Raw genomic sequence first — 72,089 nt, 5'->3', positions numbered from 1 at the left:
CCAAAACACAGAATCTGGGAAATAACAGTTCACTTAATTAGCCCCGGTGTCCAATTAAAAACAAAAGCTGGTTGGAACAAAAACCTGCGGCTACAATGGGTCCCCAGGACCGAATCTGAGAACCCCTGCTCTAGACAGTTCTAAAAATTGTATGCTTAAATTAGTTAAAATAATGCTAATCAATAATTAAAGTAGATCGATTCTTAAAAAGAACATTTATAGTTTAACTGTGAGTGTAAGTCTTAAATTTGTACCATGTTAAACATAAACCTGGCCATACAGATAACATGATAGATGTTCTTTAAAAGTTTATTCTGCATGTATTCAAGCCAAACAGTTGTTTTAAAGTTGTTTAACTTAAAGTAACAGGATAAGGATTTCATGTCTGAAACAACAAAACTGCTGTTTTTTTTGACACATGCAATACTATACTGTTATATTTCAAGATGATTTATCATGCAGTGAGGTTTTTTAACCTTTGGTGACCAAACAGACATTAGGAACTAAGAAGTCTTTGAGCTTGAAGTGTTGTTTTTCAAACCATCCATCTTTCTACCTCAACAGTTTCCCTTTCTGTCTTCATGGAGAAGATGGTTGGTACTGCTGCTTCACAGGTCCAACACTGTGGCTTTGAGTCTTACTCCTGGTCAGTGCCTATGGGGAGTCTGCTTAATTTATCCAGGTCTGTGTGAGATTTCCTCTGGGAACTCGGCTATTCCTCCCAATTCCCAAAGAGATAAAAGCTGTTTACTTGGTGATTCCAAATGATAACTTTGGGTATGAACCTCAGTAATCTTTGCGTGGTCACCCTTTCCGGTGGTGTTTCCTGGCTTGTACTAAACTTTTGAACAGCTCAAAGTTCCAAAACATATACAAATAGAATGGAAGAGCACAAGAAATCGTTCTCTAAGAGGGATTAAAAATGTTCTTTCATCTTCTCCATGAGCTATAGCTGGGTGACATATTATTCTCCTATTGTATTATATAAGCATCCCTAGTGAATACAGTCATGACGTTCACACTTAGGGTACAAAGCAAAGAGAACGGAGCAACATCGACAATTTCTGACATCTCTTTTGGCTCATTACATAATAGTAAAAATATTTTAAAGTTACATATACTGTGATAAATCTCAAGTTTGCAGTCTGTATTCATATGTTGTGAATTAATAACATGATGAATTTTTGCTCATCCTCTTTCTGTTTAGTCATGCTCAAAAGCCATGGTGTCTGAGGTCATGATTTCTTTTTAAAAACAGCAATGACAGTGACATTGGCGGCCCTCCTTAATTAGTAAGAGAAAGAAATGGAAAATCTCCTGCACATCTAACAAGATATTTACAGAGTGGTGCAGTGCGGCCAACTACTTTTAGAATGTTTTTAACATATGCAGAATAAAAAAAAAGTTCAAATGACATGTTGATGTGAATCTCTGTGTGGAAGGAAAACTAGCTTTTCCACTGCGCCATTTGAGATGGAACTGTGTTACAACTGTGACAACTGGTTGAAAATGAAAAGCGCAAACACACATATGTGAATGGCCGATGTTCTGACTGATAGTTGGGCTTCAGCGACATGTGAATTGAGCAATTTCTTTTTCTTCAGTTTTATTCTTGAATAAAAGCATACTTGTTTTGTTACACTTTTTGCGATAGTGTTTACACTATCACAAATAATATCACTAATAGTGATATTTGGGCTTCAGTCTTCACACATCCTATACTTCACATCAACATTACGTTATTACTGTAACAGATGAAAACATGTTCTGTTTTACCTGTGTTCGGCATTTCTTGTCTCGCATTTACTTTGTCATTCTACATTTATACACATCGTTGTAGATATGGAAAACACATGAAATGTGCACAAATCTTTTTTATACATCTCCGGGTGTTGTTGTTGACGGAAGGAACACACTGGTCACAAAAGAAATGATGGGGCACATACTGGGTTGCCCCCATTAATATATACAGCGTCCAAAAATAAACAGGCACTGATAGTGTGCTGAATAATAGCAAAATGTAAAGCAGTGCAAAAACAGAAATAAACGTGAGTGGCCAGTTCTCAGGCAGGAGCTCTGTTCTTCTGTCTGCTCTCTCCAGATTGAGACAACCTATGCTGTGTTCTTTGATCTTACAGTATGAACTTTTGGTCCATTTATGACTACATCTAATGTCCTGATCCAATTTTCAATATAACTACCACCTTTTTACTGTTTGGCAGAATAGTTCAATGGTTATATATTTCAGTACATACCTAATAAATATCATAAAATTTAAAAAACAATCTCAGATAATACAATTCAATACAAAATAAGTAAAAAAAAAAAAAACGACAAAGAAAATGTATAAAATAGCTGTTAAACTGCTGTCCCTACTATTCTCACATTGGTTATTTTTTGCTTAATAGGTTCAAAAAGAGTTAAACATGGCTGTCTTCTGTACCATCACCATCCTGATGTCAGTCTGTGTAGTGTTTTTCTTTATCAATCTCCCCATTTGTCCAGCCTAGTCCAAGTGTGAAATGTACGTAAGCGCCAGAAACCTAAGATGGTTTCTCTACTTGTTAAAGCCGTTTGTGATATTTTGGTGGTAATCATGGATCAAAGCTTTCCTGCAAATAGACTGATGTCAGGGACTAGCCATGCCAGATGAATGATTTTAGTGGAAGTGAGGAGCACTCAATCAACTAATATAATATAACACTCTCCAACCCTCTCAATCCAAAACAGGATCATGGAGGGCCAGAGCCTATCCCAGCAGCACTGCACACAGTCTGTTCTATACCCAGATGTTTGCTTTAGTTTTTGAGCTGACTAATATTGCCAATTCTTTAAACAGTAGTAAAATTACTCAGACTTCAATGACATCTCTTATTGCTTTGTTTCAGATTTTCAGAAACTACATACATAGCATTAACTAGAAAGCTGCAAGTAACTTTGAGTGGGAGCCACACAGTCAGAAGATAATCAAATTCTTTCAAGTTTTTTAAATATATACAGTATGATGGAAAACAATGACTAAAAAAATTAAAATGATATAAACTTACTAAACTTAAAGGCTGGATTTGTAATGAGCCACATTTGATTGTGTTTGATATATGGATAGTCTGTAAATGCAGAAAGTGACATAAAGAAACTGAAATCTTAGAGCTCCTAGAGACAATGTCATTACCTATTTTTATGGGTCTTTTTTAAGAAATCAGCATGTATTATTTTTCTAGTTATTCATAACATAACCTAATATTTTCAAACTTGGTGAATCAAATTTTGAATTGGAGGGGCTGGAGTCGACCCTGACAGCATGAGACACAAGGGAGAAAACAGCCCTATTACACACAGCCACCCACACCCAGTCAATCTGGAGTCGCCATTCAGCCTAACAAGCTTTATGCGGACACAGGAGGAATGTGCAACTCCACATGGACAGCTGGCCACTGGACTCAAACCCAGGATGCAAGATCCATGAGGCTGTAATGAAAGCCACTAAGCATCCTTCATAAGCCAAGAAACTGGAGCAAATTTATTATAACCATCACTGTTACACAAAACTTCCAGTGAATTAGGCTGGAGGCAGCATCATACTTGTGCCACAAGATAAGCTATGGAGTCATTTACATTTTAATGCCAATTCCTGTAATGTGTCTCCATCTTGTGGCAATAGTGTTGCTTGCAGACATTAAGATTTATAGTACTCTTGTTTCAGAAGCTCCATACATGTACTTTTTTAAATGGTTAAACATTAAAAATAGAGAATGCTTATTAAATAAATGATTTTTATGGACAGTCCTGCTGAATGGGGTGAGATATGGACCAAGTAACTTAAACCAAATCAGGACTTGGTCAATGTTGATAGGTACATCTGAAATAAAAGAAAACTACTGAGAAGCACTGCACTGTAACAAGTAAACATATAGTGATACGGTGGATCAAGATTTATGCATATGCATAAAGTACATGTTTATATTATAATTAAAAACATAAATAATCATCTTGAACAGTGTTTTGTTATTAGTAATCATGTCATTATTTTCTCCCCCGAGAGATAAGGTCCTTGTATGCATCATGGCCCTTGAGATGTTGATTAGCACATTCAAGTAAGAATTTCACTATACTGTGCTTGGTTCATGTGACCATAATGACCTTATAAATCATGCTGCATATATGTGTATAAGGGTCTAGAAATTCTTCTAATACTCTTCGCAGCCTTTTTTTTTTCCTGTCTTTCAGAATCATAAATTTCATACAGTGGTCATCCCTGTAAGAAGTGACTTTTTGCTTTCCACATCTTTTACTTCTAGCAACATCACTTGAGGTTTCTAAATGCTGACCTATTATTTGAATAGCTTATAGAGACATAAGCATTTTCTCTGCTTTTTAGGAAGTTGTATATTTCAGAATAGCTTTAGCTGGCCAAAAGTCCAACTATATCATTTTTAATGGCAACCCCATCATGATATTTTGCTATTTTGGAGCAGTTTTCTTGCTATTTCTGCATGTTGTAGGCATTTTACTGCTCAGTCATACATGATTCAATTTACAAGCTCATTAACAAGCCCTCACTGACTAAAGACTTCTTTTTAGATTAAACAATATCTCAGATAATTCATTTTAGGAAATGTTTGTACATTCAGACAAGTGTTACTTTGAATTGTATTTGATTGTCTTGTAAAACTGAGATAATGTCCTTGAATCTCCAGCTAATTTGTTTATCTATATATGTATCTCTGTATAATAAAACACTAAGGCCTTTGCCTCCAGCACCTCAAAGCAATCTGAATGGTCAGTTTGGCTTTGGTGACACAGTGAAAGACGAAATGCGAGTGTGAAACGACCATGGAGAAGTAAAGGCACACACTGAGAGAATCACATTCAAAGAACATTTTAAGTGTAGTGTGACAAATGAGAATTCCCTTAATGTGTAAAAACAAACTCCTCAAAAGACAACTGATGGATTATTCAGATTGTTAATGTAGGTACAACTTTCAATGCAATCATCAAAAGGATAAAGAGGATTAAATCAAAATATTTGCCAAAAATGTGCAAAAAACTAACTGACAAAAATGCAAAAAAGGAAGCCTCCACCAGCTTCTCCCATCCAAGTTGGGTTAACAAAAGTTAACTGACTATAACAAAATTAACTGCAGTTCTTTGTATTAGTATGTAGATATTCATTTTTCAACAGAAAACACACATTAAATATGTAATCATTCTGGATAACTACAGTAAAATGGCAAATTAAATGTTGTGACATATAGGGGGCGCTATCGCTCCCTTGAACCCCTGTCCAAGACTCCAGACACCAGGAAAAAGTCCAATAGTTGACTTTATTTACTTGCCACAGTGCACAAAGCACCCTCTCCTCCACTATACTCATAAATCACAATCACAAATACAATAATAAACTCTCCTCCACTCCCAGACACATTGCCCTCCTACCACCCAGTTCAGCTCACCGTCTGGGAGCTCCCACAATCCTTTTATTGTCCCTGACCCGGAAGTGTTCCAATCCCCAGTCCATGTGATCCTTTATCACTTCCGGGTCAGATAAAAAGTCCTTTTCTTCACCCCGGAAGCATGTCATTTCCCTTGTCCATGTGACTTGGACATACTTCCGGGGCGTAGGGTAAATAATCGTTGTTCCTGCCTGCAGCGTCTCCTAGTGGCCCCCATGGCATCCAGCAGGGCTGTGTATAAAAACTGCAATGTCCATGATGCCCTGCTGGTCTTCGGGGGACCTCCATACTGCAGGGAGGGCTCCACCTGGCGGCTTGGGGGTATTGGGCGGGATAAATGGCCGGCCATACACCACAATGTATAGTATTTACTTGATTGTATTAGGAAAATAAATCATTACTGTAATCCACTTTTAAGATTCCTAAGAAATGGTCTGCTTTTCTTATAATGCATCACTGGAGTGTTGCTATTAATGGATCATTGTCAATTTCACTCTCACCGTGGTACTATAAGATTAATATTACAAATCATTTCTATAAATTCTTCTTACTGCTATCTTGCACCTAAAATAATTTGGGTAACACTTTAGTTTGGGCACTGAATCTATTTCTCATTTACTGTTATGTAACAAGATTTTAACAAAGGCTTTTTCTGGTATTAATAATGCAGTGTGACATACAAAATAATGTCAGTTTTGAAGTGGTGAGAGGTGGGTTAAGTGAGACACCTCTCTCTTGACATTGCATACTTCATTAAAAGACCTCAGAATCCTTCATATTAACATGCAATTTTACCATTGTATCAAAGACTATTAACATGCCATACTGCACAGAGATGAATAACTTTTTTACTGATGTCTTATAAGCATTCTCTTTCTTCCAAACATTACATTTAACCTAATTTGAACTTGTTTATCAAGGTAGGCTTCAGTGGTCATGTGAGCAGAAACATAACAGACAAAGAAGTCTAATTAGCTAAAATGCTGAATTTTGTCAGGTTGTCAGGAAGCGCTAAATGCCACTTCACATGAAACTGAGCCTGAAGTGGTATGATTTGCCTCAGTTTCTAATAAAATCTCATCCAGGTGGAGAACTTTGTTTCTTGGTATAAATAACTGTCTGCAAAATCAGCAAAACCAAGAAATTGATATTGACTTTTCCTCCACCAAACATCCTCTATGTTTGATCACTATTCAGGGAGTGGATATAGAGGTGGTCTCCTCCTACAAGTATTAGAGGGTCCACATCCGTGACAGACTGCACTAGTCTTGAAATACAGAAGAACTACCTGTATATAAGAAAGAGCAGAGCAGGTTCTTTTTCCTTAGGAGACTGTGTTCCTTTAATGTGGGAGTCTTCTTTAACTCAGTGATGGCCAGTGTGATTTTCTAGCTGTGGTATACTGGACTGGTAATGTCACTTCATGAAAGGCCCACCGTATCAACAAGCTAATTAAAAGGGCAAGTTCAGTTATAGGACACGCTCTGGACCCCTTGGAGGTAGTAGCTAAGGACAGAGTTAAAACAAAACTGAGTACCATTATGAACAATACTGCACATTCTTTCTCTGACACACTAACACTGAAGACTTTCAGCCAACAAATTATTAAGCAAAATTGTGTCAAGAAATGCTCCTAGGGCTCCTTTATACCAACAGCAATACACCCGTATAATGTCTCACTTGATTCACACTGAGGCACGTATAAAATAAAACCAATATTTATTTTTTCTTCACCTGTGGGGCACGTCTTCTCCGTGAACCCCACAGGCAATACACAGTCCCAAGCACACACACAAATACCAAGCACTTTCTTCTTTTGGCACCACCACTCCTCCAAGGCACCTTGTCCTCCTCCACCCAACTCCAGCCGCTGAGTGGTGGTCACTGGCTCCTTTTATAGTTCACCCAGAAGTGCTCCAAGTGCTTGATCATCAAGTTCCAGCTGCACTTCCGGGTGTGAGGAACATGTTGCCCATAGGAGCTCAGGAGTCCCAAACACAGCACCCCATGGCAGTGTCAGCGGGACGCAACAGGACTGCACCCAACTCCAATTCCCATGGAGCCCTGTGGGAAACTGAGGCACTGCTTCAACCCAGGGGGACAGCTATCTAGCGTCCAGGGGGATGTATTGCACTGTCCAGGGCTGCTCCCCCTGAATATAGTGTGCAGGGGCGTCCCGGCTGGGCATGGACCCCGGCCGCCTGCCACAGCATGTAACTGCTCAATACTGTTTACTTGCAACACCAAATTGATTGGATTAGCTCGTTAAGCCTTGAACTTCATAGACAGGTGTGTCCAATCATAAGAAAAGGTATTCAAGGTGGTCAATTGCAAGTTGTGTTTCCCTTTGACTCTCATCTGAAGAGCGACAGCATGGAATCCTCAAAGCAACTCTCAAAAGATCTGAAAATGAAGATTGTTCAGTATCATGGTTTAGGGGAAGGCTACAAAAAGCTATCTCAGAGGTTTAAACTGTAATTTTCAACTCGAAGGAATGTAATCAGGAAATGGAAAGCCACAGGCACAGTTGCTGTTAAACTCAGGTCTGGCAGGCCAAGAAAAATACAGGAGCGGCATATGCGCAGGTTTGTGAGAATGGTTACAGACAACCCACAGATCACCTCCAAAGACCTGCAAGAACATCTTGCTGCAGATGGTGTATCTGTACATCGTTCTACAATTCAGCACAATTTGCACACAGAACATCTGTATGGCAGGGTGATGAGAAAGAAGCCCTTTCTGCACTCACACCATAAACAGAATTGCTTGTTGTATGCAAATACTCATTTAGACAAGCCAGAATCATTTTGGAACAAAGTGCTTTGGACTGATGAGACAAAAGTTGAGTTATTTGATCATAACAAAAAGCGCTTTGCATGGCGGAAGAAGAACACCGCATTCCAAGAAAAACACCTGCTACCTACTGTCAAATTTGGTGGGGGCTCCATCATGCTGTGGGGCTGCATGGCTAGTTCAGGGACTGGGACCCTTGTTAAAGTCGAGGGTCAGATGAATTCAACTCAATATCAACAAATTCTTCAGGATAATGTTCAAGCATCAGTCACAAAGTTCAAGTTACGCAGGGGTTAGGGATATTCCAACAAGACAATGACCCAAAACACAGTTTGAAATCTACAAAGGCATTCATGCAGAGGGAGAAATACAATGTTCTGGAATGGCCATCACAGTCCCCTGACTTGAATATCATTGAAAATCTATGGGATGATTTGAAGCAGGCTGTCCATACTCGGCGGCCATCAAATTTAATTGAACTGGAAAGATTTTGTATGGAAGAATGTTCAAAAATACCTCCATCCAGAATCCAGACACTCATCAAAGGCTATAGGAGGCGTCTAGAGGCTATTATATTTGCAAAAGGAGGCTCAACTAAGTATTGATGTAAAATCTTTGTTAGGGTGCCCAAATTTATGCACCTGTCTAATTTTGTTATGATGCATATTGCATATTTTCTGTTAATCCAATAAACTTAATGTCACGGCTGAAATACTACTGTTTCCATAAGGCATTCCATATATTAAAACAAAGTTGCTACTTTGAAAGCTCAGCCAATGATGAACAAAAAGAAACAAAAAGAGGTTCCCAAACTTTTTCTTATGACTGTATCTGGCGCAGCCAGGTGTTACATGGGTGACACCTTAGCCTGGTCCAGCTACTCGGGTCCCCAATAATGAGGATCTTACAAGCTGGATCACCCTTGGGGAAACGCACCACATGGCCGAAGTGCCGTAACTGACGCTCCCTCACAATGCAGGTAATGTGCCTCATTCAGGATTCCATGAGCAACCACTCATTTGACACAAAGTCAAACCAACAGTACCCAAGGATTTTCCGGAGAGTACCAAAGGAGTCCAGTTTTCGTCTCAGGTCACTGGATAGCACCCATGTCTCTCAACCATATAGCAAGACAGGAAGAACCAGGACTCTAAAGACTTGGACCATCGTCCTTTTGCACAGATATCGTGAGCTCTACAAACCCCTTTCCAGCGTCCTCATGACCACCCATGCTCTCCCAATCTGTCTACTGACTTCATAGGAAGAGCCACCAGAGACATGAATGTCACTGCCAAGGTAAGTAAACATCTCAACAAGTTCAACACTCTCTCCACAAACAGACACACTGCTGATGGCTGTGCCCAAGAGGTCATTAAAAGCCTGGATCTTGGTTTTTATCCAGGATACTTGCAAACCCAGATACTCAGACTCCTCACTCAGTCTCTTGAGAGCCTCAATCAGAGCCTCCATTGACTCTGGGAAGATCACAGCATCGTCCGCAAAGTCAAGATCCGTGAATCTTTCATCACCAACAGATGCCCCAGAGCCACTGGACCCCACGACCTTGCCCAACACCCTGTTCATACAAGCATTGAACAGAGTAGGAGCAAGAACAACCCCTGATGAACCCCAGAATCAACTGGGAAAAACACAGAGGTTCTGCCTCCACTCTGCGCAGCACTCACAGTACCTGTGTACAGGCCGGCCTTGATATCCAGCAACCTTGAGGGGATCCGGCGAACCCTCAGGATGTCTCACAGGGCAGCTCGATCAACTGAGTCGAATGGTTTATGAAAATCGACAAAGGCTGCAAAGAAACTCTGCCGATATTCGTGTTTGTGCTCCATGAGAGCCCTCAGTGCCAGGATGTGGTCCTCGTACATTATGCGATGGTTTATCATGTAAATCTGCTGAAACCATGGAAGGATAGGTTTCCTGATCCCTCCTCCGGTCAGCTCTGCTCACTCTTTGCTCATGTGAGTAGCCTTAACTTTGGTGCGGATTTAAGTCTTAGACAGTGACGGGAGCTGGAAACAGTTCTCCTGTCAGTCCCAGAGGTAGTGAGCAAAAACCCCAGAAGGACCTCTCTGATTGAGCACGACTTTGTGACAGAGCCCGGGGTTTTAGTCCGAGAATGTCCGTATCACCTTCCCGAGGCAAAAAGAGCTGAAGTGGAGCTTGAGATCAAACACATGCTGGAACTAAGAGTAATAGAGGATAGTCATAGTCCCTGGTCCAGTCCCATCATATTGGTCAATAAGCCTGACAGGAGTTGGAGGTTTTGCAATGACTTCCGTTGGCTTAATCTGGTCTCCCAATTTGATGTCTATCCAATGCCACGAGTGGACGACCTCCTCGAGAGGCTAGGACAAGCTCAGTATTTGACCATGCTGGACATGACAAAGAGGTACTGGCAGGTTCCTTTAACAGACTCCGTGAAGGTTAAGACTGCGTTTAGTACACCTAGCAGACACTGGCAGTATCATGTCCTTCCATTTGGGTTACACAGGGCTCCGGCAACTTTCCAGCGTCTGGTGGACAAAGTGCTCAGGCCCCTTAACTCATATAGTGCTGCCTACCTGGATGACGTGGTCATCCAGCACATGGACGGAACACCTAAAGCAGGTAAAAGCGGTATTGCGGACACTGGGTGAGGCCAGATTTAGGATTAATCCAAAGAAATATTTCTTTGGATTGAGCGAAGCCAAATATTTAGACTACCTGGTGGGTCAGGGTACCGTGAAGCCACAGTGCTCCAAAGTAGATGCCATTTTGAAATAGCCCCGTCCGCGAACCATGCAGCAGGTCCAAGCCTTTCTCGGACTGGCGGGGTACTACTACTGGTTTGTGCCTCGGTTCTCGGAGAGAGCGGCACCCTTGACTGATCTGACAAAGAAGGGGGCCCCAAACATTGTTGTATGGACTGACAAGACAGACGCTGTATTTAGTGACTTATAGCAGGCCTTTATGTCCGCACCTGTTTTGAAAGCACCTAACTTTTTTCTACCTTTGATCCTCCAGATGGACGCTTCGGACACAGGCCTGGGGGCCATGCTGAGCCAAAGCGTCGACGGTGTGGAACACCCCATCATGTTCTTGACCCGGAAACTGTTGGACGGGGAGACCAGGTATGCAGCGGTGTAGAGAGAGGCTTTGGCGATTAAATGGCCGATTACCTATTGGGCCGGGAATTCACCCTTGTCACAGACCATACACCTTTACAGTGGATGGTCCTGCACAAGGAGTTGAATCTGCTGGTCACCCGGTGGTTTCTTGACCTCCAGCCGTACAAGTTTTCACTAATTCACTCTCTTCACGCCAACGCCGATGCTCTTTCTTGAGTTCATGACCACTCATTTAGGGTCACCCGACCCAACAGGTCTGGACTGAGGGGGGGCCTTGTCACATGCGTGAGCATGGGAGGCAGCTAAAGGGCTTCAGTAAGGGCAATTCCGAATCAGACTGGGATGTGGCAGAGTGCACCGACACTTTTTCTCCCTTTCCTGCATACCATTCACGGGAGATTCCACAGGGCCCTCTTGACGTCACTTCCGGGTTTGACCGTATGGAAGAAGACCTTGCTGTTTCCGGCCCCTGTGATGTCATGTCCGGGCTCGAGCCTATGGTTGAAGACCCTTATGAGCCCGACCCCTTTTACTTCACTTCCTGTCTTCCCCTTTAAAAGCCTCCACCTTTTCCCTATTCCCTCAGTTCTGTTTTGGACTCTGTTTTCTGCACATCAGTGCTGTGTAACATTTTTACGATTTTGCAACCAGGATACCAATTATTCGGGTGGCTGCCCCAAACCTTGCTATGACTTGTGGTCATGTTTGTGACAGAGTCTTGTCAAGGAAGATCTCCAACATCACTTTAGGATCAGCAATCGCACACAAATCTGCAAATTCCTCACACAAACTGTGTGCAAACTCATTAGAAACAGCTTGGTCTTGGAGTCTGGCCAAGTCCAGGCTCATTTTCCTAGGAGGTGGTAACCTACTGGACCTAAGCTGGATCCTACGAGTAGCAACAACAAGTCTGTGGTCAGAATTCACAAACCGAGCACTTCTGTAGACCCTGCAGTTTTGCAAGAGCCTCCAGCATCTGCATACGAGGATGTGATCGATCTTCTTCACTGCACCACCAGTATTGGAGTACCAAGTCCAACGATGCGGTTCTGGAACCAGGATCAAGCGATTCACAGCCCCTGACCTTTTGCAAAGTGAAGGAACATGGAGACACTTTCACCCCGGTCACCAGACCCATGGGGACCAAGACAATCCTCATAGCCAGCCCTGTCAGAGCCAGTGGCTGCACTGAAGTCATTCATGACCAAAGGAGTGTCACCTCGTGGATGCCCATTAAGCACTGACCGAAGCTGTGAATAAAATGTCTCCCTCGCCGAGACATCACTCACTACGGTCAAAGCATACACTGATACAACAGACAAGGCAACCAGGGAGTGCCGGAATCTGAGTCTCCTAATACGCTCATTGAAAGAAGTGACATCGGACACCATCGGAAGAGGCCAATCTGCTACAGCAACAGCTACTCACTGAGTATGACAGCCATCAGAGCGACCAGACCAATAAAAGGTGTATCCACCTACAGAGATCTGGCCAGTCCCCGGTATGCGCACCTCAGAGAGTGTCGCCACAGAAATTCAGAGCAGCTCCACCGACAGCAGAAGATGATCATCTTGCTGGAGAGACAAGACATTCCATGTGTCTATCCATATGGGCTGCCTCAAATTGGGAACTGAGTGCTGCCATGCAGCAGCCTCAGCACTATACCAGTTCCAATCTTCAACAGACCTGACCCCATTGGCTCTCCAATGGTTTCGACACTTCCGGGGATGGTCATCTCGAGGGCTTTCCCCATCCCCTTCATGATGTGAGCAGCCTTCCTATGGGCGGCTGCAGCAGAGCTACTCCTGTGGACAGCAAAAAGGAGTCCTTTCTATTGTCTCAGAGCTGTGTGAAGTTTTTTTTACAGTGGCTGGAGTGCCAATCCTGCCACCAACCCCCATAATTTCCTTGTAAGTTGGAGGACATGCTTGCAGGGCCGGATGCAGTTTAACGTCATACCTAGGACCGGAGACAAGTAAAGTATTATATATCTATCTATTGTGAAGTGCAGAAAACACAAGAATACAGATTAAGGGTTGGGGAACTGTCCTTGTATACTGTGTGAAGCTCAGGCAGTGAAAACAGAGCTGATCCACAGTTTATTTGCATAAAAACTGCAAAAAGACAATGAATAGTTGAGAGGGAGCTTTTATTGAGTCAAAACCGAAAGGAGTACAGACGCAGATGAGGGCGACATAAACGGAGTGAGACGGAAGTGACGTTATCATTGGAGCCAGAAGTGAAGACATCTGTGAGGGACCGGAAATGAAGTCATCATGGGAGGACGGTAAGTTGGTGCGGAAGTGTGTTAGGCATGGTTGTTGGGAAGTTGCTTTTGGAAAATCCTTTCATGTACTTTTGGACTTCGGATCTTCAGGTTTTCTGGTAAGGAAGACAGAAAAGCATTAATACGCTGTCCTGTACTCCCATCCCGTGTCTTTTTGTGTTCAGTCGGGCCCATTGGCTGTCCCCTAATCGTGCATGTGTGACACTATCTATCTATCTATCTATCAATCTATCTATCTATCTATCTATCAATCAATAATCACTCATGAAAGCATTTCTGATAAAAATAGTATCATTACATTTAATGAAAGTGCATAAAGCTCTTTATATCAGTCTACCCGATTTGTGTTTTCTATGTCCGAGCAATATGGCACATTATTGTAAATACACCTTCAGTTGACGTAAAGGAGCTTTGCCTTCACCATTAACAGATTTTTGGTTAATACTACAGGTATTGATTGACAATACTTATGAAATTGCAATATCTTGTACTCATTTATGAGAACACAAAACATTTGACTGTGCCTAAACTGAAAGTAACGTGTTAGTTAAGGGATAGTGCAAATGAAACGAACTGGAAAAACTGGAAACCAAACTTGTTTCAGATTTTCACCAAATTAACATAACAGCTTTAAGTACTTTAATAAATAGTTAAAACTTCACTGCAGTATCTGTAGACATTGTTAAGTCTTAAATGATGGTTGATGATAGTCAGTACTTGGGTGATGAAAACATCCTTAATTAAGATTGGTTGAGTAATTAATATTGTACAGTGTCTTGTTTTCTTCAACAGGTCATGGTAGATTACAGCAATGCTTCAACAGACTTTGAGAAGAGTCAGATCATAGGCATGTTTGGGTGTATTGTGTCTATTCAAGATGTGCTGTGCAAACTGGAAGGAAGGCCTTGACTCTGCACTGTGAGCTGATGAAATATACATTTGTAGGCCCATGACATAAACATCTATAAGGGCTACAAAACACAAAAAACAACACATAGGTAAAATGATAAAAAGACAGCAGAAAGACAATTACACAAATGTTTAGGTGTCACAAAACAAAATATTAGCCATATTCATTAGCCACAGTCCTTCTCAAATGGGCATAAAATAAATTATCTTTGCAACTAAAAGAGGGCATGGTTAATTTGTTTAACATGAGCACAAGAGCTGTGCCAATGAAAGTCAAAGAAGCCATTATAAGGCTGAAAAACACAAGTAAAACCATTATAGACATTGGTAAGCTTTAGGATTACCAGAACATACTGGTGAGCTCAGTAATCACAAAGGGACTGGTACGCCAAGAAAACCTTCACTGCTGATGACAGAGGAATCCTTACCATGGTAATGAAAAAGACCCAAATGCCTGTCCGATAGGTCAGAAATAGTCTTCATGAGGCAGATATGTATTTGTCTGAGACTACTATCAACATGGGGACTTTATAAACAGAAATACATGGGACACGATGCTTAAAGAAAACCACTAGCTAGCCACAAAAATGGAACAGACAGATTACTTAAAGCCTGCAGAATTCTGGAAAAAGGTCTTGTGGACAGACGAGGCAAAGATGAACCTACATCAGTGTGATGGCAAGAGCAGAGTGTGGAGATGAAAAGGAACTGCCCAAGATCCAAAACATAGCACCCCATCTGTTAGGCACAGTGGTTGGGGGTGTTATGGCTTGGCATATATGGCTACCATAGGCACTGACACGCTTTTCTTCACTGATGTACAGTAACTGCTGATTTCTGTCACACAATGAATTCTGAGGTGCACAAAAACATGTTATCTGCTCAGGCTGCAGTAATGCCTCCAAACTCACTGGACAGAGCTTCATCTTACAATAATATAATGATCCAAAACATACTGCTAAGGCAACACAGTAGTTTTTCAAAGTGTAAAAGTTTTGAATTGCCAAGCCAGTCACCAGATTTAAATCGAACTGAACATGCCTTCTGTATGATGAAGAGAAAAATTAATTAGACAAGTCCTTGAAACAAGCTGGAGCTGAAGATGGATGCATTACAGGATTGGCAGGGCATTAACAGAGAAGATACTCAGAACATGTAGATGTCTTTGAATTACAGACTTCAAGCAGTCATTGCACGCAAGGGATATGCAACAAAGTGATAAATATGACTGCTTTAACATACCAACTATTGCTATTTCCAAAACATTATGGTACCCTGAAATGAGGTGACCTTGTATAAAAGCGTGTTGTAATTTCTACGTGCTATGACTGAAACGTATGCAATGTGCACTTTAATCAAGACTGCATAATTTGAAAGTATCTGAAAACATGTCTCTGATTTTATGATATCTAAATTCACTAAATTGATCAAATTTTCAGATTAAGCAAAACTTAAAAATCTATCTGTGTAATTGTATTGCAGATGTGTTTATACTGTATTATGTTATTCATTGATTCACACATGCAAGTGTGTGATAATAAGCTTATAACCCTATACACCTTTAAAATTTGCATATATTTCTTTGGATGTGATACACAAAATTTACATTTGGTAATAATAAATTGACATAAACATTAAATTTTAATAATAGATGTTATTACTCTCAATGGAAATTCTTTCTCTCCATTATATAAAAAAAAATCTTGCGACTAGACGGGACTTTTTGGAAGATTTTTTCAAGTCCTGCGACTTGAGACCTTGGCCATGAGATGTTTTCACGTCACGCCCTCCTCTCAACCATATTCAACCAAGCACACGGTCCTCTCACCAGAGTTGCCAGGTCCCTGCGTTTTCTCGCCCAATTGGGCTGCTTTCAAAAGCTAGTTGCAGGAAGTTTTTAGCAGTTGCAGGTTGTGGTTTTTTGGGCTGGTTTATGATTTTTGTTGCTATAATTTCAGCTGCAAGTAATATTTCAACTGAAAATCAGCAATACAAACGCATGCTGTGTTCAAGTAAAAAACCTAGTATATGTACAGAGGTGCTACAACACTTATTTATTTTCCAATTTTGGAACTTGTTACTTAATTGGAAGACATCTTGAGACATTTTTTGTTTTATTTTTTTCAACTGATATCGCCTAGTGCGTTCTTCTTTGTTTTCACCCGTAGTTGTTGTGGGTAAGTGGTCAAAGTACGAAAAGTGATACAACAAAAATTGGGAGAGAGAAGCAATGCCTAATGTAGCGTGTCATTCCAGTATAGCAACAGTAGATCACATAGGATAGCTTGTTAAAGACATCTTAGGTAAAGACATAGCACTCCACCAAACGAAATGTTCTGCACTCGTCAAAAATGTTCTCGGGCCTTCAGTACATGAAGAATTAATCTCAGATTTACTGCAGTTAGATGGTAAGGAGACTGTCTACTTCTTAATAATTGACGAAAGTACAGACATTAGCTTAGAAAAGCAGGTCTGTGTGATGGTGCGATACTACAGTTGTTCGCTAAGTTCTATTGTCACATTTCCGGGAATAATATTGCTTGAATCAGGTACAGCACATTATTCAGTGCAATTTCCAAATTTCTTGAGTCAAACAAGCTGCCTATGAACAAATGCTTGGGATTAGCAACTGATGGCTGTAATGCTATGTGTGAAAAAAACAATTCAGTCATAACACAATTTCGCAAACTTTGCCCTGAAATAGTACACATCAACTGTATGTCATTCAATTCAACTAAGTTCATCACATGCAGTGAAGGTGATGCCAAGAAACGTTGATTTCATGATATCAGAGACCTATAACTGGTTTGCCCACAGTACAATTCGCCAGCTGAAATACAGGCAATAATTCCAGTGCATTAATGTTGGCGAAGAACCATTAAATATTTTGAAGTTATCAGATACTCATTGGCTATCTATCGCCCCTTGCGTTCAGCGAGTTCTTGATCAGAACAACGAATTGAAGCTGCATTTTAAGATCGTCAAAGACGAACTGCGTGACTACACTGCTGAGCTACTGTATCAGATGTTCAGTTCTCCAGAGAACAAACATTACTTGCTGTTTTTATGCCCCATATTACAGGAACTGAACACAGTGAACAAATTATTTGAGTCAGACAAAGCAAGTCCTGTAAAGTTGCTCACTGAACTGTTAACTTTGTATCAAAACATGCTTCAATGAATTATGAATTACATCTTGGGGATCAACAATGACTTTTGATCTGGAAAACTGTTCGAACTATCTGCCCCTAGCAGCTATGAACTTTGGCATAGAATTCAACTTGCTTTTGCATGACTCAAAAATTGACCACAATGTAGCAGAGAAAATTAAAGAACGCTGTCCTGATTATCTACTGGAACTCCTAAGGAAACTGCGTCAGAGACTGCCAACAAATGTGCAACAGCTGAAGTCGCTGGCTGATCTGTCACCTTCTGTCATTCTTGGACCACAGAAAAAACAACTGTCAAAGTTGTCATTTTTGCCTTTTTTACAAAGGCAATTTGGGCGATCTAGAGCTGCAGTGAATGCGAATCAAAACAGTGTCATGGCCACAATTCAGTGATAACAAGGGTGAGGAATTTTGGATAACTGTTGCAAATCACAAGGATGCTTCAGGGGATTTTGACTTTTTACTGCTTGGATATTTTGCCTTAAGTTTGCTGGCAATGCCTTTCCATAATGCAGCAGTGGAAAGAACTTTCTCTCAAATGAAACTGATTAAAATGAAACTGAGAAACAGGATGCAGCAAGGCGTGTTGGAAGCTTTGTTACGCATTAGAAGCTACATGACGTGCAGAGGGATCTGTTGTAATGGATTTATGCCAACAACAGCTATGCTGGCCAAATTCAACACAAGCATTTATTCCATTGACAAGCAAAACTACGACGTTCTACTGGTGGAATATTTTGTTGCTAAAGATTAATAAGGTTAGTTTTTGACTTTTTATAGATGAGTAATGCCATTTTTGCTCTATTTTACTGTTGGAGGTTTGAAGGCAGCCCTTGGGCTGTTTTTGGGCTACTTTGTCTAGACAAATGAGCGGGATTTGAAACAAATATCTGGCAACCCTGCCTCTCACCTTTCATTCGTGTTAATGCTTTTGTCAGAGCACAATCTTAGCACCAAGAAACGATGAAGTCAAATGAATTAATGCCAAAAATGTCAATTGGTTACACAGCAAATTGGTTAAATGCGTATCAATAGACTATGCTTAAACAGTTGGTGGTGATCATGTAGAAGATGAAAACATCAACTTACAATATTGTGAAAAATATCTGCAACTGTTAACACCACCCAGTCTTCCTCCACACGAATTATAGTAGAAAGAAAGATAATTCCAAGAAAGGTAATGTAGCACAGCTTCAGGGGATAACATTAGACAACAAAGGAGATCTTGATATGCCATTCTTATTAAAACATTAACAGTTTCCCATTAGAATAGCTCTTGCAAAGACAATTTACAAATCTCACAGCCAAACATTTGAAAAAGTCGTTTTATTTAATAGGGGGAAAAATGAAATTCAATCATGGGCGTTATACATTGCGTTGTCACGATGAAAGTCCAACACAGAATCAGAATTCAATGCGATATTGATGAAAATTTAATTCAAAAAGCTGTTTTTACTTAAGTTTTACAGTAAAAGTATAAGTTTAAAAAATATTTGCATGTTAATTTCAAAGCCAAACAGAACAAAATTGTACTGCACAACGAACAACTCTAACGCAACATGAAACTACTTTCAAATTATTAAGTTTTACTATTTTTTAATACGGCTAACTACTCGCTATAATGTAAAATAGTAAATTGTACATCCGCATCCCCATATGCGAGTGGCAGAACCGCAAAGAGGCTAGCATGTACATGAGTTTGAGTTGCACCATTTAACAAAGTCCTCGATTAGGTTCCTATACTCCTTCTCCTGCCCACTCCTGATGCAGCCCACGATAGAAGTGTCATCAGCGAACTTGTGTACTTGGCAGGACTCCGAGTTGTATTGGAAGTCCAATGTATATAGGCTGAACAGGACTGGAGAAAGCAGAGTCCCCTGCGGCGCTCCTGTGCTGCTGACCACAATGTCAGACCTGCAGTTCCCGAGACGCACATACTGAGGTCTGTCTGTAAGACAGTTCACGATCCATGCCACCAGGTATGAATCTACTCCCATCTCTGTCAGCTTGTCCCTAAGGAGCAGAGGTTGGATGATGTTGAAGGCACTAGAGAAGTCCAGAAATATAATTCTTACAGCACCACTGCCTCTGTCCAAGTGGGAGAGGGATCGGTGTAGCATATAGATGATAGCATCCTCCGCTTCCACCTTCTCCTGGTATGCAAACTGCAGAGGGTCGAGGGCGTGGCAGACCTGTGGCATCAGGTGGTGAAGCAGCAGCCGCTCCATGGTCTTCATCACATATGATGTCAGTGCAACAGGCCTGAAGTCATTCAGCTCACCGGGACGTAATACATTTGGGAGAGGGGTGATACAAGATGTTTTCCAAAGCCTCAGGACTCTCCCATATTCCAGGCTCCGGTTGAAGATGTGCTGTAGAGGACTCCCCAGTTCCAGCGCACAGGCCTTCAGCAGTCATGGTGATACTCCATCTAGACCCACTGCTTTGCTGGCACGAAGTCTCCTCAGCTCTCTGCTCACCTGGGCTGCTGTAGTTGTAGGTGGGGATGTCTCTCCTATGTTGGTGTCAGCAGAAGGATTGGTGGAGGGTGCAGTACTCCAAGGTGAGAGTGGGTTAGGGTGGTCAAACCTGTTAAAGAAGTTGTTCATTTGGTTTGCTCTCTCCACGTCTCCCTCGATGGTGGCATCCCGCTTCGAGCTGCAGCCAGTGATGATCGTCATCTCATCCCACACTTCCTTCATGCTGTTATTCAGCAACTTCTGCTTCAGGTTTCTCCTGTACTGCTCCTTTGCCGCCCTGAGCTGGACTCAGAGTTCCTTCTGCAAACGCTTGCGCTCATGCTGATCACCGCCTTTAAAAGACCTTTTCTTCTGGTTCAAAAGGCCCTTGATGTCACTTGTAATCCATGGTTTGTTGTTCACATAGCAGCGTACTGTTCTTGCTGGAACTAAAATATCCATACAGAAGTTGACGTAGTCAGTAGTGCAGTCAACAACCTCCTCAATGTTCTCACTATGTGACCCCTGCAGGATATCCCAGTCCGTAGTTCCAAAGCAGTCTCTTAGAGCCTGCTTTGCCTCTGGGGGACCACTTCCTGAATGAGCGCGTGGTTGTAGGTAGCTCCTTCACTCTTGGTTTGAAGTGAGGCTGAAGCAGAACCAGGTTATGATCTGCTTTCCCAAGCGCAGGCAGCGGGGTGGCGCTGTATGCGTCTTTAACGTTTGCATACAGTAGGTCAATAATTCTATTTTACAGTGATCAATTAGCTAACTTTATGTGTACTGTACAATAAGAATGATGTCAAAAGTTGTTTAACTGGTGGTAGTCGGAGTTCCACAGGTGGGCGGCAGTGCTCGTGTGACGACACCACTGTTATGCAAACACTTGGCAGGCTTATAGATGACCTGCACAATCTGCCCTTTCCATTGCATTTCAAAAACATGCAAGAATTCGTCTAGCAAAGAAACAGTTGCAGCACAAATAAGAAGACACAGAGTCACCTGTCTTAATAACGCACGCGGCCACAGCCCTAGTGGAAAGATTTATTTCTTTTTGTTGCACCATGCTTACAAACTCCCGGCGGCGGACACAGCACAACGCAACTCCAAACAACTGCTGACATTAAACAATAGAATTTCGGTCACGAATCAGTAAGTATAACACTTCATTTGGGGTCAAGTTTAAGTTAATTAAACTACAATAGGCAGGCGATGGTCCTCTCGGATAAGGACGCGTAGGTATATATTTCTTGACTCGGCAAAGCCTTAAATTTGAGTAATTCATCAAATGAATTGTCCTGATTAATTCTGGATCTCTAAAACGCCTACAAACACCTTACAGTAACGACGCCTGATACAAACCAGTGCCAAGTCCTCCAGTTCAGCGCTCTATGGCTTGGGTGTGTGCAGTAGTCGGCTACTTGACCTGGCGAGCCAGGCTGGCGACAGTTTACTCGGATTTGCATATGCCTCATTTGCATGCACGTTGCCTTCCTCTTGCAGGGGAGAACTACCTGTCGTCCCGACTCCAGCAATCCAAACTGAGCTTCCGTGTAGAGCAGCTGGAGAGAGACGAAAAAACTAATCGGAGCTTCGCAGTTTCGAGGCCCTGGAGAAAAGTAATACATGTAAACAGTAAGTTATGCTTTTTATCCAAAGTATATTTTACATGGGATGAGTTATTAGAGAAAACTGAACTGACAGGATTCTGATTGTATTTGTGAGACTGACGCTTCTTCTTTTTCACCATGTTTGTGTCTCAGCGCTTTGAGTTTATGGCAGACTGTGACATTCCTGTGCGAAGCCTCTGAAACAGGGCGTTCGTCTTTAAGCTCAAGAATAGTAACTTGAAGTATCTGTAGTCATGTGTGTCCCGTAGGTTAATAATTGTCCGAATAATTATCAGAATGATCCATATTTTTGGTGTCTGTATTCTTTGAGACTGGGTGAAAGAAGTGCAGTGGCTAATGGACGGTAGGAGTAGAGCGTATTAAATATTAGTCAGTAGAGAAACGTCTAAAGTCCGACTTTTTGTCCTTCCATTTTATTTTGGCGGTGCAGTATTGTCACTACATTGTCAGCTCAGCACTTTCATGAATCCAAATAAAGTGGCAATTGTTTAATAGATGTTATTGTAATTATAGAGCGGATTTTACAACATGCGTCCCTTCACCATAAAAGTGATATTACAGTATATTTCTCTGTAATAGTAATAGCAATTTTGACACATAAACAGAGTACTCAGAAATTCTGACTTGCATGTTCGTCCAACATAGAAAACACCTCCACTCCACCACATTACCACTTCCTTGCACCATGGTAAATAAGACTACATTAACATACAGGACTTAAGTGTAATTAATAGAGAACAGAAATCAGAATACTTCATGACCATGTTTCTAAATGGGGAAAAAAAGAAAAACTACATTACCCTTTGGTCGTTAAAAACAAACACCTTGCTTATCAATACATGAATATGTAAATATATCTGAAATTATTTTTTTTAATATTTATTTAGAATTGTATTTTCTTGATCAAGCTCTTTCTTCCCGACTTTGAAGATGAAAATGAACCCAAAGGTTTGACATAGCTATCACCATAATAAGTACTGCTGCTTCCTCACAGATTTAACATATTGTTCTCCCTTTGTTAAGTCAGTGTGTTTGCATGCTCATTAATAACCCAGTTATTCACGGAAGCCTGGTTTCTAAAATGCCATGTTAACCCTTATTCTGGTTAGAGAAACTAATTTAACACATTTTGATTTCTGAGTGAGTAACGTGGTTATTTGGCAATGCAAACCCTTAACCAGTTTACTGTTCAGGATTTTGTAGTCTGTGCATGTCCGTTGCACTCTGTCAGTCTGGACATGTACTGTATTTGATTCACACACACTTTCAGCAGCCACAGGTAGACATTTTCACAAGATACATTTCCTGAGGCAAATGTTTGGGTGATCACATTATTCTTTCTTATGGTTGAAATAATCTGTCTCAATATTTCTGAAATTTCTAAATTTATGTTGATGAGCTGAATGTACAGTGCAAAGCTCAGAAGTACAATGTCAGGGAGCACTATTGTGGATAGCATGTTAAAAGTAATGTGCCTTACATAGTCTGATTACTTTTTAAAGTAACAAGTAAACTATCGCAATACTTATTTTATTGAAGTAAAAATGCCAGCGTGAAGGTGAAAAGCCCAAGTACCAGTTTGCTGCTCCTTTGTAGGACTCAGCCAAGCAGAAAAGAGCATGCTGTATGCAGCCCAGTAACAGAAACATACAGTATTAATAAAGTGTCAGTTTAGTTTTAATCCAGCTATTTGCTATAGATATGTTTTAACAATGTGACACAGCAGCCAATGACCATATTGTAAGTCATTGGTGGCTCAATTTGAGGATGTAAAAAGGAGATGGATGTTATTTACTTCACAGCACACAGTGAATAAAGTTATATAATGTTAGAGTGTTTTGCCAAAGGAGAACTCCAGAAGTGTACTTGTGAGTATAATCAAAGGTTTTTAAGAAGACGTTTTCTGCTTTAACCAGGATACTCCCCTTATGCCAGTTTTTTGTGTGCTTGTAAGCACACTCAATGTGTAACATGAAACGGTCCCTCTCTTTGCATGTGGAATAATGCCGGAAACTTTACAAAAATAGTGACTTTATCATATATGTGCACAGAGGAGGGATAAAGTAGAACAGTGTCACTTGCCTGTTTGCCCACTTTTTAAGTGTCACAAGGCTCTCTCTGTCTTTTACATGTGAAATCCAAGAATCTTCCATTCAGCAGTGAGTCTTCTTATCCTTGCCGTTCTGGCCTCAGTCTCTCTTCTGGCACAGACCCACTTTAAACAACACACCACTTTTGAACAACCTTGGACAATTTTGGACAATTCTATCTGGCATTTAATGCATCTCTTCATTACTTAAACTGACTGTTTTTTCAGGCATTTTCTAGTCTACCTGTCTTAAAGAGAAACTATAGTCTAGTTTAAACCTCTATTGAACATGGAACATGTTTTGCCAGCCATATATCTTTCCCATGCTCTACAGAGGATTAGGCATCATTGGTACCTGTTATGTCACATGTTTTCTAGCATCTAGGAGTACATGGTAGGGGATAATAAAAGAAAAAATGTATATAAACAATATATGTAAATGGCCATATACTGTATCTGTCCATTTGTAAACTTGTTTTTTTATTACAGGATTGTGGGGTCACAATCAGCATTAGACACAACTGGCACTGGACAAAATGCCAATTCACCCATTAGCAACCCTCACTAAAAACTCAGTCTCATTCATGCAGGGGGAATTTAGATAAAGCCTTCACAAACAAATGCTTATTACAGAAAGTGGCTGAGCCAAAGAAATGTGCCCTCTTATCTGTAGGAGGTGTAGGAGACAGCAGTGTGAATAAAACAAGAGGGACACTGGATAGCCTACCAATGCCGTAATGTCTATTACATGTATGACAGACTGTGTTGTTAAGAAAATAAACAATTTGTGGAAATAACACTGCTAAAATATAAGATGTAAAAGTCATTGTATTCGTTTTGATGTGAATATGAAAATGGAGGGGAACCTCACAGAAGGATCGGAGATAACATCTCTAGAAAGTAGTTTAACATATGCCAAGGTTTTGCCGCAACAACAGGAATAAGTACTGTAGGGTTGATAATGGATGGATGCATAATCAGGCATTTGATAGAGAGAAAGCTGGTGTTACACTATTTTATTTGTTTTAGTGGTCTAAAAGCACTAGTTACTGGAACTGGAGAACTTTTAAAAATTACAGCATTAGATGGGATCCCAAGGTGATTGAAACCACTGATAAGTAATGTGGTTGAACAGGTAGGTCAAAGCTGAGAATTTAATATTTAAAACTTCCATTGTCTGCTAATGCATTGTGAAATAGGTCTTTTAATATTAGAATCACGGTAATTTACTTAATATGGAGCAAAAGTGAAAGAGACTTAAGTTGGCAATGTTATGTATGAGATTCTGAATTGGGCAATTCTGTTTTTGTTCATGATATGCAACACAGGTAATTGTTCATATATGCATAGCTGTGCATCATCAGCAAAGAACAAGAAATCAGGCCAATGGATCAGGTATACATACAGTCATTAGGAATAAGTGGAATAGTAGAATAGGCATATAATAATATGGGATGCAATAAAAGAGAGGCTGTAGGCAATTGAATGAACTACCAAAGAAAATTAAATAAATGTGGCCACTAAAATAGGAGCACAACCTGGAGTGGCATACTTTAGCCAGATCAGCAAGATACATTGTTTACACTAGGTCATCAACATATAAGTGAGTGCGACAAGTGTTTTTATCATTGAGTGATATCTTGACATAAATATACAATATACCTGTAATAAATACATTTTAAAATTTTGTAAAATGAAGTATACATATCTGATAATACAGGTATTTCAAAATATCTTAAATGCAGATATAACAAGATCTCGAGAAGTAACTTTGTGCTTGTTTTAAGTTGCTTTTCGAGATATCTTCAACTGGGTTCCGGTGATATTTTCAGTTTTTAAAGTGGCTTCCTATGATGTTAAGGTAGAGTGTAATTTACTGGGAATATCTTGTAGTGTACAGGAGTTGATATTAACTTATGTCAAAATGTTTCTGAGATACATGTATCTCGAAATGCACAGGACATTATTTTAACATATTGTGTCTTGAAATGCAGTTCCGGCATCTTGAAATGTATTTGGAACATCTCAAAATGTTATGGAAGTTTTTCAAGAAAATGTAATCAAGTAGTTAGTTGTCTTGTCATATGTAGAGTACAGTGAAATTCTTGCTCTTCTTGTCTGACCAATGAAGCCACTCCCTGGCCTTGTAATAAATATAAAATGTATTCCAATATGGAACTTTAATTTGAATTAATAGAAAACCTGACATACTCTTAACAATCGTTTCTATTGTTTGAAACATTGTGAGAAAAAAACCTGAGAAAAACTCCTTTATAGATGTTGAACATACTTCAGTCAATGGCAGATATTTTCCCTGTTTAACATAGTTTCTATTTTTGTTGGTATCCACCATTTTTTTTTTTTACAAAAGTAGAGCCTGTTCCAGTAGTAACAGAATTATAATAGGAACTAGCAGAATACCCGCGCTTCGCAGCGGAGAAGTAGTGTGTTAAAGAAGGTACGAAAAAGAAAAGGAAAAATTTTAAAAATAACGTAACATGATTGTTAATGTAATTGTTTTGTCATTGATATGAGTGTTGTTCTCATATCTATCTATCTATCTATCTATCTATCTATCTATATATATATATATATATATATATCATATCTATCTATCTATCTATCTATCTATCTATCTATCTATCTATCTATCTATCTATATATATGTTGTTCTCATATCTATCTATCTATCTATCTATCTATCTATCTATCTATCTATCTATCTATCTATCTATATATATATATATATATATATAGCAGCAGGAGAAGTAGTGTGTTAAAGAAGTTATGAAAAGAAAAGGAAACATTTTAAAAATAATATAACATGATTGTCAAAGTAATTGTTTTGTGTATTTGGGCAGCGTCACAAAGTTTTTCGTCTAGCTGCATCAGAAAATGTACCACGACGTCTGACACGTCTCCTTTTTACTGTTTTCACACAGCTTGGATTGCTGCTGTCATATATACACACACACACACACACACACACACACATAAATATATATATATATATATATATATATATATATATATATATATACATATATATACACATACATATCTTCATATCTACATATCTATATACATATCTACATATACACACATATATATATATATACATACCTATCTACATCATATATACACACACATACATACATACACACACACAAATTATATATGTATGTATGTATGTATGTATGTATGTATGTGTGTGTGTGTGTGTGTATATATATATATATATATATATATATATAATGTAGATAGGGGTGTGTGTGTGTATGTATATATATATATATATATATATATATATATATATATATACACATACATACATATATATACACATACATATACTTGTGTGTATAGCTTTTATATATGTGTGTGTATAGCTTTGGTCACTGAGTGCAAAGAGAAATAATAAAATATAGTCTATAAGTTATTAAACAGTAAAACATTAACGTTTTAAGAAGTACAGGTACATTGAGCACTACTGGAGTGGTTGTGGGTAAACTACATTTTAAAGACTGTGTAACACAACAGGTAAGTAACTAACAGCAGCTAAAATATATATGGATCATCTCTCGGTAGTAGATCCCTTTTGAAAGGCGCTACACGACGGCTGTGGTATAGAAATTACATTTTCTATGTGAACGTTCAAATTTGTGCCTCTGGTAATGTGCCTTACCGGCATTTAAAGAAAATTAGTTTTGTGTCCTCTGCAGTGTTAAGCGAGAAAGGCTTTGGTTTGGGATAAAAGGAAAAAAGGTGTAAAGAAAGGAAAGTTGCCTTTTTCTTTTATATAGTATAGAGAGATGTGTTCGCTGGCGTTATGATCGCCTTTTGAGGACAGTCGCGTGGGTCTTGTGTAGACTGGTGAGACGTCCTCGCCATTAATCGGCTGTGATGGCACTGTCAGTCCTCTACTCGTGTGCGTGTCTTCATAATCCAGGGTGAGAACCTCATAATCGTATACGTGCAAAAGAAAGTGTGAATCGCCTTAATATTATTTTGCTGTGGTGTAGAAAAGGGGTCCCGTGTTTGCACTTGTCTGGGCTATAGCGCAGGGGAGGATGAAAAAATTAAAAGTGCTCACTTTGACTTAAGGCAGAAGCGCAGTCAGCGTCTCAAAGGCCGGCACAGCTATGCGTGCGCTGGCTGCTCGACTTTTGCAGGGCAGGAGACCCCAGTTTTGCAGACACGTTCATGATATCAAAAGTCTCAGCTCTTTGGAGGTCATTCATATATTATATATATCAAAATACCCGCTCGCAGCGGAGAAGTAGTGTGTTAAAGAAGTAATGAAAAAGAAAAGGAAACATTTTAATAATAACGTAACATGATTGACATTGTCATGAGTGTTGCTGTCATATATATGCCTGCCTAAATAAGTCACCCTCGCTTTGCTCTTACTTTATTTACCGTTCATTTAATCATGGCTAGTGGCGGAAAAATTATAAAATGGAAGGAGGATGGCTTTACCAAAACAATTATTGATGGCGAATCGATTATTCATAAAGCTTGAATTGGTGATCTGTTTTTCTGTGTTAACCTCATATTTTTTCATACTTCTTCTCAAACTAAGGTGGTGCGAGGGTAAAATGAATCGGGATGCGCTGATCAAAGTAATCGTGTGTACCAGGAAATCATGCATTGACAAAAGCTCCCTTTGCTTGTAATGCAAAGTGTGATTAAATGCATTATTTTTAAGCGCGTTATGGAGCACATGCATCGAAGCTTCTCAGCTGTGCTTGTGCTAAGAAAAGGAAAGATTTTAAAAATAACGTAACACGATTGTCAATGTAACCTTTTGTAAGTAGTGCCTGGAGGATTCAGTGTGGAGAAACTCTATAGAGACAGCGTGTGTATTAACTTGTGGATTTTTCTGTGAGTATTTGGTGGCAGTGTGATGAAGTTGCTTCGAAGACGGCGTTAGCGCGAGCTCAGCTCAGAGCCAAATGAGATGAATGGGAGGGAGATGATGACTGACTCCCCACCGCCTTAACTGTCAATCCCCACAAACACAGTCTCGGAATTTGCATAAGCACACCCCTTCACCTACAATTTTAACTTAGTTACAAAGTGATCAAAACTCGTTTATATCCTCGTCCTCTCATTAAACTTGTATCCCGCATTACCTGTGGGCATGTGAAACGCCAGCGGTAGCCTGTCTATGAACTTAATTTAAAGTTTAGGTTTACACCTTGCTTTCTTTCCGAGGTAGCAGCAGTCATGAATATGGTAGTATATGTCACTCGCTCGCTTCTTATTGTTTCGCTGCCTTCTCAATTATATAATGCATGTTTTCTTAAGCGCTTTTTGGAGGTCTTCCTGGTTTTCTACGCACTGCGTTGACAGTTCACGTGATTACGGAGGCGTGATGATGTCACATGAAACTCCCCCCACGTCATTCCAGCTCAACTCCATCACAGTTAATGGAGAAAAATACCTTCCAGTTATGACCATTAGGCGTAGAATTTCGAAATGAAACCTGCCCAACTTTTGTAAGTAAGCTGTAAGGAATGAGCCTGCCAAATTTCAGCCTTCTACCTACACGGGAAGTTGGAGAATTAGTGATGAGTCAGTGAGTGAGTGAGTGAGTGAGTGAGGGCTTTGCCTTTTATTAGTATAGATTACATTTATGTTGCATTATAAATTAACTTGCTTTTTCTATCTCAACACCAATTTCTTAAACAAGCATAATGCAACTAAAAATTGCTGTGAGCCAGAGTCTATCCATGCATTTTTATTTAATACATATACATATATACATATAAGTATATATATATTTGTTGTATATGTATGTGCCCATTGTTAGCTTTATCTTCAGAACTGGAGCTGTGATTTGTCCTAAGTGAAGAGTTGAAACACAAGATACATTTCTGATAGCTGGACATGCACAAGAGGTCTGTTTGAAATATCTTGAAATGCACAAGAAGTTATTTTGTAGTATCTGAAAATTTATTTGAGATCCCGTAAAGTCTATTTAAGATATCTCAAAGTGAATTTTTAAAATAAGATTGGAGAGATTGAGATGATTTAAAACAATCTTTATGTTAAGAAAAGATAAAATACAACCCCAATTCCAAAAAGGTTGCGTCACTGTGTAAATTAGAAAACATATAAAATGTTTAATCTGAGAAAATGTACAGTTTTAAGAAAATAATAAGGTCTTTTTGAATTTAATGACAGCAACACATCACAAAAAAGTTAGGACAGGGCCATGTTTACCACTATGTAGCCTCCTCTTTTGTTGTAATAACAGTCCATAAAAGTCTGGGAACTGAGGAGACCAGTTGCTGGACTTTTTGAAGAGGAATGTTGCCCCATTTTTGTCTGATACAGGAATCTAGCTGCTCAAGAATCCTGGGTCGTCTTTGTCATATTTTCCGTTTCATGATGTGCAATTGGTGAAATGTCTGGACTGCAGGCAGGCCAGTTCAGCACCCAGATTCTCCTACTATGAAGCTTTGCTGTTGTAATAGATGCAGTATGCGGTTTAGCTTTGTCTTTCTGAAATATGCAAGGCATCATCTGGACGGGAGCATATGTTGCTCTAACACCAGTATATACCTTTAAACATTGATGGTACCTTTCCAGACGTGCAAGCTGGCAATTCCATAGGCACTTATGTATCACCATACTGTCAAAGAAGCAGGTTTTTGAACTGAGTGATCACAAGCCAGGTGGTTCCTCTTCTTCATCCATTTTTTCCAAAAAGAATTTCAAATTTCGATTAAGCTGACCACAGAACAGTTTTCCACTTTGCCTTATTCCATTTTGAATGAGCTTTGCTCCAGAGAAGACACCTGCCTTTCTGGATCATGTTTACATATGGCTTCTTGTTTGAATGATCGAGCTTTAACCTGCATTTGTGGATGACATTGTGGACTGTGTTCATAGACATTGATTTATGGAAGTGTTCCTGAGCCCATGCTGTGATTTCCATGACAGGATTGTGCCTGTTTTTAATGCAGTGCTGCCTGAGTGCCTGAAGATCACAGGCATCCAATATTGACTTTCGGTCTTGTGCTTTGCACACAGATATTTCTCCAGATTCTCTAAATCTTTTGATGATTATTATTAACTATAGATAATCAGATATTCAGTCTTCAAAATTTTACATTAAGGAACATTATTATGAAATTGTTCCACAATTTGTAGACATAGTTTTTTTCAGATTGGTGAATGTCTGCCCAACTTCACTTCTAATAGACTCTGCCTCTCTAAGATGCTCTTTTTATACCCAGTCATGTTACTGACCTGTTGCCATTTAACCTAATTGGTTGCAAAATATTCTTCCAGCTGTTTCTTTTTAGTACCACTTACTTTGCAAGCCTTTTGTTGCTGCCGTCCCAATATTTTAGAGATACGCTGCTGCCTTCAAATTCAAAATTAGCTAATATTTTTCATGAAATATTAAAATGTCTCACTTTCAACATTTGATGTGTTTTTCTATGTTCTGTTGTGGATAAAATAAGGGTTTATGAGAACTGCAAATCATTGCATTCTGTTTTTATTTATTTATTTTCCACAGCATCCCAACTTTTCTGGAATTGGGGGTGTCTATGTGCTCTGTAATGCCATGTGTTATTTTCAATATGCAGATATTCTTCCTCAAAAAATAAAAAGGAAAGTGTATTTTGAGCTCCAGTTGAATAGAGATAGTTAGAAAAAAAAAACTGGTCAATCTTTTACCGTTCATTCTGACATGGGCACTCATTGCAAAATCTAAATTGTCTATAAGTAAATCAGTTGAACTTTCAGATTTAATTTTATATAAACACTAGCTGTTCTGCCCAGCTTCATCTGGAAGAGCAATAATGTATACATTACAAGCTTAACATAAATAAAAAGTACACCATACACTTATGACCTACTCTGTTCTTGCTCACTTTGAAGATTTATTTCTTTCTGATAACATTTTATATGCATAAGTATAAATGGGAATATGGATTTCTTTATGTTGGTTATATTTCTATGCAGTTATGTTTGTTGTATAATGTTCCTGATCATAGTGTTTATTTAATTTATGGTGCCACAACAATATTTTGTTTTGCATATGGGTTCCACCATGATATCATTCCCATTACCGGTACACTGCTCTTGGTTGCCAAGTAATGTGGTTTTGGAAGGGACAGTGTCTTGCGTCATCAGCAGAGCCTCTTAAGTTCATATATAATAATTTATTCATGTCTGTGATTCGGATAGAAATCTCAAACAAAAGTAGCGCGAATTACTGTCTTGAAGTTTGGTTTGTGAACTTTCAAGTTTTCCCTCGGACTTTTCAATTTTGAATTGTGATTATACTTTGGTGCTGTTGGCTTCACGGTTTTGACTTGTTTCTGGTTTTGACTGCATTTCACCTCGTGGTTCTCGTCCAGCCTTTGGGCAGAATGCATCAAGGCAGAAGGAAATGTGTTTTATTGGTATTATTTTGCATATAATGATTATGAGCTTATTAAGCCCCTGCAAATTTTTACTATGGAATTAACTGCAAGATTTAGATAAACGGAAGTAATTTCTGCAAAAAAAAACAATTTATAGAGCAGTAATAATAATTACTTCAATAGTTCAGTAGTAATATTGAAATATTATTGACCATGTAGAATGTGCCACAGTTGTAATGTACAATTCAATTATTGAGAGACAAATGATGGTTGAGCAACACACATTCCTCCCTGATCTGTGCTCCCAGCGGATGTCCAAAAAGTGTCCACCCCTTCTCACTTCCACTGTATCAAAACACTTTTGCTACTCCAACTCATGTATGGATCTCATCACAGATGGGTCATTTGTTTACTCATTATTTGCACTGGACAGAAATTGAATATGACTTTTTTTGTTCCAAGTGAGTTGAAAAGAAAACACTGTACCTGCGGTCTTAGGTAAGATCCCACTTTGTTTGGTAGAGAGGTTTGTGTCTGTTGATGATAGCTTTCCATCAGTCCCACCACACTCCTGGTACCTAAACTGTATTCTACACCCTGTATTGCTACTGGTGTTTGGGTTGCTATCCTTCAATGACATTCAGCCTATATTTTTAAGTTGGGCCAACAGCAATGAATATGAAACATTTCATGAAAATAGGTTCAGTTGTTTTTGTGTTATTGACAATTAGGAATAAAAATAGCTTATGATTCTATTTATATACAGTAGATGATAACTTTTCACTTTTGTATAGCACTATTTATGTATTATATTGTGTAATAAGCATAAATGTTATACTGATTCAAAATGATAATGGATCATGTAGAAAGGTCTGGAGCAGCACAGAAATACAGCTGTGAGTTCAAATACTGGCCTAGGTACTACTTGTGTTCATTTTGCATATTCTTCCCGTGTCTTCATTTGATTTCGTCTGAAGCTCTAGTGTCCTTCTGCCCCTATTTTGGGTAGATCAACTTTGAAATTGGTGCCCTAGTCAGTGCTGTCACTCTATAGCTTCAGAGTCCCTGGTTTGAACCCTGGCTTGGTCACAGCTCGTGGATTTTGTATGTTTTTCCAATGTCTGAATGGGTTTTATTTGTGCTTTCTGTTTTTCAACTCAAAAAATACTTCTGTACTTCTGACTGTGGATGTTGAAACAAGTAGACAAGAATTAATTTTTGCCCTGTGCCAAAGGGTAGGCTTCAACCATCTGTATCTCAGTAATCAAATAAGTTAATTAAAAATTAATGAATGGAAAAGCCTAGTTTTTTTAATTTTCTTTAAGAGCAAATTTGTATTTTTAAAAATACTTTTGAATATTGAACTTATAAAGTATAGGTTTACTTTTATTTAAAATGCTTGAATAGGTGTGTCTGTATGCAGTATTTTGATGTTATTTGTGTATTATATTTTGTAGCTGATTTCTGTTTCTTTTCTTTTCAGTTTAAGTGTAACAATTGTTTGTGACAATGGCATTTAATTCAGGTAAGGCAACCAATGCTACATTTCCCTGTACTACGATATTAGAATTAAGTAGTGATTTTTCTGCAAAGAATTCAGTACTGTCTGTCACACTAAGAGAATCTGAGAAATGCATACAGTGGGTTCATGTAAGTGAAGTAGTGGTGCAGCATGCAGGAACAACAATAAGTGCATTTTTGAAGTTGATGATGAATTAGAGGTGTAGACATCCAAACTAGGTATTTCCTAGGCTATGGTTTGATGGAGCACAAATAATAATCATTGTTTAGGTTTTTTTTTCTTTTTCAGATGACTGTCCATTAGTATAAATTAAGCCATTCTTAAAGGTTTTACATTTCCATATTAGGTAATGTAACAATCTAAAGTTCTTCATAAGATTATGATTTTTCTTTCCTAATTATTTTTATTTGCCTTCTACTCAAGATGCTTTTGACAAGTCATGAACAATTTTGTTACATTAAATTGATTTGGATTAATTTTTGCAAGAATTTTTAGAAAAGGTTGGGAGCTAAATTTTACTTTCCCTGGCATTTTGAAACATCGGGTACACATGTTCACTATGCCAGTCTTTTGTTTGTAACACGTATAATTTGAGAATGGAATGAGCTAGTACAACTAAATTGTAAAGAAAGTTTCTTGGATTCTTTTGTAATCCTCTAGCTTGCTGCACTGGGTATACAGTATATGAGACTTGACCCTACAATAGTCTTATTATTTTCCCTTCCCAATTTTATCACATTGTCCCAGTAGGTGGTCCCTGGTCTTCCTCATCCCTTACATCCTTCTGGCCTTGCCCCCATATCCCGCTTTTCTAATATGTCCTCTTGCATCCTCATTACGTGTCTAATACCAATTTAGTTGCTGCTGTTTAACAGTCCTCGCTTATAATTCTTCTTCCACCTTTGCCATAATTCTTTCATTCCACCATCTATCTCCCCTTCTCATGACAATCACTTTCCTGAAGTACTACCATATCATGCTGACTGATCCTATACCTATGAATCCTTGCATCCTATACCTAATATTATCCATCATTTACACATTTTTATGTATACAACAATGCTGGCCTGCAGACTTGTATAGCAGAATTGTAGGTTTTGTAGAGACCTTGCAGAGACCTCTTTTAATACCAATATCTAATGTATAATTTAAAAAAAAATTCTAATGTGCCTTGCTAATCTCGTCTGCTCTGCCAATATATTACACTATTAAATATTGCCTTCTGTTCAGACTCCCTGTCTCTACACTTTACTGTTATTTCCCCTACTTCATCCTCTCCCTTGGCTACTAACAAAATATTACATTAATCCACATAGTTACCATTGTTGTAACTTTTCTAGCTGTCTGCTTTCTGGACCCTGTCATCTACAAAGAGAATTTTCTGCAGTTTTTCCCAATTTCCTATGCTTATTCTTTGGTCCACATTTTTCATTTTTGTATGTATTTCATTCATAAAAGTAATAAATATAAGTGGACTCAAGCTATCCCAGTGCTTGAGTTCTTTATCCATTGGAAAGGGAATTTAAACTTGATGTTTATTCTCTTTGTTCCTCTGTCTACTTCTGCAAAATTAAGAAAGAACTCTTTCATACATAACCACATTCAATTTATGCCCATTTCTATCCTCTTGTTTCTCAACTCAGCAGTTCATCCAACATCTCTGCTGATCTTTCCTCATATTCAATTTTCTCCATGTCTCACATTTTTTATATCTATTCTATCATATCTGTTATATGTTTCCCTTGTTACTCTGAAAAACCTGGTGTCTGCAGTTAATAAATTATTATCAGTTGACATTTTGACTCCTGTTATTACTTTTACATTATAAGCTGTGTATCATAGAATTTCTGGGTAGATGATCCAGTCGGTTATGCTCCTTACATATCCCACAGCTTCAGATATTATTTGTTTAATCTTCTAATGAGGTTAAAGCATGTATTGACAATTAGTAGGTTATTATCTACGCACATTAGTTATTGTGATTTGGTTTGTGGGTCTTCTCTCCAGCATATATACCAGTAAAGCCAAGTGCTGACCTTTAGCCTTCCCCAACACTAATTTGATTCTGTTTACAGAAGAGATCACTACTCTTTCAAGATCTGCATAGAAGGAGTCTTCTTCTAGTATATATGAGTCATCTGTTGGGATGTATAATTGCACAGTAGTTAAATCCTTCAAATCAACTACTAAAATCTAGACATACAGTAAACCCCACCCCCTCCTAAGCTTTTCTTCCCATTGCTACATTGGAACAGCCCAAAATATATTTTTTAATAAATTTCTTGTCCTCCAGCCTTTTTATTCTTAGTTTTGCTTATCCCTAAGACACTAGTACTGTATTTTATCATTTCATCTACAAACTCTACCTCATTTGAATTTAAAGTTCTTGTGTTCCATGCAGCAAATCATTTGTTTTTTTCAGACAGGGTCATCTCCTTTGAATCAATCCATTTCCAATGCATGCATGTTGACTCTGAATCATGTATTCTCCAGGTGGATGATTAGCCCAACGTTAATTACCTCTAGACAACTAGCCTCCAGATAATTATAAGTCTTAGAGGGACATACAGTAGGTGGCCAGGCTATACCCCCAACTACTGGATCCCTGTTGGTCTACGGGTCCTTCTTTTGAAAAGGACACTTCTTTAAAGGGGATGCTCCATCAGCCACGTAGGAACATGTCATTTAGCTTTAGTGTCCATTAGCAACCTTCAATATATTAATAAAAAACAATGTTACAAGACCACTGGGGCATCACTGGTTCTAGCCAATGTGACAGAAACTAAGATTACCCTGCTTGACTGAATTTTCTTAGTGCAGTCTGGGTTGCTAAGTCATATCCAAGTGTGCACTAATGTTACTGTACCTTGTTGTGCTTGGATTCTCCCTGGCTCAACAACATTATAAAATGCTCCAATCTCAAAGTCGGGGAGCATTTCCCCCACTACAGTCTAGGGACACCATGCACCCTTAAGCTGGCACTGAGTGCAGTTTTTATTGTTTTAATTTTGGGCTTATAACACATACTAGTACCATTTTGACTTACTAATGGCACTTTGAGCCACACCACTTATTTGTGAATGGTTACTATAAAATAAATAAACTAACAAATGAGTGGTCAGACTCTAGTGTGAAAATATTGTTTAGTATTTGTCATACACACCCATGTCTTCTACTCATCAATGACTTGTCTTTTTAGAAATAAGAACTCATTTGCCTTGCCCTTATTTAAAGAGTATCAAGAAAGACCAAAGAGTATTGTGCCACTCTTTGGGCCAAAGATGTTTTTTGTTTCGAATTAACGAGGGGAATTTGCACATACAATAAAATTCAGTGTATTATTAAGAGTACTGCTATCACTTATGTTTACAACACACAACTTATTATTTTTTAGGTGCATTTACTCAAAGGAGCATCCCAGTTGAGACTGATGAGGCATTTTCTGACGTTTATGCAAGATACAAAGAGGAAAATAAGATAACAGTAGCCAATCAAAACCAGAAAGTAAGCACTGGACTAAATGCTACTCAAAGAGAACTTTGTAGATATAACGGGCCAGACACACTGGATGAGAAATATCAAATTGCACAGAAACCACTTCTCTTTAACATTGTATGTAGTCAGGAACAAGCATCTTGGAATGCCACTGGTAATCGCAAGTCTTCCTCACAACCACATTCCCTGGATCAAGTTCAGCTTTCAACTGGAGCAAATTGTCCCGAGCAGTATGTTGCTGCATCTTTTACTGGCTATACTTCTGCAGGTAAATTTATTTCTCAGCAAATGGCAGAAAATTCTCTTGTTGGTTCTGCTTTGTACCAGCCTCCAAGCAATAGACCTCCTCTGGAACTGCCAAGTAAAGATACAGGATATGGCTCCCAAGCTCAACAAGGCGAGAGTAGTCCCCAGCTGGATCCTCCATTGCCCTTGATGTCATTCGCCAGTTGTCAAAATGATGTTCATTGCCATAACCCTCCCAATGGCCCATTGGACTTTGGATTTAATAAAGGCTCCATTCCATGTAAGTTACAAAGTACAACCTCAAAAAGGTTATTTTATCATTTAATTGTATGGATTGTAACATGACAACTAACATAGGGTGCCAATAGGGAAAATTAGGTGGAAAACTGTTAAAACATAGCTTGATGACAAAAGGAATAAAAAAGTAGGTGTTTTTATGTAGTTTTAAGCCAGCAAATCATTTAGATTTAGGAGAGGCAGATTTCACATTTTGTCCCTGGAAGGCCTCAGCAGCTGATGTGAAAGAATAATTTTAGGCTAATATAGCATTAGCTGAAGTATAATAAATGACGCAAGCTTTTCTCCTGCCTGAATATTGACTAAAAGGTTTTATCAGATTTGTCCTTTTAGAGTTTATTTCTTTAATTTAGATGTCAATTTCAAACACACTATAGGAATAATTACCAATGTATTAATCAAAGGTGAATTCTTGGTTTTCTTGTCTTGATTAGACTACTTGATTCTTTGTGTTTGTACTCAAGAAATATTATAACAAACAACAACAAACTTCCTCAAACACACACAAGTAATTCATAAATGAAGGGGAAAAAAAAACTTCTGACATGGCTGATAAGAGGGCAGCTATAGTGAAGCATTATAATTATTGCTTTTGGTAAAATGGAGCCCCAGTAGCATTTCTTGACACACTTCTGCAGAATAATTCTTTGGCTGAAAATCCTCGGTGTTAGTATGTTAAAGAGGATTTGCAGCATTGTTTATAATGGCACTAATGGTATGTTTTCATTCTGTCCTTCATTACTGCCTCCAAGGGATCCAGACTGTGTCCCATAACTGAACCTGCCCTTTTAATTTGCTTACAGAATACTAGAGCATAGACAATTCTACTGGCCATCACAGACATAAGACACATCTAAAGGATGTCACTAGCCATGTTTAAAGAAAGCACAGTGTCCCTCCCAGAAAGAAAGAAAAAATTGCAAATAAATAACATAAAAATCTGAAATGTCAACTTTTTTGAGTAATAATTTGTTGCTACTTTGTTAAACCATGTATGACAGCCACATTGCTATAATTGCCATGCTACAGTGAAGAGTGTAAATTGGCAGCAATGACATGTTTAATTTGTGTTGCACATAACTTTTTAATTTGCATGTTATTGTCATGGACCACACTGATCTGTGACAGATGCCTCCTAAAATAGCTTTTTACCTTTCTCCAGACTTGCGCTCCACTTTATTCAGCTTGATATTTTACTTAATTTTGTAAAATTTATTTTTGACAGACTTAATAGTGTTGTGGTACTTTAGAGTGAGCAAAAGGGGATTTATTTTCATATATTAATTTTAAGCAGATGATCTACTAATTTCCCACACAGGTTGTATATATCAACAAATTGTGTGGCTTGATATGATAATATACACTTGTTTCCGAGCCAATTTAGGGTTACAATTACAAAGATTAATATTTTTTAAATATGTTTTTCTGTTTGGTTTAAAATGTTACAGCTTTTTGAGGTTTTATATATGCACTAAGTTTTATAGACCTCTGAGAAATCGAAATGTAAGTTGAAAATCTGAAACAAAAAATGTGAAACAGTGATTGGTGTCCAATAACTCCCCAGATGTCTGAGAAAACAAAATACATACACTCAGGTGTTTAAAACATCCAAACCAGGAATTTGATTACTTGCGGAGTGGTTTTAAAGTCATCCTACAGGCCCTGACCCACTCTGTGACTGGAGTTCAAAATCCTTGTATTTAACAAATATGTTACATGCCAAATATTTGAGATGGTGTGCCTAGACTTTCAAAAGCATTGCTACAGACTGAAAAGTAAACTGCAGTTTAACAATCACAATTCTAGTATACAAGGTACTAGAATTAGTGGGATGGCATTTACTGAGAATACTTTAAAAAATAATTGGCAAATATTTGGACAGATGTTAATAGTGGGTTAAGCATTTAGAAAGGTTCTAGACATGGTTCCTCAGTATGAAAACAAGTACTTTCTTAAAAGGATATTGTACCATAAATAAAACAAATTCTATTATGTTCCTTTAGGATCTTCAAAAAAGCTAAATAAAAATGTGAGTTCTGTATTTTATTAAGTTGCTGTCACCAAGCTATGTTAAAAGCATTGTGGACAGTGAAAAACAACTAAGTTTATATTGTATTAAACAATCGTAGGTAATTCTGCCTTTTCAGGCTTTAAAGGATTAAAGTGAATACAATAGATGCTTCCAGTTTGGGGCTTCACAACAGTGCAGTGGTAATGCTGCTTAATAGATAAATGTTTAAAGATAATGTTTATGCATAGATTTCATTGCATTTTCAAAATTTATATGTTTATGTTATATGGGGCTGCATGGCAAGATAATGAATATGCTGTCACCTTCACTGTAAGATACCTGTTTATCTGGCAGCATAAATAGCCAGAATTGAGTGACTTTTTCCTGTAGTCTGAATGGAGCTTTAGTAACCTGTAGCAACAAACTATTGTCAAACGCAGCTGGTATGGACTCTTCATTTCAACTATTGCAACTTTTCTGTAGTGTTGCTGCAGGATTACTTTAGAATGAGAGGTACAGTTGCCCCTATGTTCCATAACAGATGGCACCCATGCCTATATGGGTGTGTGTATAAATGGGCTCTGTGAGGAACTAGCACCATATGCACTGCACTTTGCTCTGATACTGCTGGGATGGGCTCCACCTTTTTGCAGTTGAATACCTTGATTAAGCTGGTTGCTTGTCTGGAAAATTAATGGCTGTATCTTGTTATTTTTGAGTAGACTGTGCTTTCAAAATGGCATAGTAGATAAAGAGTAATTTTTAGTTTCATTAAATGATCTTCAGGTGGTTTTGAATACAGACAAACATTCTAAAGGAAGAATTCAATGTTTTATGCTGGAATATTTGAATTAAGTGTTGAACTTGTTGAACAATGTTATTCAGATTTCGAAGTCTATGTGTTTGCTTGCAAACACAAGTAGTTATAATATTTAAAACAGTGCACAGAATTAAAATGGCATGAATTTCTTAAATACTCTGTAAAATACCACCATTAAATATAAATGAAATGTTATTTTTAAAAATGTGTTCAGTTTTCCTTGTGCATGTGAAGTACATAAATATGTTATGTTTTCAAAAAAAAAATTTTTATACATTGCATATATTATGTATATTTTACTGATCTATCATCTTAAGCTACAGGGACCCTAGTGAAACTTGCCTTTTGCTTTGTTTTGCCAAGTCTGTCATTGTGGAGTCTTCAGACAAAATCGCTTCAACCCTTGCCTCTTGTGTGAAGAAGAGAAAAGAAATCGGTGTAACATGCATCATGTAAAAGAGCAGGGCATCAACATAGCAAATATGGCTGACCGGTAAGTTAAACTTAAGCAAAACTTGATGTACAGATGATGGGATGAAAAGTATCACGGCGGAAGAAAGATGATTGTTATCCTTCGTCTTTCCTATTTAGATGCTGATTACCCTTGAGCAACTGCAAAGGAGTTTCTGCTGGCTGGTTCAAAAGTTTTTTTGTAGTCCAGTTGTTTTTGAAGTTTATGGATTAAAATGTTGGAAACATGGATTGTTTGAGACAAAACAAATTGTGTTCCTTTAAAAATTTTGATAATAAAATACTTTCACTTATAGCATTTTACAGGCTTCTCTTCCAAAAAGAACCAGTCTTCACTATCACTTCATTTTCAAATTAACAACATTAGGCACATACATTGATAACATTTTTATTTGCTTAGTTCCACCAACTGTTGGCTGATTTATAATTGGACATACATCTTGATAGACAGCTGTGAATAATGCTTGTAATCTTTGGTTTATTTTTCTTTTTAGCTTACCTGCTAGATATAATGACCAGCGCATTCAGCATACCATTCATGACGAGAATATTCATGTTCCTTCTAACCACAATGAAAGATTCCATGCTCCTGCAGTCATGTCCCAGGTTAGATTCATGTCATCTCCTCACCGTCCATGGGGCGGCCAACAAGAAAACCAAGGCACTCTAAAGACAATTAACCTGCCAGAGGAATGCAGTAAGTGAAATTATTGTGGGCGGACACCTGGAAATTATCCGTCTTTCATACCTTATATTTATTTTCTGGAAGATCGATGGTGTACCAATAGTGAAAGTTTCTGTTAGTTTGTTTTAGGGCAGAGGTCAATGAAGTGGCACGCATTACAGAATGAGTGTGTCACCTGCTATAATTTTAACTGATTTAGCTGATGCAGAAAGGCGGTAGGACAGCAAGTAAAAATTATGCAATAGTTATTATAGGGCTCATAGAGTCATTGTCATGTGAACAGTGAAATTCTGACTTCATGTGCTGATTGTCCTGCAACACATTGACACTCTCCAGCACCATGATTAGTATTCATAACAACCTTACCTTGAAACCTCTGTCTTCCTTAACTGAAAAATATCAGAACACGGTTTACATCATTATGAGATATGTTTATCAAATATGTCATATAAGAGCAGTCATTCAGGTAGAAGGTTTTGGTGATGGTGGGGATGCACAATTAATGTTTCACATAAAAGGTTTTGGCTTTGGCTTTTTTGGCTGAATGTACATCAGCTGACTTTGATCAAGAAATTATCATGTTATGTTGTACTACCTCACTGATGTAAACACTGAAACCCGGTCTGCACTCAGTTACTTCTTCTGTAATGCTAGAGTCCTTAATCATAATATAGTTGGGGAAACACAATCAACCTCCACTTCCAAATACTATAAAATGTTGATTCACATGAATTTAATTTAAAAAAATCTGTCTTTTTGATGATTATTTCAGACACTTCACATTTTTAATTGTATAACAAGTGATACTTGCAAATAATGAACTTGTACGGTACAAAGTTAATGACAAAATGGAATTAATGTAAGCAGTAATGAATTAGGGCAAGGTTCACTCTCTGATTTCATAAAACAGTATTCATAAGCCCTTGACCTTGTTAGAAAGAAAGAATGTTTGCTTGTTGTTTCTGTAGCTTTATCGTTAAAACTAAACAAAAAAAAAACCTCAAAAAACTTTGAATTAGTTTGATCTACTTTTGGTGCCTGACATGCAAGTCTAGTCTCATCATTTTTTTTCACTATGACTGCTCTGTACTTCAGATGTTACCTGTGGCATATTAGAAACTCTGAAAGATACCAGTATTTATAAATACCTTGTATTTGACAATTTTAAATCAATATTATTATTATTATTTCAAACACAGCATTAATAGCCAAGGTGTACCCAATGAATCCTTTATTCGACTCAATGAAAATTAGAAATGTATCTCTATATAACTTCTTATAACATTCTAATCATTGATTTGTTTTTTAATTTGCATTTGCCACAGCCTTGCTTAAGACAAACAACTCTGCATAATGTTCCATGTATGTTATCTATGATGTATTTTACAGTTCAGATCATACTGTATTTCATTTTAATTGAAAATTTTTTTTATTTCAGGAAAGGTTTTTGTAACCTATTCTGTCGATACAATTCATGAAATCAAAACTTTTGTGAATTTTCTCAGAGTTAATGGCTTTCAGACAGCAGTAAGTACAGCATAGTGTAAATTTCAGCTCTACATTCTAAAATATTGTGAAAAAACAACTTTGAGTGTTGCAAAGAAAGACCAATTTAAGATGTTACTTAAAATCTGCAATTATTTAAAGTGTTATCAGTTTGTGACTGTGGTTACCATTCACTGGCTAAACAAGTATTTTGCAAGAACCAGTCAGAGGTTTTAGATACATTCTTATAGAAACCAGAATTATTTAAAAATCCAAATATTTTATTAATGGTAGCACTTGATTTATGTAGACACACAGGAATTGTAACAGTGGGAAACATCAAAAACAATAAAATGAGCAGGCATGTGTTTGAAATGGACTTGATAGACAAAGTTACTAATGGAATGCATAGAATCGTTCTAGTCAGTTTGCAGAATTTTACTGTCTCTCCTGTAATTTTCTCAAAGAGGAGCTTGATGTATTATTGAGTCACAAGTATGATCTTGTGGCAGTTTTTACAACTTACATATTTACATTGAAACTATTTAATTTGTTTATATTGTAGTGTTTCCAGTGCTGTATTATCAGAACTCTTTATTTTCTGATATTTTATAAATGAAGGATTTAATCATGTGATTTGTGCATAGAAGTATAAGTAAATGATACTAGAAATGTTTTCTCCTTTTCTTTGTTTTATTTTGTTTGTTTAAGAGATCTTTGCAAATGATGATCCCATATACTGTAGCTGTTCCACATGGTTTGTTCCGGTTGTGTGTCAACTGGCTACCAGGCTAATAAACAATTTCACAAGGTTTTGCTCCAGGGATGTGTTCTAGTATCGCTTTTTGAGGCCAAGTTTAATATTGTTTTGTTAAACCTTATACAGAACTACTATAGGAGTCTTATTTTTAAACAATTCTTTTTCTGGTGCCCACCCCTTAGACTACTTTACCATGGCTAGCCAAACCAGAAGTGTAACACTGCCATCAATAAGTCAGAAAACAAGATGTTATATATTGTTAATTAAAACATGCATCATTGGTTTTAGCAAATATTACTAATCATTAAATTATGACTATTATATTTTTCAGATTGACATGTTTGAAGTTGCTGTGAGAGGCATTGACATCATCAAATGGACAGATGGTTACCTAAAAGATGTATGTTTGTCTCTTTTAATGCAGACATAATGTTCTCTTGTCCTACATTATCATTTTTATGTACATGACACAGAATAACCAATATAGAAGCCATTAAAATATATATGATCACTGTAGAGGTATTATCAATGAAATGCCCTTATATCAGTATATTACTTTTTCCTAGAAAAATTATCATATTTCATCTCACTTCATGTTCTATTCATTAATAATCTTAAACCACTCAATCCAATGCAGAATTGTGGAAAGTAGGAGTCTATCTTGGAAGTATTAAGTACAAGTTTATAGTTTTTCAGTGCACAGAGGATAGTTCTAGGCCTCAACTTGTGTTCAAGTCATTCCATGAAAATTATAAATGAGTAATCTCGGCTGATTACAGAGAATTATTCTGCTGCTAAGAAGTAAAATTTGACTTTACCAAACAGGGCCAAGTCCTCTGGACATGAAATGAATAATATTTTATAGATAAGGCTGATAGTTTTTATTTCAGCTTCTTCACACCTCAAGAAACCTAGGCTTGTTTCATGGCAATCTTACTGTCTGCATGGAGTTTGTGAGTTGTCTCTTTTTTCATTCCACTGGTAACTGTAAATGGTCCTAAAATGAGTGTATGACCTAAAATGAGTGTATGAGCCAGTGTCTCATCCAGTTTGCTTCCTCCCTTGTACTTGATGTCACTACTTTTAGATTAAAGCCCCTGCAACTCAAAAAAAGATGCACTGATTACTGAACGGAATGTTTAGCCTTATTGTTTTACTGATTTTTCCTTGAGCCACTAGCAAAACAAAAGAGAGATTAAAAAACCTCAGAGTCTACAGGAATATATTTAAGTTTGTTTTATCATTTTATCTATAACACCTGGAATCAGACTGTCTTATTGATTCTGTTGATTGGTCAGGTCGCCATTTTTGTTTTGTTATGCTAGTGGAATGTGATTCTGAAGTACCTAATCTTATCCGCATTTGGGGAGGAAAGGTAGGGGAGGGTTGGGGAGTGTGTGAACAGAAGGGAAAGAGAGTAAATTATTATCGTCTCTTTCACAGTGTCTGACCCTGTTCATAGAGAATCAATACTAATCCAAGTGAGTTTTGGCTAATATATATGCATCGGGTATGGATTCTGAAGAATTTATACCTAAGGTACCTGCATCACTTCCTAGGATGAGGATTTATAGCCTTATCATACCTGGAGACTTTTAATTGTTTAGTAAATCAAGACTTAACTAGATTCTGAGTAACTGCAACAATAACTTCTAAAACTGCAATGGAAATTTCACAGTTTAAGGGCTATAATCTCTGACATCTGGAGAGTTCTATATCCAGATTCAAGAGTATATTTTCTTTTTGTCAGTCACCATAGTTACTTGAGAATTGATTTTTATATTGATAATTTACATTCTTCAATTAAATCTTACAGATACAATGCTGTCACAGAGAATTCTTTGGCAACACTCTGGGGAACATTAAAGGCAGTTTTACAAAAACAAAATATATTACAAAAAATAAATTGTAAACTACTAACCCATCAGAGTTGATTTCTAAGATTTCCAGAACTGATCAGGAATATTTAACTTTTTCACTACAAAGGAAAGAGAACAATATACCTCTAACTCAAGTAATTGCCACTATTGTTATAAACATCGAGAAAAGGTCAACATGATTTTAGCACAACAAATACATAAACAGGACGTTCTTAAGGCAACAACAGAGATTAACAATGTAACAGGAAATAAAACTAGGGAGAACAAATAACTAACACCTTCAAGGAGTTTTATATGTCTTTATATTCCTTGTAGTATAAAAAGGTGAGTCTTAAGCCTAGTACTTTCTTGATAAAATAAAAAACCCACAGCTTGATACTATCCACATAGAAGACCTCTGAGTCTCTTTAAAAGTGAAGATGCCATACACTCTATGCAAAGCTGGAAGTTTTTAGGCTCAGATGGCTAGATCACCTGAAATTGTGTTCAGGTCAGTTAGTGCCATTATTGTTGCAATGTTTGTTGAAGATCTAGAAAAAAAATAAAACTGCCAAAAAATAGTACCTTTAGCATCAATTACTGTCTTTGTGTAGAAAAATAAAGACCTGCTAGAGTGTGCAACATATACATCAATTTCACTTTTCAATAATGATGTTAATATCCTGGCAAAGGTTTTACCTAAAAGAATAGAGAAATTGGTTCCCTCTGTTATATTAAAAAAATTAAAGTAGAAAAATTAAAGCCATATTTGGTATCTAATCTTTTGTGCTTGTTTAATGTAATATATTTTCCTACAGAATCTGGATCTGTAGAGTTCTAATGATCTTTAGATGCAGAAAAATCCTTTGATAAAGTTGAGTAGGGATATCAATTTACTATAAAGTATTGTACAAATGTGGGCTTGACCCCCATTATATCTGCATGAATTAAATTACTTTGTTGTCCAAAAGCCTTAATCTATATTGATAATATAAATGTGGTTCAAATCATAACATGGAACCAGATAAGGATTCCCATTATCAAACAATATTCTTTGTAGCTGCTATTGAACTACTTTAATCGTGCGACTACATTGCACCCTGGTTTCAAAGGGCACAAGTAAGCACAAACCACTCTTCAGACTCCTTTTCCTCTCTTCCACTACTCCAACCAAGCTGTGTCTACTTCCTCCTAACTCTGGCTCCCCAGGCTGAAGCGGGGCTGCTTATTTTATACTGAACCCGGCAGTGCATCCGGTGTCATGAAAGTATCCCTCCGAAGCATTTCTGGATAAGGCTAAAGCCTCACAAAGTGAGGATTACTAATCCCAGTGGCTCCCTGTGGTGGGCCCAATGGAACCCAACAGGGCTGCCCCATGGTTCTACAGCACCCAGCATGCCCTGCATGTGCCAGTGTGGGATTCCTAGCATGGGTAGGCTGACACCCAGTGTTGTGGAAAAGAAACCAGCCTAAATAATTTGTCTTCCCCACTAATTTCATTATAATAGTCTCCCAGCTAGGTGAGTATCTGTGTTTGGTCCTGGTCGGGATGCCAGTCCCTGCACACCGTCCATCACAGTGCCCCTCCCTCTGCTAAGTGTTGTGGGGAGAGGTGACCAGTCCTGCGAGGGTTGCAGTTCTCCTTAAGGAGTTACCACGGCCAGACAGTTCAGGTCTCTCTGTAACATAAAAACAACAGTCAGCTGCGGAAATGTACCACCCGTGCTGCTTTCTGGGTCCTCCCTGCAGTCAAAATGGACAGTGCCTCCAACCATACCCCCTCTGATGACAGACATAGCAACGCATTTCCCTTTTGGGTTCTTTCATCCGGTGAACAAGGAAGCAGGAAGGAAACCTTGATTCTTCTTTTCGCTTCAAAGACCTGGTTCTCTGCCTTTGCATCTTTCCTAGTCAGCGGGGCTAGGGCAACAAGAGCATGTAACCTACCTTAAGGGCTCTCATGCTTGACTCTTTGGAGAGCCAAGCGCCCTCATATGGCTGTCCTTTTTGCTCTGCGGTATGAAGACAGTCCGAGTCATTCTATGGGTTAAAGACAGACCACATACTGTCTGCACCCATTTCACTCTGTTTTTTACCATATTCGGTTTTGAAAGAGGCTGAACAAACCAGACATTGCCATTAGGAATCCAGTGCTTCCTGTTCAGCCTTCCATCTCGGGCTTCTCCATTTGAGTAGCACTTTCTCTGGTGGGAGGCTCAACCACCAGGTGGTCAGTCATCACCCCCATGTCTTTTATTTGAACAGCGGCTGTACCACCAAATCAACTGTGTTTAAGAGTCCCAGGCCAACCTGATTTAAGTAGTCTTCCAGAGCCTTCAGCAGTGCTTTAGCCGTGGTCTCTTATCTCCTTCATCACTGGCTGGAACAGCCTGAACAGCTGTAATAGCACTTGTATGACCTGTAATATTCCTTCCGGCTCTCATACGTCTAGCCAACAGTCAGTTAGTTTCGTTGGTTGCTAGGCCGGGCTTTGTGTGTCCCTGCTTACTGATCCTGAGTCAGCTATCATGCATCCCCTTGGCTTTTGCTCAGTTGGGTATCCTGGAGGATTGTGGGTGTTGGAGTCCAGATGGTTATTTACTTGACCAGTCAGTTCCATCTGATGTAGTTTGGCAACACAATCCCAGCACATATCCCGGACCTCCCTGTTTTCCTCCTGTCCGACGCACCAGTCACTCAATGGTACCATTACCCTTTGTGGGTTCCTGTTATTTGCGTTGGGATTTGCGTGTACTGTTGCTGTCTCATCCAGAGTAGATACAGGGGCTTGGGCTGGGATTTGGATATCCACTGTCTAGGAAGTATGAGCAAGACACACATGTGAAATAGTCCAAGGACAAGTGTAGTCCAGCTTCAGTAAGGTAATCTTTTCAAACCACTCTACCGGAATTGGTGCTTTTTGTTGGAGCTTTTGTTCACCAGAATATATATGTGAAACAGGTTCCAGCCAACCAGACGGTCAGGAATCCCACCGATTAAGCCACTTGTGACCACCGGGGGTATTGCAGCACCCCAGACACAAGTCTCAGGGAAAAGAAAAGGTTTTAATTATGTGAAAATGTTGCACACAGGTTTCAGATGGCATAAGTAAGCACAAAACACTCTTCAGGCTCCTTTTCCTCTTTTCCACTCCTCCAGATATACTTCGTCTGCTTCCTCCCAACTCTGGCTCCTTAGACTATAGCAGGGCTGCTTATTTTATACAGGTCCCTTGGAATCACCTCTGGGTAAGACTTAAACTCTACAAAGTAGAGATTAGCAATCTCTGCAGCTCCACCCCATAGAACCCTACAGGGCTGCCTTCTGGGACGACAGCACCCAGCATGCCCTGTGGGTGGCCGTTTGGGAATCCTAGACTGGGTAGGCTGCCACCCAGCGTTTTGGAGAAAAGACCAGCCCAAATAATTTATCTTTCCTTCTTCTTCCTATCACAGCATGAATATATGCAATTGTTGTATGGTTTTCTATTTTTATGCTTGTATCTAATTAGATCAAAGTTTAGACTAAACAATGTTTATATTTGATATATATTCTTATGACAAACATTCCTAAAGTTTAAGTAACAATTTTTTATAATAATATTATTAACATCATTATTGCCCAAATACAGTTCATAATCTGTGTTTCTCACTTATGCAATGCATCCTGAATAACCTAAATTGAAACAATACCTGGTAGCACATCCATGTAAAATGTCCATCACTGCTGTGAATGATTTACAATATCTTTTGGTATCTCTCATGACTGGAGTGTTCTACTTAAGTGAACAGAGTGCATTTAATATCAGATGTTCCCTTTTTATGGGATAATAAACAGGGTTGTACTGCTGGTTTATTTGTTTGGGTTTTGTTTTATACACCATTAACATAAAACACAGTATATCATCTAGGTTTTAAGATTTCTTATCTTTATTTACCAGGCAAAGAATATGACAATTATTTGTTAAGGTTTACACTTTTTTACCTTACAGAGTTCAGTGGTGATTATTGTGGCAGTCAGCCCAAAATATAAACAGGACACAGAAGACACAGACCCAGTGACGTTTTCAGATGAACATGGATTGCACACTAGATATATTCACAAAATGGTAAATGTTCGGGTTTCTTTCAGAATAAATGTTTGTGTATCTGCAACATTATACGGCTGTCTACTTCACAGTGTACAGATTTGACAATAAATCCCAAGAACAATGCAACATATAAAACTCTTGAGTACTGAAACATTTAATCGGTAGAGTCAGCACTGATACGTCTTTTAATGGAAAATGGGGGTTATAGAACAAACATAAAATACTGCAGCTGTAATATGTATTACATCAGAATTCTTCTTGTATTTTGTTTGACTCTGCTAACATCATATCAGGCTTACTGAATAACAAATGCAGGTGCTGTTTTAATTCACTACTTGCTTAAATAAATTTGGGTATTTCAATCCTTTTTTTTAAGTTGGCTTTATGTTAATATTTTGGTCATTTACATTTCTAGTTATACAGTAACTGGATTCAGTTTACTTTAAATATGTTCTGTCTTGTTACTCTTGCCACACATGGAAACTTAATATTTAAAATGATAAGTATTAATTTCTGGAAGTGTTCAGCAATCCAAGTTTGCATGTTTCTTATCCCAATTTTTTAAGAATTGTAATTTGTTAGTCTGTGAGCTACTTATTTTGAGATACCTTATCAAGTACATACTGTATTTGGAATTTTTCTGTCTAGCTACCTTATGTCTATGTAATATGTTCTGTTGTATAAAAAAGATAACAGTACCATTTTTACAATATCTCATAAAAGCACAGAATATGGTTTGTTTGGACTATGTTGGGGTGAACTTTGTGTTTTTGTGGGTGAATATCTCGGCTTGGTGATATACATTTCTTGTGAATAACTTTCATGCACTTAGTGGCCATCTTATTAGGTACATCAGTCCTTCACACATTGTTTTTTATACACAGCTCAATAGTGGGAGCATTGTTACTTTAGTGTCAATGCATTGGGAATACAGACTCTGCTGGATTTTTCACAAACTGTATTGACACAGATGTACTGAGAATGGGCAAATAACGTAAAAAATATTTATCAATAAGTTAACCTATAGTAGCAATGGACCAGTAATTACAGAGTCCCACAGAGGCCAGCCAGACTTATGCAAAGTAGATGAAGGATTAGATAGTTAACTAAGAGGTGAGTGTAACAGTCAATCAGAAAGAGGCATATCAGTATACACACTCATCATGGATTGTCACAGATGAGTAAGACAGTGTTCAAATTCTACTCCTGTCAGTGAAAAACAGAAAGGTGTGGTGCCAATACATAAAGAAACAAATCCTGAAAACCTGGAGGATTAAGAAAAAAATGTCTTGGTCTAATATTGCTTTACACTGATGGGATGGCTAAGATATGGTGAAAAACACATGTACCACATGTACATTAATTAATTCTTCTGGGTGACAGCATTTCTGGTTGATTGTGTGGGATGTTTTATTGATGTACTGTATATTGGGTTTCTTGATGCAAGCAATCAAAACATTTAACGGTAGTAGAGTGTATGGTGCTGTGTCATTTGAATAAAAAGATTAATATTGTACTCTAGGGAGACTTACCATTACACAAATATAGTATGCAAAAAAGATATCTAATATAAACTCAAGTATTATTCTGACGGATGTTATATGTATAACACACAGGGTGTGTTTTTTTTTTTAACATCTAGATTCTAACTGTCCCCGGTTAATGGGATTCTAAAACTGGTTACCCACCAAAAATGAATAAGTAATTAATTTGAATAGAAAACATCTAAAAACAGGTCCATCATTTGTGTTATCATGTGTACTCCAAGGCAGACCAACTGCAATTACAACAAGTAAAAACAGACAGAAAGTCAGAGACTTAGTCTGTTTAAAGAGTTAATGTATTTGATTGTAAAGCAATATATATGTGAACAATATGTGGGAGGGGGGATTTGGGTTGTAATGTTGGTTGGTAGATTATTCTTGTGTTTGGGTGTCCTATAGCTACAGGTCTGGCCTCCTACACTAGTCTTATTTTTTTCCCAGAAACAATAAATATAGCTGGTTATGGTATGGGAATATTTTCTGAATTATTACTGGAGCTGTGGCTTTTTTTTATTTATTAGATAAAATTTTAGCAAACCACTTGAGTACATTTACCTATGACACTCAAATTAACAATTTAGTAGACACTCTAAAGCTGGCCATATGCCAAGAGTACGAACAAAGAATAGATCTACAGTATACGAATTGGAGGGATTTCAAGCTAAAAAAGACAGTCCTGTTGGATTTGCTAATCAGACAGTGTACAGTAGTTATTAAAAAAGGCTGACATATTATTGAATGGAAAATAATATTTTAAATTATAACAGGCATAATGAAGTTTGATCCCAGCCTTTAATTTAAAAAGAGCTCTTGAAGACAAAGGGATATGAATTGAAATTAGCCAAGAATAATTTTTCTGTTTTTTCCAGTTAGGGGGTCAATAGCTTTTATCAGATTCTTAAAGGGGTCTGTGACTTAAAAAAGGCTAGGAATCACTGGACTAGACATTTTTAACATAATACGTGATGACAAAACAACTCTTTTAGGCTAGATTATTGAAAACAAGAGAAACAGGAGCTAGATTGCCTACTAATGGCTTTAATTCTGATCTTCATTTCTTGATCTGTAACACTTATGGAAAGTGAACATTCAGTCAATTTTATTCTGTTGTAAAGTATAATGGGTTTTAGATGTGTTGCTTTATAACAGGGGTACCCACACTTTTTCAGCTTGCAAGCTACTTTTAAAATGACCAGGTCAAAATGGTCTACCTACAATAAAAATTATATATATATTATATAGGTGGGTAGTAACGAGTTACATTTACTCTGTTACATTGACTTGAGTAACTTTAAAAAAAATAAATTGTACTTCTAAGAGTAGTTTTACTGCAACATACTTTTCTTTGTGTACATTTGTGAAGAAAAAACAGTACTCTTACTCCGCTACATTGGGCAACACTCAAATCGTTACTTTTTTTCTATTAGATAAAGTCTGACAGACAATTTTCAATCTGCTCTGTCTAGCATATGCTGTCAAGTTGCGCACACGCCTTCCATTGCGTCTTCAGCTCTGATGCGAGGTTTTGGATGTTCCCCAAATCAAGGCGCTGCAGCTTTGAGGACAGATGTTGCATTTTTCATTTAAAAGCATTAACTGAGCTAATCATATTGCCCATGGTTTCTCTTTTCCTTGCAGCTGTAAATTAAGCTCATTCAACATGTTGGTCAGATCGGAAAAAAAATGCTAAGTCTAGTGGCCATTGATCGTTATTAAGTTGCTTGTATTCTGCATGTTTAATGACAAGGAGAAACTCCTTTTTCTCCGGCCAGGGGTCTTGAAATCTCAGCAGGAATTTCTCCCTAGCCATCTGCCTCAACGAAGGCATCTTTTATCATCTCTTCATCTTGGAAGGACTTCTTATGCTTAATGATTGAGTGACTCACCTGGAATGATGCTTCTGTGTGTCAGCCTTTGCTTTTGAATTCAGCCGAGTGAAACATAACAGCTGTCCAATTAACTGCGATTTTAGTTGCCTCTCCTTTCTCTTTCTCAGATCACTTTTCTGAAGGAAGTCAGTTTCGTAGTTTTTATGAACAGTTCCAATGTGCCTTTCCACATTTTCCTTCTTTGGAATAGCAATGATAGATTGACAGATCAGACAAACGCACTTCGATTGTGACATTGTGAGAGAAAAAAATCCTCTTCCAATTCCATATCCAGCCCATAAACAACCATTTTTTTATTTTAAATCCCTTCTTTAGTCAATATAAATTGGAAGGCTAACTAGATCACTTAGATAGCCGGAGTTTTGCAGTAGCTCGCGCGTTTGATCATGCGTGCGGGATGACCAGTGTTTTAGAAGAAAAGAGATCTTAGACTGGCCGCCCTGTATGTCAATCAAGTGGCAAATGGCATAAGGAGGATATATGATGGACTAACGTTTAAAAAAAAATTTTTCCAATGCAACGCGATCTACCTGTACTCCCTTTCCAATGTACCGTTCCATCGCGATCGACACATTGGGCACCCCTGCTTTATAACAATACAGTATAATGTATTGCTTCTTTTTGTTATATGCTTGTTAAGTGTATTACTGAATATGATGCTTTGGCTCGTGGTTGATGTTCAGTTATTCAAACTCTGCTATCCTCATGACAATTAAACATTATTTCCTTGGATCTAATTTAATTTGAACTTGGCATTAAAATGTTTTTAGAGGGTTAGCTGCTTTATCGTTGAAATCTGCAGAAACCAATCTTTACCACCAGGTGGAGGTAATGTCTATAAATACTTTATTTAATTTTCTGGCTCCTTGTCCCCCCATTGCTTCCTTAAGGTATTTTGTATTGCTGTATTTTTTTATTTTCACTTTAAATAATACATTTTTCACACTCATTTGTACACCTGCCACTTGCAGTGTATCTCAACATGCCTGCAATGTGATGTTTGTTTGCAATGCCTCTATACACATTATTTCTCAATTACCAGCCTGGCACAATGTATTATCAAGTGTACAGATCAGTATATTCTTTCATGTTACACTCTTCTTCTGTATACCAATAGGAGGTATAGTATAGGGTACAGCATCTCTCTAGTAGGCATTCAAGACAGCTACATATCTTTTCAAAGTTCATGCAAAGGCTCAATGACACAGTATAGGGTTCTGGTATACAGTATGGGGACTGCAGTGAAGATCAGGTTGTGTTGTGAGCTCTAAATTTCCATCGAAAGCATTTATAGGTAACAAGCACTTGTTTCATTCTTTATTGAGGTTAAGTACCTTTTGACTTATCTTTCATATCAGGAGACCAATTTTATTTAACAAATGAAACATTTAAAAATATTTGGTCCTTATTTAAAAGGAACACATACAAAACTTTAATTGAATTACAATAAAAATATTCCCACAATAAAGTCATAAATTCGAGTTCTACATAAATCAGATTCACAAAATCATGCCACCCAAAAACAGCATACACATTTTCAGCTGAATCAATGCAAATAGGCATATCCACAATGTGCCTTCCATTATGTTTTTGTTTTGTTTTCGTCCACTTTTCTTTGCATTTTTTAAACTGTTGTAAAGGCAAGGGACCCAAAAGTGCTTTATAGTGTTAGTCATTTTCTTAGTTATTTTTGTTTTTATTGTTTTTATTTTCTGCCTTGCAGCTTCAAAGTCCTGGGCTTGAATCCCGGCTCGGTCTATGTCCATATCCAAAAGAAATGTTATCATCATTTGTAACTCAGAATTGTGCCTAAGTAAATACGGTTTTAAAATTTGAACTGCTTAGTTTGTAAGCAATATTAGCCCTTTTCCTAATGTTTGATAGTGCTGCCAACTATTCTGAGATACATCTGATTTTGAGTTAATATAGTTATACTTGCCAATCATGGTGCTAGAGTGGCAACATGTTGCATCTTGTTGTGCATGTAAGCAATAATTTCACTGTACTCTGTGCAGTTAACAATAGTGACCCTATAAAATCTGTACTATATTCAGTGCTCAAATAAAATATTATGCGCATCTGAGCCTATTTGTATTCTTATCAGATGATAAATATCTTTTTTCAGGAAAATTATTAACATTTTCCTCCTAAGCACCAAATTTCAAAAAGTAATTATGCACAAGATTGCAGCCACCTGCCCAAGTGGCTTACAGGTTTTCACAAGAATGAGGCATACTCAGATAAAGATTTGGGGCAGCCACCCGTATAATCTGGTATCCTGGCTGCAAAGTCGTTCTTTTATAGAAATACACAGTACTGAAGTGCATACAAACGAGTCCAAAACAAGACTGAGGGAAAAGGGAAAAGGGGCGGGCTTTTAAAGGGGAAGACAGGAAGTGAGGTCATAAGGATCGGGCACGTGTTCTTCAATCATTGGATCACACCTGGACGTGACATCAGAGGGGCCGGAGCTGGTAAGGTCTACTTCCATTGGCTCGGTCCCAGAAGTGATGTCAAGAGAGCCAGGTGGAATCTCCCGGGAATGGTCTACAGGAAAGAGAGAAAAAGAGTCAGTGCACTCTGCCACATCCCGACATGCCTCAGAACTGCCTTCACTCAAGCCCTTTAGCTACCTCCCATGTGCACGTGTGTGACAAGGTCTAGGATAATTGTTTCCTTCTTTTTTTGTTTTTTGTTTTAATTTAATGACTTCAAAATTTTAATTGCAGCACATTAATTATTGATATGGAAAATGTACAGTATTACATTTTATTCAGACCAAATACCCATTTGTCAACCCACTGATACAGAGCAAGTAAACAGAAGGATTAAGTACTGTAAGAGGTAATCACTTTAGCATTCTGAAATAGATAAGGTATGCAGTGGTTTGACATGTTCAATTAACTACCAACATTGGTAATTACTGTTGGTAACACTTTAATAATCCTCATTTGTTCCATCTATGCATCAACAAAAATATTCTATACAGTCACAGGGGTAGGAATATAACCCTTCAGTGCAGTGAAGTGACCAAAAAACAGGGAATTACTATCTTTGAGAAATATAAGAGGTTAGCTTTGTAATTATTCTGTGATCTCCTCTACATCCCTGAAACTGTGTCCTCCTACTTCAGTTTCAACCAGCATGAATATAAAGTGTGAGATGAATTTACTTTTACAGTACATTTTAAAGTAGAGAAATATTAAAACGCAAAACATTTTGAGATTCACATCAGCAAACAAGTCACAAGGGGATTACTTCCAAAAGTAATGTGGGCGCCACTTTTCACAAATTTATAAATCTTTTTTTAATTATTACTAGGGGGCTTTACCCCCTGCTGGTTTCACTTGGCAACCCCATGCCCATGCTACACGCTAGACTGTTTGCGGTTCTTTCACTCGCATATGGAGATGCGGATGTACAAATTTAAACAGATTTTAATTTTCATGGGAATTGTTACATATGCATAATAGAATTATTTTACATTACAGCGAGTAATTAACCATATAAAAAAAAGAGTAAAACGTAATAATTTAAAAGTAAATTATGTTTCATGTTGCGTTAGTTATTCATTACGTAATACGATTTTGTTCTGTTTGGCTTTGACATTAACATGCAAATACTTTTCAAACTTGCACTTTTACTGTACACTTCAGTAAAAACTTTTTTTAAATTAAATTTTCGTCAGTATCACATTAAATTTTGATTCTGTGTTTAGACTTTCATCGTGACAACGCAATGTAAAACTGCACATGATTGAATTTCATTTCTTTTCCTCTATTAAATGAAATGACTTTTTCAAATGTTTGACTCTGAGATTTGTTAATTGTCTTTGTAAAAGGTATTCTAACAGAAAACTGTTAATGTTTTAATACGAATGGCATATCAAGATCTCCTTTGTTGTGTAATGTTATCTGTGGAAGATGTACTCCATTACCTTTCTTGGATACATCCTTCTTTCAACAGTAATTTGTGCAGTGGAAGACCGGACGGTGTTAACGGTTGTAGACATTCTTCGGGATATTGTAAGTTGATGTTTTCACCTTCCGCATGATCACAACCAACTGAGCATAGTTTATTGATACGCATTTAACCAATTTGCCATGTAACTGATCGACATTTTTGGAGTTAATTCATTTGACTTCATCGTTTGGCTGTGAGATTTGTAAATTGTATTTGCAAAAGCTATTCTAATGGGAAACTGTTAATGTTTTAATAAGAATGGCATATCAAGATCTCCTTTGTTGTCTAATGTTATCCCCTGAAGCTGTGCTACAGTACCTTTCTTGGATACATCCTTCTTTCTACTATAATTCGTGTGGAGGAAGACTGGGTGGTGTTAACAGTTGCAGATATTTTTCACAATATTGTAAGTTGATGTTTTCACCTTCCGCATGATCACAACCAACTGTTTGAGCATAGTCTATTGATACGCATTTAACCAATTTGCCATGTAACCGATCAACATTTTTGGAGTTAATTCATTTGACTTCATCGTTTCTTGGTGCTAGGATTGCCTGTGTACTCATTTTTTTCTGTTGATAACCCTTTGTGATTACATTCTTCAGTAAGATCTGGACATAATACATCTTCTTTAATTGGGAACTTAAAGCGAGGAAAACGTTAAAATTTATAAGAGCTGAGAGAGAAAAAAGTGTGTCTGTTAAAAGCATTCACAGGAATGAGAGATGAGAGTACTGTGTGCGTGGTTGAATATGGTTGAGAGGAGGGCATGACTTGAAAAAATCTCATGGCCAAGGTCTCATCTCGTGGGACTTGGACAAAAATCTTTCAAAAAGTGTTGTCTTGTCACAAGATTTTTTATATAATCTATACTAATAAAAGGCAAAGCCCTCACTTACTCACTCACTCATCACTAATTCTCCAACTTCCGGTGTAGGTAGAAGGCTGAAATTTGGCAGGCTTATTCCTTACCGCTTACTTACAAAAGTTAAGCAGGTTTCATTTCAAAATTCTCTGCGTAACGGTCATAACGGTCAACAATGTCCGCCATGTTGAACTTTCTTATTCATGGCCCCATCTTCACGAAATTTGGTAGGCGGCTTCCTTGCGCTAACCGAAACCAATGTACGTACTTATTTTGGTGGTATGACGCCACTGTCGGCCGCCATATTAAACTTTCCAATGTCACTAATTTTCCAACTTCCCGTGTAGGTAAAAGGCTGAAATTTGGTACTTATTTCGGTGGTATGATGCCACTGTCGGCCGCCATATTGAACTTTTCAACGGTCTTTGTTACTTATGGGCCCATCTTCAAGAAATTTGGTACGCGGGTTCCCAACGCTAACTGAATCCTACTTACGTACATATATACGTCCATAGCCTGCAGCTCGGTCACCGTGTGAGGCGGCGTTGGGTCCCACGTTGTTGGCTGCCTGCCTATATAAGGCCGTCTGTCACTCCAGTCTCTACATTCCCTTCCTTGCTTCGCCACGGGATTCACGTCTCCCTGCTGATAACTACAGCCTTTTTATTTAATACACGGCTTCTCCACTGTTTTATTGTTCATTTATTACGATTATAGTTATTGTGTAGGTAGTTTAGACTTACTTTACATTGTTCAGGTACCCATTTCCTTTGTCATTCCAACTGTACCCCCATTAACATGTCTATTGAGATGATCACCATTGATCAAAGAACTGTCGCTTACCGAGTGGTTTCCATGACCGGAGATGGCACCTACCTTTTCCATTCTCTTTGTTACATATTGCACGGCCATATCAGGCTCACTCTTGATATCCGGAGGAACATTGTGTCTTATGTATTGAATGACTGGGACAGGTTCAAGGTGTGGACTGATGACGGTACAGGAGATAATTATTCTACACAGGAGCACTAGAAGAGTGAAATGCTTAAGCCCTTCACCTATGCATCTGCATGTGAGTTGATGGCTGCCGGTGAATTGTTTGGTTGTCGCTTTCAAGTGTACCGAAATGGCCAAATATTTTACACCTTTTGACAACCGCCAATGCCCCTTAAACATCTTAGATTGACAGGTGATGATTTCAGTAGTGGACACTTTGATGTTTATGAATGTTTAAACTCTCAAAAGCTGGATGCGAAGTTATCGATGAAACCGGTTGTATACTTACAACGCTTGACAGATGCCGAATGTCTCTTCAACACAAGTCCTACAAATACTGTCGTAATTGCAACAAACCATGAAACTCAATCCGATTATGACAGCAGCAATCTAAGCTGTGAGATTTGAAACAAGATTACTGTTCACATGGCCAACTGTACGTTGCATGCTCAAGAGTAAGTTCAGCGCACAGCTTGGTCATATTACAACCGGAGGGCCGAACTCACAATGTGGTATACAAAGAGATCCTTAACAAATAATTATTGGCATATTTTCCCTCAGTTTAAAAAGGTTTCATTTTCTTCTTAATAAAAATTTTAAGGCAGTACTTCGCTGCGAAGCGCGGGTATTTTGCTAGTAAAGAGATAATTATTAAATTAAAAGTTCAGTTACTTAACAATAAAACATACTAAGTTCATCATTTAAGTACCTATTCTCACAACAATTTTAGAGTGAGATACAAGTGTGTTCTTCAGTCCTGGATTTGTATCCTTTGCTCTGTTAATGTCCATGTGGATTTTGTATATTTTCCCCAGGTACTCTGGTTTTCCACCAAAATATCCAAAGACATGCAAGTTATTTCTTAAATGGGGATTACAAATTGGCCCAGTGTTAGTGTGAGAGGATCCTGTGATGGACCAATGCCCAGTCCAAAGTGATCTTGCTGCATTGTACCCAGTGGCTGCTACAACAGATTTCAGCACCCTACAACACAGAATAATCCTAATCCACAAAATCGGATTATGCTGATTTGAGAATGAAAGCAGATTAAATAAATCCACTTGACCCAGTTTGTTTTGTTTAGACATTACTGACTATGTGAGCCATTGTCTTTGTCAGAGGATGACTGATATGCAGTTTACCCATGATGAACAAACTAAGCATCCTGATTTTGTTCAAACTAACTAAAGAACTATTTCCCACAGTGTATATACAAGGTATTGGATATCAACAGTTTTCCAATTTATGAAAGATTAAGTATTTTTATTTTTGTCATTATTCCAATTTCAGATGCAGATAGAGTTTATACAGCAAGGAAGCATGAATTTCAGATTTGTACCAGTGCTTTTCCCAAATGCAACTAAAGTGAGTATAATATTTTGAGTCAGCCTAATACACGTTTTCCATTTACAGAGTGCGATGTACTATTTTAATTATAAACTTTTGGTCAACTTTGAAAAATAATTCTGTGAAAGAGTATTTACTCCATTTCTATTCAAAACTGAATGTTTTCAGGTCTTCTGCAAAATCTAATATTTAGATAAAGGGCATGAGAATGTACAAATAATACATTTTTGAACTTATATTTATTGCATCTAATGAGCAAAGCACTAATGGACACTGTATTCAAAAGTTCCCAGGACAAATATTCAAGAAGAACATAATGCCATGATCAAAAGAAAATTTTCAAGAGGCTGAAAAAAATGTATATCTGTCAGCCTGGAAAGGGATGCAGAAGCATTTGTGAGGTTTGCAGTCTCCACCAAACCACAGACAACATTTAAAACTGTAGTAAATTTTCCCAGGAGTAGACACACTACTATTATCCAGGAAATCTCATAGGTTTAAAAACAAAAACAAAAAAAAAAACTGCAGACTTCCTTTGCCTCAGTAAAGGTTAGTGTTCACGACTTCAGGGTCAGAAAGATATTCCACAAAATTGGGCTTCACAGAGCAGAAGCCACAACTATCCAAGAGGATGAATGTTTTGTGTCTGACTTGTCAGAAAGTTCCTGAATGATCCTCAGGCATTTTTGGAGAATGAACAAAGACAAATGAGAAAAAAAGTAAACTTTCTGGATGACCTGGGTTGCATTCTCTGGCAAAATACAAATAAAATTCCAGAGTAAGAATATCAGACCAACAATTGAACCTGGTGGTGGTAGTGTGGGGCTGTGGGGAACACTTTGCTGAAGCAGGACTTGGACAGCTTATGTTGTTATATTGTTGTTCAAATTATGATTCCATTCCTGTCAAATTTATTTTTGCAGTGCTGTTTTGAGGTGTCACATGCCCACCATCATCATGCTTATTATGTTGCTTTGATGATATTTACAGTGCATCCGGAAAGTATTCACAGCGCATCACTTTTTCCACATTTTATGTTACAGCTTTATTCCAAAATGGATTAAATTCATTTTTTTCCTCAGAATTCTACACACAACACCCCATAATGACAATGTGAAAAAAGTTTACTTGAGGTTTTTGCTAATTTATTAAAAATAAAATAACTGAGAAATCACATGTACATAAGTATTCACAACCTTTGCTCAATACTTTGTCGATAATACTACTTTGGTAGTAATTACAGCTTCAAGTCTTTTTGAATATGATGCCACAAGCTTGGCACACCTATCCTTGGCCAGTTTCGCCCATTCCTCTTTGCAGCACCTCTCAAGCTCCATCAAGTTGGATAGGAAGTGTCGGTACACAGCCATTTTAAGATCTCTCCAGAGATGTTCAATCGGATTCAAGTCTGGGCTCTGGCTGGGCCACTCAAGGACATTCACAGAGTTGTCCTGAAGCCACTCCTTGGATGTGTGCTTAGGGTTGTTGTCCTGCTGAAAGATGAACTGTCACCCCAGTCTGAGGTCAAGAGCGCTCTGGAGCAGGTTTTCATCCAGGATGTCTTTGTACATTGCTGCAGTTATCTTTCCCTTTATCCTGACTAGTCTCCCAGTTTCTGACGCTGAAAAACATCCCCACAGCATGATGCTGCCACCACCATGCTTCACTGTACGGATGGTATTGGCCTGGTGATGAGCGGTGCCTGGTTTCCTCCAAACGTGACACCTGGCATTCACACCAAAGAGTTCAATCTTTGTCTCATCAGACCAGAGAGTTTTGTTTCTAATGGTCTGAAAGTCCTTCAGGTGCCTTTTGGCAAACTCCAGGTGGGCTGCCATGTGCCTTTTACTAAGGAGTGGCTTGCGTCTGGCCACTCTACCATACAGGCCTGATTGGTGGATTGCTGCAGAGATGCTTGTCCTTCTGGAAGGTTCTCCTCTCTCCACAGAGGACCTCTGGAGCTCTGACAGAGTGACTATCGAGTTCTTGTGAACCTCCCTGACTAAGGACCTTCTCCCCCGATCGCTCAGTTTAGATGGCCGGCCAGCTCTAGGAAGAGTCCTGGTGGTTTCAAACTTCTTCCACTTACGGATGATGGAGGCCACTGTGCACATTGGGACCTTCAAAGCAGCAGAAATTTTTCTGTAACCTTCTCCAGATTTGTGTCTCGAGACAATCCTGTCTTGGAGGTCTTCAGACAATTCCTTTGACTTCATGCTTGGTTTGTGCTCTGACATGAACTGTCAACTGTGGGACCTTATATAGACAGGTGTGTGCCTTTTCAAATCATGTCCAATCAACTGAATTTACCACAGGTGGACTACAATTAAGCTGCAGAAACATCTCAAGGATGATCAGGGGAAACAGGATGCACCTGAGCTCAATTTTGAGCTTCATGGCAAAGGCTGTGAATACTTATGTACATGTGCTTTCTCAGTTATTTTATTTTTAATAAATTTGCAAAAATCTCAAGTAAACTTTTTTCACATTGTCATTACGGGGTGTTGTGTGTAGAATTCTGAGGAAAAAAATTAAATCCATTTTGGAATAAGGCTGTAACATAACAAAATGTGGAAAAAGTGATGCGCTGGGTATACTTTCTGGATGCACTGTTAATGAGACAGTCACTTTTTTTATTATCCTTTGGTGAATATTAATTATTGTCAACTCTTCCTTATTGTACTTAGTTGCTGTCATTCAAATAGGCCCTAGCAGTAAGTTTGTTTTTCTGTTTTTGACTTTGCAACAAAAAATAACCAACTTTATTGACTTTGCACCTCACTCCTGGTTTACAACAGGTCATTTTGTTTTGGTTCCTAACATTTTTTGCTCACTTGCACTAATCCTCAGACATGCTCCATGTTTGTACGTGCATGAATGAAGAATCTGCTTTATATTAGAAAAACTTTAATCTGTCTATGTCATGAAGGAAGATGATATCAAGTCATTTGTAACTTTTTTTTTTTTTTTTAAGAACATATTCACTCAGGTGCCCTTTACTTAACATATTTTGTTTGAAGACCTGGAAACAAGTATTGTCAAAAATATATATTATACAGATTCTATAGTTTATTTTGATCAGGCCTCAATATTAGATGTAGCTTTTGAGCAAGAAACCTTTATGCAGAAATGAAGAGAACCTTTAACTGAGAGTTATTTTATAAGAGAGCACTTAAACAATGTACTAATATCCTGTTTTATAAGGGTTAGTTTGTTCAGTCGTTAAAGTACTTTTTTTTCTTTTCTATTCAGGAGCATGTCCCTGGTTGGCTTCAGAACACACATATCTACAGGTGGCCCAGGGATGAGAAAAAACTTCTTCTCAGACTACTGAGAGAAGAGGAATACATAGCTCCTCCTGTTGGGAAACTGCCTACTCTTCAGATTATACCACTTTGATCTGGCAGAGTTCAGCAGTAATAGTTTACCAATTTAAACATTTCTCAGGATTATTTATCTGAGATTAAATAAATACTATGAGGCACTTCTCTACATTCTCATTTGGCCTATCCTAAGGAGGGACAGTGTGGCAACTTGCAGAGCTCTGTAGAGTAGGCTACCCTATCGTTAGCAACTTCTTCCAACCCTTTCTGAAGCTCTAAGGCCAGTCAACAGATATAATTCATCTAGTGTATTATTTTCTCAGTGGGCCATTTTTTTGTATACCTACTGAAAGCAAGGTGATCAGTAGGCGTCCTAACCAATTATCCAAAATATCTCAATGGTTCCTCTCACTCCAGCAAAGCAGTATTTCTACTTTGAAGTTTTCATAGCTCAGTCAGGTTTACTTCAAAAAAGCTATATAGAATTTCTATGTGGACTCACCACCTACTGTAGAAGGTGAAGGATGCATGTTGAGAGCAATGTTAATTGGACAACAGACAAGAGTGTGATAGATTCAGAACTTATTATAGGAAAATAAACTATAATAATGGAAACACCAACAACAAGCCAAACTATAGGTGGTTAAATTACTACACAGCAATATTAGTGTGAATATGATATGGAATGGTGTTAGGGGCATCTAGAATTCTCCAGGCACTATCAGTCTACTGTAGATGGTTGAGTTTTACACAGTTAATAATGAGACAGTACCAGAAATTATATTTATCTCATCTTATGTAAACTGGAAGAAAATAGAAGATTGGTAAATAGTTTTTTTTTTTTGACTGCAGCTAGGTATAGAAATAAAGTGAAGAATGGTTAATCATGCCATGTTACGTTCTTTCACCACTGAGGCATATAAAAATAACAATAAATTTTTTTCATATAGCACCTTTCCCATTCTCAATCTAAATGCACTTCTTGCACAAGTGCAAAAACGGATGATTGTGTTTCCCGCATAGCATCTTGCCTATAGAATGGAACACTGTAAATTTTCAAGTAGCTGTTCTTTTCTCACATTTGGGACAGTTTTTAAGGTACAAACATCTAGCAGCTGTTGGTGTTCTGTTCCTATTCCTCATGCCTTTACATATAAATAACACCATTTACATGTATGTTGTTTACTTAATACATTCTTAGTTGTTTCCAGTTTTTCTGTTCTCTAATGTGTACATTGCCACTTAAATTGTTCTAAATAAATATATATATATACATATTAATCTATCTGACCTAATTACTATAATCAACATTACTATTTAATTCCTTCCTCCAAAAAATAGCTGTATCTCTTAATCAAAATGTTCATCTTTGCATGAAAACAGTCTCTGTTATGTACTAATAAAATAAAATGGATGCTTTTTGGTAAAAGGTTTTCATCCCAGAGATTAAGTTTTTTAAAATTTAAATTAATGATGCTACTGTTGTATGTCTTTTCCTGCTCTTGTCTGTCTTTGTTATCAAGTGGAAATGTCAATGTCAATTTTGTGCTTAGGGATGAAAAATGACAAGCATAGTGTATTGAGGAAAATATTTTATTCATTCAGATAGAAGTAATGCTGCATATACAAGAGATTTTTAATGACCATGATCCTAACTATCACATCTCTTTTGAATTTTGAAATTAAGAAAATGGCATTTTTTGTTTTGATTTGAATGGCAGCAGATCTTTTAAGGGAAAACATCAATGACTAGTCAGCCATAGTAGGATTTTATATACCTAACTGGCAAACAATATGTAACCAAAACAAAAATTCAAATTGAACCTAAAAGCCGTAAGCAGGCAAAAAGTCAAAATCAAAACCTAAAACCAAATAAAAAAAAAGAACCTGCTTGAGAAACAAGTTTTCTGTCCCAGAGTCTTTCCATTTAGAAGTAAGGTGTAGATGCTTTCTGAGCACACAATGCCCATGGGACCACATCCCATACTGTCACATGCATGTGTGCAGAGAGGCCATGCCTCATAGTGACACATGCTGTTATAGCAACTCATTTCAAAATGGCTACTCATGATGAAATCAAATGTAGAAACAGTAGATAAAGAAATGGTGGGAAAAAATAAACAAGAATCAAAGATTTTTAGTGAAACATGATAGATGCGAATCTCAAAATATGATAATATTCTTTGCAGTGTGATGTGAGGCCATGGCCATTACCTGGCTGAGATGCCAACTGCATGGAAGGACCGGGGCAGAGAGTATTGGCAGGGAATACCTTCCCTGGGACGCTAGAGGGCAGCTCTCCTGGGTGGCTGTGGCACCATGGATTCCCGCAGGGTGTGCTGGGACTTGGAGTTTGGCACAGCTCTGTTGGGTTCCATGGGGGCCTCCAGGGGGAATGGCAGGGCCCTACTTTGGCCTCTCATCACACCTGGGGATGATTCTCGGTCCAGTTAATGAGCCACCTTGGACACTCCCGGGGCTATCATAAAAGGAGCTGCCTCACTCCATTTGGGGAGCCAGAGTTGGGAGAAAGAAGACAAAGCTTGTCAGGAGGAGCAGAATGGAGAGAAAGAGAAGAAGAAATGTTTGTGTGCCAAACTGTATTTAGTGCTTGTGATTGTGCTGTACCAGTGGGAAACAGGTGAAGGTGTTTCCCACGGAAAGAAAAAGAAAAATAAATACTGTGTGTGCTTGCACTTGTGTTTAATGTCTGTCTGTGTTGGGTTGTGGCTGCAGGTGTGCCCCCTGGTGGTCCACAGGTGGTATAAACATATTAATATTTATTAGCTTAAAAAAATTATCTGATTAAAGTGGAGAAAGACAAACAAATTGTGATTGCATTTACTACACTTTTGGCACGCAGACTGATTCTGATAAACTGGAAGAACCCAAACTCTCCTCTTTTAAGTCAGTGGGAAACCGATGTGTTATATTATTTGAAATTGGAAAAATCAAATACTCAGTTAGAGGATCCGTACAGACTTTTTTCAAAACATGGCAGGATCTAATCAGTAATATTTTAAAATAAGTTCATAAAGCACAGAGAATTTATTTAGGTATGTTTACAAGCCTTAAATTTAACGCCGTTTGACTTGCTCTCTCTGTCAGGGGTGGGGATCGATCTGTTCTTAACTCAATTCTTCATTTTGTAAACACTTGATTGCTTTGTATGGATTGTAATAAAATTAATAAAAATAAAAAAAACATGTTTATTTCTCTTCAGAATGACTCTAACCTATTTTTTGCTTTATTATTGTCAATAAAATAGATTTAAAACAATTAGACCAGTATATTTGCATTTGTTCATGCCAGTTTCTGAAGAAATTAAACACACAAACGTGAAAATAAGTGGCTTAACTTTAAGTTGCCTCTGTTTAATTCTGCCCATACTATTGTGCTTCTGCAGAGCTTTGTGAGGTTAGCCAGTGTATCTGACTAGTATTGCTGTGCCGACATTGTATTGAGCAAAATTAGCATAGAGGCAAAATGTATGCCATTTAAAAATGCTCATCTCCCTGCTACCCAAAGCTGTGTGAACAAGTAGCCATGAATCAGTTGTTAACTTCAACTAACCAGGATTAATGGACAATCCTCAGATATTATGTCCAGCTATTCTACCTTTTGCATTGTTCTTAGGTGGTGTTATGTAAATAAGGCAACTTGAGTAGCAAAAAGTACATATGCAGTGGCCCCAAGCATTTGTTGTTGAAAGGTAGTGTGCTACGGACACTGTTTTGTGTAAAGCTGCTACAAAACCCACTCTGCTAAGTCAACTGCTGCAGTATATTTGTGCTGCACTTTTGTCTTTGGACGGTAGAGGGCGATATGAACAAGACTGAAATCCATACAAATATGGCCTCTTCTTTCATTTCTTCTTGCCTGGTACAGAGCAGCCTTTATTTTTTCATTGATGTATTAATGTGCAGTGGTGCATACAGGTTTTAATAAACATCAGGGACAGAAAAAGGCAAGCAGTGTTTCAGTTGTTTCCCTAGTGAGCGTGTATGTGTATCTATTTATTTATCTAACCCTCCCTCTCTAGTGTATATATACAATACATATTTAATAATGTGATATGTGTGTTGAATATAAACTGCATGCCTCTTCATTATTTTAGACAAAAAGAAGGCAGGATAAATGAGCTACACTGGATTCAGTGCACAGATTGCGGTTATCTCTATGTTTGTCTGGCACAGGCTGCTCAGCCCTGAATCAAGGTGGCGGAGAGGGCTTATGATGAGATGTATTTGTTTGCTGAACATGACATGAAAGCAGAATGTGTGAGAAGGAAGAATGCTTGTGTCTTTATCTCAGAAAATGATGAGCCAGCTGGGTTTACAGGCACACCACTGTGGCAATAGCATCACATTTCTATGGGATGAAAATGCTTCTCTATTTTTCACTCCTGATGTGAACAGAGACTTCATTATGCACTTTTCTGCTATTCATTACGCATTCCTGTAGATCGTCCGTTAATTTCTGGCACCACAGTCTCACTGAGGGGAACAGCTTGTCAATGGAAAATACTATAGTGCACTGACTGGCAGCAACTAGCAGATTCTATATAGTCTAAGAGCTGGAAATAATAATAATAATGGAAATAAAATTAAAAGCAAAACGTGTTGTAAACCATTATTGTATATAGCACCTTTCATGGAGCTCACTATCACATAGGGCTTTTCTGTGCAAGAGAGAGTACAATGAACGTACATAAAAGATACCCTAAATTTAATGAGCAGACATTCCATTTAAATTACACATAGTGCAGCGCTTTCCAAGTGTCCCAACCCAATATGTTCCTTTCATAGGGCGTTTTTTGTATTTTAAAGACTGTCAAAATAAGTCAAAGATGTTTATTCTGTCTTCCCATGAAAAACATGACAGATTTAAAGAACCAAAGTGTATGATGTTAGGATTATTAGCACTTCGAGCTAAGGAATGCAAATGCATTGTGAAAGAACAATAAAAAGTTTTAAAAAGCTCTGGGATCAGAAAACCTAAAGGGACTGGACACTAGCACTAGATCTGATATGGGAATCTGGTAACATGTGAAGTAAAAGCAGCTGGCAAAGCTTAATGGTGTCATCTAGGATCCATGATTTAAAAAAAAAAAAATCTCAAACTTGGGCTATGGGCATACTTCTAACGACAGGGCAACTTGTCTGTCTTGTTCCTACCTTCCTAGCACTAAATCTCTTTATTTATTCACTGATTTATGTGGAAGTAATCATGTTTGAATTTTTATTGTTTAGCATTAATTTACTAATTGGTTACTGATGAGAAAAGGACAGTGAATACATTTAGTAAAAATATTTGGTAAGGTAAACAAGGTAGTCCATGATGACTATATCAAATGCTATGCTGAAATCCTTCAGGCCAATAAACCCCCCCATTTATTGCTACATTGGGGTGAAATATCCACCACTACCACAAATGAAATTCAGTCCTGAAGCAAGAGCTTTGAAGTAGGGCAAGCAGCAGGCCTCTCCTTCAAAAGTAAAACTCAAAATTAGCACTTGGAACTAATGTGGCAGGTGCTCAGGGACCCTCATCTTATTTCAACCTTGGCACATGACTACTGTTCCACTCTGACTGTGGCATCATGTCTGTGTTGACTGTAGTTTTATCAACGGATATCCATATACTGTACTGTATGATCAGTCTGACTGACACCATCATCGCCCAACTTTGGATATTCCCCGTCCAACATAAACACGACACTCAGCAGTTACAGCTGACACAGGTATATATTGTACAGATTCAAGTAACCTCATCTTTAGCAAGCTCTGATGAAATGTTTATAATGCACTCTTTACCACCTCTTCATCAGTGAACACTGCATCCATATACAGTGGATTGGAGGGATCACTTACTCTTGTTAAGTTAGTGAATGGTGAGAATTGTACTGCTGTATCATAGCTTACTTTCAAGGCCTCAGACTGAGATGAAGATGATTCTTTGAAGAATTCAGGTTCTATTTCTTTATAACAACGACTGCTTCGTTGCAGACCAAACAGGTCAGCTGAGCATTTCAGAATGATGACATTATATAAAGACATACTTTTAAGTCAATTTGTCACTAAAAAAAGATATTAATTTTCCTCATATAACATTTTGAGAGATATTTTTGCTAGCTACTTCATTTTGGTAACTGTTGTGGTTGGGTGTTTATTAATATTTATGTGTTTATTTCAGTCATTATGAATGATCCTACAATTATTTTGGGTGATTTTGAGATCATAAATTTCATTTCTATGGCTATTTTTCATTTCACTATTTACACTACAGTTGTATAATTATATTGTATTTTAACAGTTGCCACCAGTTTGTACAGTGTCACTTGGAAAGCCTTCCCTTTTGCTAGGGGCATGTCCTCTGAGTTCATAACCCTCAGAAAATCAACATGATGGGTTAAAAGGAAGTTGAAATGAGCACATCCTTATCCAAGCTGCAGATTCAAAACCCTTCTTTAATGTCTGCTAAAAACTTTTCATTAACACTTTAGTTCAGGTACTGCAAAAATGCCTCTATTACTCATTTATTGTTATGTAACAAGACCTTAACAAAGGCTTCTTTGGGTTTTCATAACACTTAAAAACATCAGTAAAGTGTTTATTCATCTCTGCAATGTGACCTTCTAAGAAAACTTCACTTTGGAGTGGTCTGAGGTGGCTTAACTGAGACACATTGCTCCTGAAATTACATATTTGTATAAGAACTGTGAATCCTTCATATTAACAAGTAATTTCATCATCATGCCATATTGCCACACAGCACATAGATGAATAAGTGATGTTTTATAAGTGTTATGAAGACCAAAAGAAGCCTGTGTTAAGGTTTTGTGATGTAAGAATGTAAATGAGTAACAGATGCATTTTTGCAGTACCTAAACTAAAGTATTACCAACTTTTCTTTGCAGTTGTCATGATTCTCCAAACATACTTTTGACTTTGAGTTATGCATCACGTTTTGGCCATTAAGCTCTTGTTTCTGGACTTCACAGTTTTGACCCTTTTTTTCTGGCTCGCGTCCATCTCTTGGTTCTCCTAAAACATCTCGCCAGCCTTGCTGGCAGAACAATAACTAAATTGCAACCTGAATATTGGATATTACATCATGACTAATCGATAAAGGTTATGTGACTAGCTACAACTGATGTGGATTTTCATGAGAATAAATGACGTCAAGGATTTATTAAGTACAGCCTGAAGGGAACTGTGAGTGAGATGTGTGCCCTATAGCCACTTCAGAAAAGCCTCACATGTAACCCATATAAACACACTAGCATGTATTTACTTCTTTTAAAATAACTAAAACTCTACAGTTTAAGTTGAAATGATCCTAAGTTGCATTCCCACACACAAAGACAGATAATGGGCATCACAGAGGGTATTAGCACACTATCCGGCATGACAGGTGTGAAGATTTGAAAGTAAGACAAAAGGAAAAAGGAACATGGAATTCTCAAACACTTAACACAAACATTTTACAATAATAATAATAATAATATAATAATACATTTAATTTATATACTGTACTACCTTTCCCATGCTCAACCTGCTTCACAGAGTCTCAAAAAACAGCAGGTATGTGTAACATTGGATACAGATATTTCCTGAATAAAACATCAAAACAGATAGATATGGGATATACAAATGCATTAAATAAAATAGAGGGCAATAAACCAGAGTAAAATGCTAAATTCAATACTAAATGAAAGCCGAGCAAATGACATTGTTTGTGATATAACACACACACACATTATCCTTAGCATCTGGACAGAGAGGAAGACTGAAAGAGGAGGCAGAATGTCATGTTAAGTTAAAAGCCTTCCTGAACAGATGAGTTTTACGTTCTTTTTTAATAGAATGAATTAAGTCAGCTGATGTCATTCATTTTGGGAGGTCATTCCAAAGTCTGCGCGTTATACAGCTAAAGACCCTGTTACCCAGAGTGCAGGTTAGTATGGGGCACAACAAGATTGCCAGAATCAGAGGACCTTAGTGGGTGAACAGGAGCATAGAGATGGAGAAGGTCACTGATGTAATCCGGTGCAAGGCCATTTAAAGCTTTGTAGGTTAACAATAGAATTTTATATTCAATTCTGCAAGATACAGG

The 72,089-nt window shown here is 37.9% G+C and overlaps 1 protein-coding gene across 1 annotated transcript; it reads left to right on the top strand.

Annotated features, from left to right (window-relative positions):
* The first annotated feature begins 21,176 nt into the window (after window positions 1-21,176).
* On the top strand, window positions 21,177-66,712 carry traf3ip2a (TRAF3 interacting protein 2a). The gene is made up of 11 exons (XM_039747941.1): window positions 21,177-21,348; window positions 21,700-21,831; window positions 33,787-33,828; window positions 37,220-37,846; window positions 41,058-41,187; window positions 41,660-41,862; window positions 43,289-43,377; window positions 44,427-44,495; window positions 49,946-50,062; window positions 60,592-60,666; window positions 63,901-66,712. The coding sequence occupies exons 3-11, from the start codon at window positions 33,813-33,815 to the stop codon at window positions 64,045-64,047; spliced, it is 1,473 nt and encodes a 490-aa protein (XP_039603875.1). The 5' UTR covers window positions 21,177-21,348; window positions 21,700-21,831; window positions 33,787-33,812; the 3' UTR covers window positions 64,048-66,712.
* Window positions 66,713-72,089: the final 5,377 nt, after the last annotated feature.

The sequence above is a fragment of the Polypterus senegalus genome, chromosome 3 (assembly GCF_016835505.1).
Source record: "Polypterus senegalus isolate Bchr_013 chromosome 3, ASM1683550v1, whole genome shotgun sequence".
Taxonomy (NCBI): domain Eukaryota; kingdom Metazoa; phylum Chordata; class Cladistia; order Polypteriformes; family Polypteridae; genus Polypterus; species Polypterus senegalus.
This window is presented reverse-complemented; position numbering and strand designations above follow the sequence as displayed.

Excerpts from the sequence above, each read along its gene's own strand:
- traf3ip2a (XM_039747941.1), top strand. Across the intron at positions 43,378-44,426 it reads TTAATGGCTTTCAGACAGCA|ATTGACATGTTTGAAGTTGC; the intron begins GTAAGTACAGCA and ends TATATTTTTCAG. Across the intron at positions 44,496-49,945 it reads CAGATGGTTACCTAAAAGAT|AGTTCAGTGGTGATTATTGT; the intron begins GTATGTTTGTCT and ends TTTACCTTACAG.